Source organism: Sphaerodactylus townsendi, linkage group LG17 (assembly GCF_021028975.2).
Source record: "Sphaerodactylus townsendi isolate TG3544 linkage group LG17, MPM_Stown_v2.3, whole genome shotgun sequence".
NCBI classification, from domain to species: domain Eukaryota; kingdom Metazoa; phylum Chordata; class Lepidosauria; order Squamata; family Sphaerodactylidae; genus Sphaerodactylus; species Sphaerodactylus townsendi.
Window position 1 is genome coordinate 6,013,734 of NC_059441.1, and position 53,500 is coordinate 6,067,233.

At 63.3% G+C, this 53,500-nt stretch overlaps 4 protein-coding genes across 7 annotated transcripts in view; 3 read left to right on the forward strand and 1 right to left on the reverse strand.

Annotated features, from left to right (window-relative positions):
- The window catches only part of LOC125424486 (basic salivary proline-rich protein 3-like), a 13,602-nt gene extending 11,546 nt beyond the window's left edge, over positions 1–2,056 (reverse strand). Inside the window, exon 1 of the mRNA XM_048481757.1 lies at positions 1,466–2,056. Within this exon, the coding sequence (XP_048337714.1) occupies positions 1,466–1,864 (399 nt within the window). The 5' untranslated portion in view covers positions 1,865–2,056. The remainder of the gene's footprint in view (positions 1–1,465) is intronic.
- A 2,927-nt stretch (positions 2,057–4,983) lies between these two features.
- On the forward strand, positions 4,984–29,134 carry LOC125424628 (alanyl aminopeptidase, membrane). 4 transcript variants are annotated; one of them, XM_048482025.1, is made up of 22 exons: positions 4,984–5,138; positions 8,790–8,931; positions 12,514–13,402; positions 13,784–13,926; positions 15,109–15,245; positions 15,368–15,494; positions 15,923–16,077; positions 16,562–16,675; positions 17,248–17,391; positions 17,713–17,778; positions 18,157–18,222; positions 18,980–19,152; positions 19,394–19,470; positions 19,904–20,043; positions 20,477–20,532; positions 22,894–23,041; positions 23,564–23,655; positions 24,347–24,457; positions 25,055–25,222; positions 27,077–27,217; positions 27,311–27,392; positions 28,656–29,134. In XM_048482025.1, exons 3-22 carry the CDS (start codon positions 12,720–12,722, stop codon positions 28,806–28,808), a joined length of 2,976 nt encoding a protein of 991 aa, XP_048337982.1. In that variant the 5' UTR covers positions 4,984–5,138; positions 8,790–8,931; positions 12,514–12,719; the 3' UTR covers positions 28,809–29,134. The 4 variants fall into 4 exon arrangements, with proteins under 4 accessions (XP_048337982.1, XP_048337981.1, XP_048337983.1 ...); XM_048482026.1 differs by lacking the exons at positions 4,984–5,138; positions 8,790–8,931 and adding an exon at positions 9,011–9,400 and having other exon boundaries at positions 12,514–12,883; positions 12,917–13,402; XM_048482024.1 differs by lacking the exon at positions 8,790–8,931.
- Positions 29,135–39,421: 10,287 nt separating this feature from the next.
- On the forward strand, positions 39,422–40,943 carry LOC125424688 (mesoderm posterior protein 1-like). Its single transcript, XM_048482104.1, has 2 exons — positions 39,422–39,955; positions 40,057–40,943. Exons 1-2 carry the CDS (start codon positions 39,422–39,424, stop codon positions 40,120–40,122), a joined length of 600 nt encoding a protein of 199 aa, XP_048338061.1. The 3' UTR covers positions 40,123–40,943.
- A 1,982-nt stretch (positions 40,944–42,925) lies between these two features.
- LOC125424623 (gonadotropin-releasing hormone II receptor-like) lies at positions 42,926–45,037 on the forward strand. Its single transcript, XM_048482017.1, has 3 exons — positions 42,926–43,462; positions 43,718–43,925; positions 44,477–45,037. The coding sequence occupies exons 1-3, from the start codon at positions 42,926–42,928 to the stop codon at positions 44,971–44,973; spliced, it is 1,242 nt and encodes a 413-aa protein (XP_048337974.1). The 3' UTR covers positions 44,974–45,037.
- Positions 45,038–53,500: the final 8,463 nt, after the last annotated feature.

The window sequence follows — 53,500 nt, forward strand, 5'->3', positions numbered from 1 at the left end:
GGGGGGCAATCAGGGTCATCCGGCGGGCCGGATGTGGCCCGAGGGCCGTATAATGCCCAGGTCTGGCCCAGAACATACAGCTCAGTGGTTGTTATTAGCGACGCAGGGCCTTGTGTGGAAGGTGCTGTCAAGTTGCAACAGACTTATGCAGACTCTGGAGGGTTTTCGGGGCCTGGATGGCCCTGGCTAGCCTGATTTCAACAGCCTTGGTTAGCATTTGGACGGGAGACCCCCAAGAAAGTCCACGGTTGCGACATAGATGCAGGCAAAGCCCCTCATTTTGTCTCTCGCCCTGACCTGCACGGCCAGGCGAACCCTGCCTGATCAGAACTCAGGAGCTAAGAAGGGTCGGATCTAGTTAGTACTAGGATGGGAGACCACCACGGAAGCCCAGGCTTGCTAGGCAGAGGCAGGAAATAGCGGCAAACCACCTCTGAGGAGCAGCAGTGGCGTAGGAGGTTAAGAGCTCGTGTATCTAATCTGGAGGAACCGGGTTTGATTCTCCGCTCTGCCGCCTGAGCTGTGGAGGCTTATCTGGGGAATTCAGATTAGCCTGTGCACTCCCACACACGCCAGCTGGGTGACCTTGGGCTAGTCACAGCTTCTCGGAGCTCTCTCAGCCCCACCTACCTCACAGGGTGTTTGTTGTGAGGGGGGAAGGGCAAGGAGATTGTCAGCCCCTTTGAGTCTCCTGCAGGAGAAGAAGTGGGGGATATAAATCCAAACTCCTCCTCCTCCTCCTTCTTCTTGCCTTCCCCTGGGTGGCCAAGGCTGGCCCACACTTGTCAGGTCTCAAAAGCTAAGCAGGGTTGGCCCTGCTGGTGAGCAGTGGGTCCAGGAAGCTACAGCAAACCACCTCTGAGTATCTCTTGCCTTCAAACCCCCAAGACGACGCTTGCTACACACGTACAGGACAGGTATATGGGGTTCGGGGGCCAACAGAGGGGCGGGAGCAGTGCAGGCATCTTGCACTAAAGGGGAAACAGCAGGTGAGGGACTAGAGCGGCGGTTGAGAGAAACAGCCCCAAGATAAGCTGACCCCGTTTCTCTGTGCTGAGATTCTTGGGTTTAAGGAGGAGTCGCAAATGCAGCAATGATTTATTTTGACCAAAACACCGCAGTTCAGGACAACCTGGGCAGGTGAGAGGCTGCGACGGACTGAAAGCAGATTTCTGCTGTCCTTTGCTGTCAACCCCCCACACCTGGCTAATTCTCTTCTTGCCTTGTGGTTAAAGGAAGGTGTCAGTGTGAATCACTCCAGGAGAAAGGGGGAGGGGGCGAGATCAACGGAAGTTAACTCAGCTATATTTTAGTCCAGTCGCACCTTAGATACTTCAGGTACTAATTTCCCGCACCGATCTCTGTAATAGCAGCTCCTCACCCGGCGATTATTTCTGGCCACTTGCGAACTCCTCCCAGAACTGGCCCTGCCCGGTCAGGGCTGTGGGAGGGGGTTAGCTCAGGAAAGCCCCCCCCCCCAGCCCTCAAGTCTAGGTGGGGGAGTGCCTGTGCGTGGGGAAATAAACTCAGTGACTCCCCCAACTTCCTGCCCCTGCGGGTGGGGTGGGGATCCATCTGCCCGGAACCACGGGGGGGGGGGTGGGGCGGTGGGTGCAGCAGCAGCAACGGGGAGGTCTAGCCCAGGATGACCAAGGGCTGCTCTTTGCCTTTCTCCCCCTCGAGGATCAAAACCAGGCGCAGCGGCGCTCCCAGCAGCGGAAAGGCCTCCCGCGCCTTCGGAGGCGAAGCGGAATCCCCCCGACGGGATCCCCCCGCCCCGCCCCTTCGGTTTCAGCCAGGGCTTCTCTTCCAGTCGCGGCGGACCCTGGAGCCGACCGGGCCGTGTTCCGAAGGGCGCCGGCATCGCCTCTCTGGCAGGTCCGGGCAGGCCCGGCAGCCAGACCACGAAGAAGGCTGTTTGGCCCCGTGGCCGCCCGCGTGGCCTCCTCCGTCCTTCCAATCGCTGCTCCTCCAGCCCCCGCTGGGTGCGGAGACACGCGGCTCTGGCCCACCGATGGGGAGTGGCGTGCCCGAGGCGCCTTTCCGCCTGGCCTTCCTAGCTGGGTTGTTGTACAGCTGGGAGGGACGGCATCGGTACCGACGGTGACCAAGCACGCAGGCGCAAAAGCATCCGAGAGAGCCGCGGACTCCGCCGGCTATGGCCCCGCCCCTTTCCCCTCGAACACAAGAGGCGGGGCTCAGCCATCAGGGTCTCTGCAGCCAATCGTGGCCTCAGGAAATCTTCTGACACCGCCTCCCACCCGGCAGTGGTTCCGCCCACTCTATGCAAATACAAGTGTGTGAACTGGGGGAGAGAGAGAACTCAAACGAGGACTCTGCATGCGCTCAGAGGCGCCCTTAGCGCTGTGTGAGCTCAGACGCGCCGACCGCCTCGTGGCTGCGGCCCCCAAGCTTTGCTGTGTCTGCACGTGCTGCCTCACAGGTAGCCTGCCTCTGAACAGGGAAGTTCCTTTTGGCTTTCCGAGCACTCCAAACCGTCTCCGCAGGCACTCCCCTCCCTCTGAGGGCGAGGTTGCAGGTGCTATTGCTGCCACCTCTCCTCACCAACTCTGTTCTGAGTGTTCAGACCGGTAGTTGCTGCTGTGTGGTGACTTGCAAAGAAGCTCCACACCCCCGCAGAAAGAATGCGCTCTTCTCCCAGGGAGGCAGAGATGGGTGGCCAAACCTTTGTTCTCCTGGGACCTGAAAATCAACAGCGCCCAGTATCCTCCCCAGACCTCTGGGAGTCATGTTGTGTGCATACATCAGGCCAAGAGACCTTCGGTGCCTCAGGTCTGCTCCTAGGTGGAAGGCGAGCAGTGGCTTCCTCCTGGCCTGCCTCTGTAGGAGTGTGTGTCCCTGCCCCCCTCCCCCGCCCTCCGCTGGCCTCCTCTGCCAAGTTCAGCCGGCTGCCAGCTCTGGGTGCTGCCAGGCACATCAAATTCTTTCTTGCTGCCGGTGTCAGATTCAGACACTTGTATTCTGGTAAGAATAAAGGAACAATAGAGGCACACCTGGGCTCAGAGCTGGATCCAAGTGTCACTCAAAATCCGGTTTGGGGAGCGGGTGCCACTTTGCCAGGCTGGGAGCAGAAGGAAGTGCTTAAGATGGGGCTGCAAATGTTGTCCCATTTGGGCAATTCAAAGGATCTGAGAGCACCAGCTGGGTAAGTTGGGTCCCAGCTGCCACCTTCCTCTTCCTTTTAGAAACTTACTGGCACCAGAGGGGTTTTATTTTATTTTATGTTAAGAGCTATTAGTTGTCACTGGGCTGAACTTTGCCATATTGTCTAGTGATGGTATGGGAGTCTCTGTGAGCCCAGCGGCCTCTGGCCCCCCAATAAAGTCAAGATTTTCCTCAGATTTTCCTCAGGTTCTTCTGCACCACCATGGAGCCGCCAAGGGGTCAGATCCAAAGCCACCGCTGAGAGAAGCCTCCCAAGAATCCACGATTGAATTTGCTCATGAACAATCCGGGCTCGGGACATGCAGGGTGGCGCCTAAACTTGTGGGTGATGCTGAGTTATTTGGAGTGTTGAGGACACGGGCAGAGTGGGAAGAGCTCCACGAACCTCTGGCAGCAACATGGTGAATACAAAGAGATGCCTTTAGGAACACATCATCCACAGCTTGAAATACGCTGATGTGGTTGGAGCTGGCGGTGGCTGAAAGGCTGCCGTGGGAAACCCCGTGGCAGTGCCAGCTCAGGGTGTGGCAGCGGTGAAGATGACCAGGACAGGAAGCCGAGAGGACTATCGTCATGTCCCTCATTTGGCAATACTGTGCAGTTCTGGTGACGGCACGGCTGGCTATGCAGGCAGGGCGGGAAACAAGGGATCCAGCCGGGCCCCAGAGCGACCAGCTCCTTCCTCCTTGGCCCCTTCTGCGCTTGAGGCACGGAAGGAACTTTTGCCTCGGGGAAAAGGAATGCCGCTTCCTTGAGCCACCTCTGGAGAGATTTCTGGGGCTGTCTGTGGGGCGGCCTGGTTGGCTTTAGTCCGGTTTTCTTGGGTTCTGCTCTGCAGGGAGAAGGTGGGCGAAATATACATAAGCAGATCAATAAGGATACTACACAGCTGGAAAAAGTACATTAGAGGAAAACCACGATGATCGAGGGGCCGGAGCTCTGGTCCCACAAGGAAAGGCTGAAGCATCGGGGACTTTGCCACCTAGCAGAAAAAGAGGGTGGCTGCAGGGGACCGCTGGGCAGGCAGGGCGGACAGAAACAACGAGCAGGCAGAGTCTTCTCTTCATTCCCAACAGCACTGCAGGCCCGTAGATTCCAGCCGGGCAGAACGAAGGAGCCCTTCACCCGAAGGATTCTCAGGGAAACGGCCTTGTCGGGGTCTTTCTACTCAGAGTTGTGGCTGGAGATTAGGGGGTTTCCTGTCAGCCAGTGAGTGCAGTGGTGAGAGCAGAGCTGCAGTCCCTCAGATGGTGCCGGGAGGCCCAGGAGCCAGAATGTTTGCTGCCGCTGCTGCTTCCACAGTCTGGAGGACGGAATCCAGAGTGTTTTGAATGGAATGGGGGGTGGGAGGGGAAAGAGGGCGCTGCTCCGGCTGCTCCCGAGTTCTAGTCCTGGCAGGCATTCCTTTCAGGCAGCAAAAAGCAGCGGCCGGAGGCTTCCTCGTCATTAGCTTGCTAATGAGCCCAGCGCTCTGGCAAGAGGTTTGTGCAACAAGGAAGCACGCTCTGCTCCCTAAAAACCTCTCCTAAATTGCAACCCCACCCCCCAAACAAGTGGAGTTTCCCTCTCGCCCTCCTGCAGCATTTCCTCCCGCTAAGCCTGTGTCAAAGGGATGGGGCATTTCTCTCCAAGCCACCTGCGGGGCAGTCCCCGTGCGCCCAAGTGGGCAGCGGCCCTCCTTCTCCAGCCCTCCTCCCCACCAGGCGTGTGGGGCAGGGAGATGTTTTGACAAGTCCTGTCATGCACCCTTAATCTGGAACCACTTGGGCCTATCAGCTCCCTTTCCTGCCAGATCTCAAAGGCGGCACATCCAGAACCAGCCGAGCAGGTCTGGATACGACACAAGAAGGAGATTATCACATTTGGGCACCGAGAGCCAACGGCCACCCACACGTCGCCACCCCACGCCTGGGTCACCCCGCGCTGAACTCCGGCCCTGGCCTCCCCCTGGGGTAAGTTCTGGGCGCCGGGCAGGACCGGTTCCAAGCTGGCCACCGACAGCCCGCAGGAGCACCGAGCTGCCTCTCTGGCCCGGCTGATACGGAGGCGGCAGGGGGGCGGCCAGGCCCGGGCCTTCCCAAGGCGCTCCGGAGACGCCCCGGGTCGTTCCCGCCCGCCGGGACTGGCCAGCACTCCCGCGGGTCTCCGCGCGTGGTTGCCTTCGTCCCCCTCATTCGCCACGAAGCCAGAGTCCCGCCCCCCCCCCCCCGCGCGCCCCAGGGCTCCCCTCTAAGGCCCGACGTGGGAGGAGGCGGGCGGCTGGGGCTTCAGTTGGCTTCGTGCCCTGCGCGGCTCCGTCGATCAGTGCCTGTCCGGGAGGACCCCCGCCCCGCCGCCTCCTGGCTGGACGCGCAGAGCCGCCCCGACGTGCGCCCCGACGTGGCCCCTCGCCTCGCTCCATGGCCGCCGGCGGCTAACGGGGAGGCCGAGCGGAGGGGCGGCGGGTTCTTCTTGGCCCTCCCCGGCCGGCAGCGGGCGCCTGCCGCTCCGCCGCCCGCCCAGGGCCCAGCCGAGAGCCTTGGGCGGCTGCCAGCTGGCCCAGCGCGCTGGGGGCGAAGGGCAGCAGCAGCACCGCCGGAGGACGCGGCAGGATTGTCTCCTTTTACGACGCGCCCCTTGCCCTGCGCCGGGGGTGGGGTGCGGGCGTGGGCGGCGTCTCCGCCGAGGGGGGGCTGCCCGCCAACCTCACACCGGTGGCCTCTCAGCGAAGCGCCAGTCGGTCCCCCGAGCAGCAGCAGCAGCAGCAGCAGCAGCCCGGAGAGAGTCGGCCGGTCGGTGGGTGCTGGCAGGAGTCCGTCCAGGGCTCTTTCCTAAGCAGAGGCTGGCCCAGTTTTGGGGGGTCCCGGTTGCTCTTCCTGAATGCCCCGCCCCCTTGCCCGAGGACGTCCTCAAAGGGAGAGCGGAGCTGGGATGAGCAGGGAGGGAGGGAGGGAGGGAGGGAGGGAGCGCTCCTCCTGGCCTGCCTCTCTCCTGATCCCTACGCGGCTGTCACTTTGCTTCTTCCACCACCATAGGAAGGATATTGCCCTACCATGCAAGGCTGTTGTGAAGATTACCAGCAGCACGTTATCTAGAAGTACTTTAAATACTTGAAGCATATACTCTCCAAAGGTGAATGTGAGTCTTCAAAAAAACAAAACCAGGCCCTGATCCAGGTCCTCCTGCGTGTCTGAATTCTGGCGCGGCTGGGAATGGCCACAGCAACGTCAGGGCCCAGGACTCAGCGGCCAGAGCTCTTTCCCAAGGGCTGACTGGGTGTGCCCAGAGACCCAGCTGGCGGAGGGAGGCCCGGTTGCCCTGCCCTGCTGATTCCTTGTAGGTCTCCACCTTTGGCTGCTGCCAAGAAACATGGCACCCTCTCAGACCTCGGGTTGACCTCTGCCCACTTTCCCTTGTGCCCGTGAAGGACGTGGGTTGCCCCACACGCCCAGCTAGGGCCTCCTGGCAGCCCCCTTGGAACAGGACGTGTCTGTACCCTTTGGATCCGCAGGGTGCCGGCAGTGTGGCAGGCAGGTGGGCGATCACTCCTTCCCAGTGGCAGCTACCACAGCAAAGCCCCCCCCATTTTTGTTCACAAACGTGCCCCCCCAAGCATTCAAGGCACCGGCTGCCAGAGCTTTTGGCAGCTAAGCCCACTGGCCAAAGCTGCCCCGGGTGCTCCAGATGCTCCAGCCTTTGCAGGGGCATGTGTGTATGTGCATCCGAGTCCCCACCCCCTCCAGCAGGGTATGCAGGTGTTTGGTTGTAGCCCAAAGACCTTTTCCACTCCTGGCAAAGGCTTCTCCTGGTGCCGGTCCGTTTGGCCCAAACCAAGGGTGCTGCGATTGCCGCTGCTGTTCTCTCCTGCTTGTCTTGGGGAAGGGAGCTGCCCCTGGCGCAGCGCTTGTCCCGGGCTCACCTGCATCCCTGGGGCGGCGGGTGGGGGGGGTACTTCTTTCTTCCCATACTACACTTAGGCAGAAAAAATGAAATGCACAGATATAGGATGGGCGACACCTGGCTTGACAACAGTACATGCGAAAGGGATCTGGGAGTCTTAGTAGACCACAAACTAAAAATGAGTCAGCAGTGTGATGTGGCGGCCAAGAAAGCCAATGCGATTTTGGGCTGTATCAATAGGAGTATAGTGCCAGGATCAAGGGATGTATTTGTACCTCTCTATTCTGCATTGGTTAGACCTCACCTGGAATATTGTGTACAGTTCTGGGCACCGCAGTTCAGGAGGGATATTGACTGGCTGGAACGGGTCCAGAGGAGGGCAACCAAAATGGTAAAAGATCTGGAATCCATGCTCTATTACAAAGAGAGGCTTAGGGAGCTGGGGATGTTTAGTCTGGAGAAGCGAAGGTTAAAGGGGAACATGATAGCCATGTTTAGATATTTGAAGGGATGACATGTCGAAGAGGAAGCAAGCTTGTTTTCTGCTGCCTCAGAGACTAGGACCAGGAGTGATGGGTTCAAGGTGCAGGAAAAGAGATTCCACCTAAACATCAGGAAGAACTTTCTGACCGTCAGGGCTGTTCGACAGTGGAATCCGCTGCCTCTGGAGAGTGGTGGAGTCTCCTTCTTTGGAGGTTTTCAAACAGAGGCTGGATGAGCAGATGTTGGGAGTGCTTTGAGTGTGTGTTCCTGCCTGGCAGGGGGCTGGACTCGATGGCCCTTCCTTGGGGTCTCTTCCAACTCTATGATTCTATGACTTCCTCCTCTCTTCCGTGGCCCGCAGGCCAGAGACCTCCCTCCAGGGGCTCGTCCTGCCTGCAGTTCTGGCATGACGATGTGTGGAAGGAATTTCCCTTCAGTGTCCTGCTCCCTGCACAGGTCGGAGACTAACCCTTCCGACGCTGCCCTCAGCTAGCCCAGAGTTGCTGCGGCTGCGTGGAACAGACAGTGGATGGCCGCCTGCTCTGACCCGAGGGGACCTGCAGAACTGGAGAGCCCACGGACAGAGGAGCTGTGGGTGCTGGCACAGGAGATGGCTGGTGGGGGTGGGGGTGTCTTTCCCAACTTCTCGGCATCCCTCCCCCAGTGGTCCTGCTGATGCGCCTTTCAACGGGTGTCTATGGAGGATGATTTGGGGGGCCAGGGATACAATGGAGGTGGAGGCTGCAGAGCACAGGAAAGGCAAAGATCCTGCAGAGAGTGGGGGAGGGGGAGGAGGAGGAGGTCTTTGGCCACCTCATCCTGGCTTCCTTCTGGGGGAGGGGGAGCAGTGGGGCCCGTGCTGCCCCCTCCAGGACTGCTGCTCTGGGTTTATGTCTTTATTTATTTTACTCTGATTCTCCCTCTCTGGTTGAGACTCAAAGCGGATCACACAACTAGAACAAGCGATAAAGATCGCCTGTAAAGGATGCAGCACAGACATTTGAAACTAGTGCCGGATGGACAAGATCCTACAGACAGCAGCAGGCGGAACAGTGAGCTCCACGCCTGACACACAAAAACCCCTCCTGACCAAAGCCTCTTAAACAAGCGCCCTCCTGGCCGTCCAGAAGCCGCCTAGTGCAACCCAGAGCCCGTCCGTCTGGTGTACGCGACGACTGGGCCGTCCCGGGGTTCCCTTGCTGCTGCTGCTGCTGCCCTCTGACCACTTCCCTTTTCCACAGCCCTGTTCCCATGATCCAAACGGCCTCCTGAGCGATGCCCCGGGCAGGACACTTCCTGCAGAACACAGCGGAGCCAGATGTGCTTCCCGGGCTGCCGCTCAGCCAGCTGGGCTCTCCTTCCCTCTCTTGGCCGCACAGGAAGGTAGGCCTGCCCGGGGCTCCGAGGCTCTCCCCCTTCCATACTCCCAGGCAGGCCCCTGCTCGGCGCATTGTGCTGCGCAGCCTCCTCCCCAAATGCTTTCCAGATGCGCTCGCTGGGCAGCTGCCGCATCCGTGGGTGGGTCTGTCCCTTCCAGGTCTGAGAGAGAGCACTGCAGGCCTCGCCAGTAGCAGAGACGGTGATGGCCAAAAGGGAGCAGCTTCGACCCCCTTGCTCCGGGACTCCCGGTTTCTGCTGCCTCCCGTCCTTGGAAGTGCCTTCCAACTCCAGGATCTGCCTCTGGCTGGGCCAGCAGCCCAGGGGTTAAAGCGGGGAGAGAGATCAGGGCTGAGCCCGCCAAAAAGAGCCCTGGCATGATAGCTGGTCTGGAAAGCATGCCAGAGAGCTGGCCCCTCTGCAAGAGCCAGGGGAGGACAGGAGCAGCGGCCATGGCGGTGGCGGCAGCACCCAGGTGAGTAGGCACAGCAGCACCCCTGCCACCCTGCCCAGGGGGTCCTCACGGGGGGGGGGGAGTGGGGGGAGGGCAGGCTCAGAGTGGCTCTATATTATCTAACCCGGAAACTTTACCACTCCTGGGCTCTGTAAGGCTTCCTGTGGTGGATTAGGGGCTCCGTTCCACCCACCCCCCACCCCACCCCACCCCATTCAGTGTGTCGGCAGAGTGCTGGGTGCCAGCGGGGCTGGGGCCACTACTCTCCTGCCCGGAAGTTCAGCTGGGTGGTTCGATGGCAGGCTCAGGGGCTCAGAAGGTGCACCCAGCAGCCGCCCAGTCCTCCCCCCCCCCGCAGGCATGCGCCAGGCGTGGCCTGGCAGAGAGAGCTGGTGACATGGGTGGGCCAAAAGTGGAGGAAGTGGGGCTGAGCCAAGTTGCGAGGAGCCCTCCAACGGCCACGGATCACGTCCCCGTCTTTCATCGGCTGTTTTCGTTAAGAACAATCCTGTCTCGATTGTTTGCTTTCTGGAGGGTGACGATGACAGCGTTGTCGGGTATTTGGCGCAGGTCTGTCCTGGCAGCTGCTAGTTGGCTGCACAAGGGCCCTGGCTCAGAAGAGCCCCAGGGTCAAGTCCAGCAACGTCCACCTGGAAAAGGACTGGCTAGCCTGAGATGCGGACGACCTCTGCTTGAGACCCTGGAGAGCCACTGCCAGCAGGGGCGTAGCTGCCACGGGGACAAACAGGGACAAACACCCCAGGCGCCCCCATGTGAGTCACACGGGGGTGGAAAATCACCCCCACACTACTGCCCGAGAGGCAGGCCTTGACCCGCCCTCGGGCAGCAGATGACCCGGCTGTGACTGCTATCCTGGGCAGAGGGAATGGCTGCAGCTGTGCCTAGGAGGTCACCCCCCCTCTGCTGGCTCCATTGGGCAGAGAGGCAATCGCGGCGGGCTCTGTGTTTTCCACTCCCATAATGGGTCCCTGCGCTGCGGCCTCCCCCATGCCCCCATTGATACATATAAGGTAAGAGGTGGTGCGGGGCCAGGGGGGGGGTCCCCTTGGGTGGCAGAAAACGTGGAGTCCTCCCCGGGTGCAGCTTTCCCCAGCGATGCCTCTGGCTGCCAGTCTGAGGAGACGAGGCCGGTGTGTCACATGTCTAGCCCACGCCAGAAGGCAGAAATGACTCCTAAATTGGCGGTCAGGAGGAAGGGCTGGGGGCCAGGCGTGAAGCGTTCTGGGGCAATTCGAAACTGAAAGTCCACAGGCTGGTGTGGGAGCGGCTGCCTGCGCTTTTACTTAGTTTTACTCGGTTGAGTGAAGGTCCTGGACGGTTTTTCAAGTGGCTGAGAGAGTTTTCAGTAAGAGGGAAGGAACCGGCCACAGGTGGCACCTTGAGCTCTTTGCAGAAAGTGCCAGGTTAGAACGCACCTGACAGGAACCCACGCTTGGTCACCTTGCTCCATGTTCTTGGCATTGAGATACCAGGGGTTTTGACGCAGAATGCTGAAAAGTGACTCTCTCTGGCCCTGTTTGTGCCAAGTAGGAAGCAAACGAGCAGTCCTTTTACATGACGTTTAATTCTTTGGGTACTTTTCTGTGGCAAACCCAAAGTTATTATATCAGCGTTCATTGGGGGCAGAAACTTAAATGAGGTGTTTTCACATGGCTGGTTTCCAAACTGAAGTGTAAAGGGACCACACACCAAAGGGGGGGGGGGCAGTTCTATTTCCTGGGTCAGCAAGACCCCTTTGAGAAAGACGGCTTCCGCACGAAACTAAGGAATTAGAGTCTGACAGGAAAATCAGCTGTATCTGGCCAGGCTTAAAAAGCCCTTGCCTTGTGTGTGTCCTGGGTAGTCCTTCTGCTTCAATGCGCCTGAATTTTAGGCCAGTCTCTTGCTCGTCTTGCCTCGCAGACCCTCTGTTCACCCCTGCGTGGTTGACTGAGGGCACCCCCTGCACCAGATGAAGTGGGCTAGAGGATCGAGTGCCAATCTTCACATGCTGCTGAGAGAGAGAGAGAGAGAGAGAGAGAGAGAGAGAGAGAGAGAGAGAGAGAGAGAGAGAGAGAGAGAGAGAGAGAGAGAGAGAGAGAGAGAGAGAGTCAGGTCTCTTTGGCAAAAAGCCAGGTGGCCTTCTGGTATCTCAGTGCGGTCCCAAGCAAGGAGAACTCCCGATTGCCCCCAGTGAGGTTCCCCTTAGAATCAAGACTGCTCCCTCCATCTGGCTGTTCAAAGCACTTCCTGGCAGAGGCCGGGGGCGGGGGCGGGGGGCTGCAGGATAAGTACAGAAATTATAAGATGCACCCAGCAAGGTGGGAGAGTGAAGGAACCCTGAGGTGGCCCAAGAGAAGAAGAAGAGTTGGATTTATATCCCCCCTTTCTCTCCTATAGGAGACTCAAAGGGGCTTACAATCTCCTTGCCCTTCCCCCCTCACAACAAACACCCTGTGAGGTGGGTGGGGATGAGAGAGCTCTGAAGAACTGTGACTAGCCCAAGGTCACCCAGCTGGCGTGTGTGGGAGTGCACTGGGAATTGCAGTCCATGAACATCTGGAGTGCCCTAGGTTGGCCACCCCAGTAGAGATCATCCCCTTTGCACAGGTGTGTACAGGTGTGATCATTTCTTCAGAGCCAAATATATGAGATTTTGCAAGAGTGCTGGTGTGAATTTCGTGAGGCGGGGAAAGGAGAGGTGCCTGGAATCAGAAGAAGAAGAGTTTGGATTTCTATTCCCCCTTTCTCTCCTGCAGGAGACTCAAAGGGGCTGACAATCTCCTTGCCCTTCCCCCCTCACAACACACACCCTGTGAGGTAGGTGGGGCTGAGAGAGCTCCGAGAAGCTGTGACTAGCCCAAGGTCACCCAGCTGGCGTGTGTGGGAGTGCACAGGCTAATCTGAATTCCCCAGATAAGCCTCCACAGCTTAGGCGGCGGAGTGGGGAATCAAACCCAGTTCCTCCAGATTAGAGTGCATCTGTTCTTAACCACAACTCCGCCACTGCTTCAGGTGCCAGAGCTGGGCACACAGGCCCCAGGCCCTGCTCCCAAGCCCTGCGAGTCCAGCTGCTGCCGTCCATCCCAACAGCTGCTGGAGGTACTCAGGGTCTCTGCTGACTTTCCCTACAGAAACGGCACCTGGATTCCCCGTTCTCCCTTAACTCTGCTGAGGGCCGTGGAAAAAAGGCATCTCTGAGGTCCCGGAGGAGCTGCGACCTTCGCCCGTTTCCTGGCTGTTTACTCATTAATCTGGGGCTCATAAATCCCAGCAGGCGGCAGATAAAAGCTTGGCCCTGCACCTCTTGCTCTCCGACCCTCTCCAGGCACCGTCAGCCATGGCCAAGGGCTTCTTCATCAGCAAGACTCTGGGCATTGTGGGCATCGCCCTCGGGCTGGCCGCCCTGGCCACCATCATCGCCCTCTCCGTGGTCTACTCTCAGCTGAAGCAGCAGACAGACAACGCTGCGCCCGGACCCTCTACAGCCACCACTACCACCACCACCACCAGTACCAGCGGCATCCCTGGCCCCAGCACCACCACCACCAGCGGCATCCCTGGCCCCAGCACCACCACCACCAGCGGCATCCCTGGCCCCAGCACCACGCCCACGCCAGAGAACCCCTGGAACAAGTGGCGCCTGCCCAGCACCCTGCGACCCGAGAGCTACACGATCTCCCTGCAGCCTTTCCTGAAGCCCAACGACCAGGGCCTCTATGTGTTCCACGGCAACAGCTCCGTGCGCTTCCTCTGCCAGAACGCCACCGACCTCATCCTCATCCACAGCAAGAAGCTGAACTACACGGCCCCCCAGGTCTCCCTGACGGGGGTCAACGGGGCCCCCACCCCCAACATCAGCAGCATCAGTGAGGAGAAGGAGACCGAGTACCTGGTGGTGCAGCTCAGCAGCCAGCTACAGGCCAACCAGCAATATGAGCTCCACACCAGCTTCACCGGGGAACTGGCCGACGACCTGGCCGGCTTCTACCGCAGTGAATACCAGGAGGATGGGCAGGCCAAGTAGGTGGCGGCCGGGCAGGGAGGAGGGTCTCAGCAGGGTGGGGGGTTTGCTCCAGTTCCCTCAGTCTGCAAAGTGGGAGGTGGGAGGCTGGGAGCAAGTAGGAGGAGACACAGACCACACCCTGCCCCCACTCACCTGGCCGCAGGTCAGCAGCCCCCAGCTCGCACTCAGGGTGCCCTGAACTGCCCCTAGCAAGGTGAAGCACCCACCCAGGGAGAGAAGAGGGTGCCTACAGAAGACCCTCTCCTCTTGGCGAGAGAGGATCTTGGGAGCCACTGGGGGCTGCCAGTGTTGCCCTGGGCAGATGGCAGGAGGTGGCCCGGCGGCTGGGTGGCCACGGAGGGGGGTCCTCGCTGACTGAGCAACCGGTGTTTTCGCAGGGTGGTGGCCACCACACAGATGCAGGCGGCTGACGCCCGCAAGGCCTTCCCCTGCTTCGACGAGCCTGCCATGAAGGCCACCTTTGCCTTGACACTGATCCACCCGCCTGACCACGTGGCGCTCTCCAACATGCCAGCAAACAGTAAGGCAGCCACAGAACTGGGCGGGGGGGGGGGGGGGTTGCTGGATCACCCTGAATGCTGGGGGGCTAAAGGGTCAGTTGCAGCCTCCTGCCGTGGCCCTGACGCAAGCAGGATTTGCCCCCTCCTGCTCCCCCCCCTTGCCACAATTTTTCCCACCCTGGTTTGGTACTCTTTTTTTAAAGACCTTTGGACCCCATCTGCATAATTGCAGGCGCTGTCCACGGGGCACTGCTCTCCTTGCCTTGGCTGCCATTTCCCTTCCCTGTTCTTAAAACCCAGGGGTTGAGAAGTCGCTGTAGCAGCATCACATTATAATGATCTGCTATCCGAATGCGTTGGTCTTTTGTAGCCCTTTTCATTCCAGAGCTATAAGGAGAAGGGTGCAGGCAGGATGTTTTCCTAATCACTCTGCAATGAAACAATAAAAGCCGAGAACTAGAAAATTTTGTCAGTGGGTCACGATAATGTTCATAGAATCATAGAGTTGGAAGAGACCCCGAGGGCCATCAAGTCCAACCCCCTGTGATGCAGGAAGGAACACATAACCAAAGCACTCCTGACAGATGGCCACCCACCCGCTGTTTAAAAACCTCCCAAGAAGGTGACTCCACCACACTCCGAGTGTGAACAGCCCTAGCCGTCAGGAAGTTCTTCCTGATGTTTAGGTGGAATCTCTTTTCCTGCACCTTGAACCCATGACTCCTGGTCCCAGTCTCTGGAGCAGCAGGAAACAAGCTTGCTCCCTCACCGCCATCTCCCTCCCACACCCTTCAAATATCTAAACACGGCTATCATGTCACCTCTTAACCTTCTCTTCTCCACACTAAACATCCCCAGCTCCCTAAGTCTCTCCTGGTAGGGCATGGACTCCAGACCCTTTACCATTTTGGTTGCCCTCCTCTGGCCCCGTTCCAGCTTCTCAATATCCTTCTTGAATTGCGGTGCCCAGAACTGTACACAATATTCCAGGTGAGGTCTAACCAATGCAGAACAGATAGGTACAATCGCATCCCTTGATCTAGCCCAGGGGTGGCCAACCTAGGGCACTTCAGATGTTCATGGACTACAATTCCCATCAGCCCCCTGTCAGCGTGGCCAACTGGGAATTGCAGCCACGCAGCAAAGGGGTGGGTGGGGAGCAGGCTGCCGAGTGAGGGGCTTGTCTCGCTGTCTCCTTCCAGGGACTGAAAACGTGACCATCAATAATGAAGTGTGGACCAGGACTGTGTTTGAGCCCACCCTCAAGATGTCCACCTACCTGCTCGCTTTCATTGTGAGCCAGTTTGAGGCGGTGAAGACCTACCAGAACAGCACCTTGGTGGGTAGAATGGGAGAGGGGGAGGTTCTCCCCATCAGGGTGGCGGGGGGCTGGGGCTCACCTGGGCAAGGTGGGCTTTCAACGTGCCGTTGGCTCCCCCCTGAGTCCTCCTCCTCTTTCAGATCCAGATCTGGGGCCGGCCGAAGGCCATCAGGGAGGGGCAGGGGGAGTATGCACTCAATGTCACGGGACCCATCCTCAGCTTCTTCGAGCGGCACTACAACACTGCCTACCCCTTGGACAAGTCAGGTGGGTGGAAGGTCAGAGGGCTCACCTGGCGGTGGCGGCGGCAGCGGCGGCGGCGGCGGCAGCGGCAGCAGGAGGGCCTGGGGGGAGGGAGGGCGGTTGGAGTTCCTTTGGTGTGGTTTCCCTCCTTGCCTTCAGACTGCACAGGAGATCTTGAGGCAGGGACCCCCCCCCCACGAGGTAGTCTTGCTGGTTTGGGCCCCTGCTGAAGGAAATGTCCCCCCCCCCCGGTGCTTCTTGGAATGAGAGTGGTGGCTGTGGGCCTGAAGCGGCCACGTGGACCGGACCGCGCCCTGAAGCGCCTGCTGGCCCTCTTCCTCTGCCCCGGCACAAGCTCCAGTTGCCCAGAGCAGGAGGAGATCTGAGCCTTGCGAGTGCGCAGCGCAGAGCATCTGGGTCAAATCCTGACAAGGGGCTGTTCTCACCTCCAGACCAGGTGGCCCTTCCGGATTTCAATGCAGGAGCCATGGAGAACTGGGGTCTGGTGACCTACAGGGAGAACGCGCTGCTCTTCGACCCCCTCTACTCCTCCATCGGCAACAAGGAGCGGGTGGTGACAGTCATTGCTCACGAACTGGCCCACCAGGTATGCCCTGTGCCTTGGCCGGGAGCCCTCACCAGACCCCCCCCCCCCCGACACACACACACAGGACTGAGGGTGTCCTCTTTAGATCTGCCTGCTCTTCTGACTCTTTGCACACACAAACACACCCGCAACAAGGCCACCGTCGCCTGAGTCAGACGACCCAACAGTCTACTACTTTGACGGGCGTCCAGGGTCTCAGGCAGAGAAAACCTTTTCATGCCACCTCCCACCCGGAGCCTTCTAGCTGGAGATGCTGCCGGGGTCTGAGCCTGGGGCCTTCCGCACTCAAAACACGTCCAGGCCACAGAGCCCCCCCACCCCCACCCCATTTTCCGAGCCCCCCTTCCCCCTCAGGGCAAGGCTTCCACCCCAGCGGTTAAGTGGCAGCCAGGCGGCCCACCCTGCGTCTGCCGGCCACTGTGCCCCAATTGGCTGTGTGGGGCGGGGGGATGTAACAGCCAGCTAACCCCCTGCCTCTCTCCAGTGGTTCGGGAACCTGGTGACTCTCGCTTGGTGGAACGACCTCTGGCTGAACGAAGGCTTTGCCTCCTACGTGGAGTACCTGGGAGCCGATGCCGCGGAGCCCACCTGGAATATTGTGAGTGCCCCCCCGCCCCCCGTGTGGGTCAGCAATCCACCCCACGTCGTGGCAGGGAGGGCAGCCTGCAGCCCACACAACACGTTCCTGCTGCAAATCGGAGCAGGTGCGGCTGCCAGGACTCTGCCCCTCCCCCGGGACCCCTGGAAAGCAGCAGCCCCGCCACAGGAGGGCATTTCCTAGAGAGCCTGCCCCTCCTGCAGCAGAACGGTCGGTCGTGCTCCCAGCTCCCAGGAACGACAGGGAGGTTCAGAACGGTGTGTCGTGTGGCTGGGCCGTGCGTGGCCATGCTGCCCCTCCTCTGCTCTCATCTTGGACCCGGGTTGTGCCCGCCGGACCAAAAGGCTTCCCGGAGGCCTGGGCAGATCACCGTGGCCCTCCTGGGGCTCTGGCCAGATGCGACGGGCAGTGGGCTTGGCCTGCGGAGGCCGGGGATTGGAACACAGGGCAGCCACAGAGCGGCCAGGCGGAGAGGCTGAGCCGGTCACTCTTGGGAGGACAAGGCTTGCGAACACAACAACCCTGCATTCCTCAGAGGCAGGTTTTGACCTGGGAGCCCCCTGTCTTTGCAGAAAGACCTCCTGGTGACCAACGACATGTACCGCGTGATGGCCGTTGACGCCCTGGTTTCCTCGCACCCACTCTCCTTCCGGGAGGCGGAGATCCAGACGCCAGCTCAGATCAGCGAGGTCTTTGACTCCATCGCCTACAACAAGGTGAGTCTCAGTTCATGTGTGTGTGCGGGGGGGGGGGGTGAAGGAGGAAGGGGGGAGTGGCCGGCTCCCCACTCGCAAAAACAAAGAAATAACACCCCTCCAACTGCAAAGAACACACTGGGGAGTGACTGCGGCCGGCTGGCGGGCCCACTGAAGCCTGGACTGGCAGCCTCCTGCCTGGGCACTGGAGCCGCTGGGTGGGTGGGTGGGTGGGTGGGTGGAGTTCCTCCCCCCCCCCTTTCCTGGCTGGAGGGTGTGTAAAGGAGGGCAGATGACTGGGGACTTTTCTGCCTGCCTCACACGGCCTCCTTTCACCTGCAGGGGGCGTCTGTGCTGCGGATGCTCTCCGAGTTTCTTACGGAGGAGCGGTTTAAACGGGGGCTGCAGGTGAGCTTGTCTGATTGGCGGGGCTGGGCTGGCCCTCCTTGGATTCCTTGCGATCGCGTGGGGTGGCAGAGGAGAGATCCCGCCAGCTCTGCCTGCAGGGTGCCAAAGGAGAGTCAGAGGCAAGAGGGCAAACGGATGGCCCGATAGAAGAGACGCTGGGGACACTGGGCGGCATCCTTTTGGGGGCACACTGCTGGGTCTCAGTCTCAGTCCTCTGCAGAGCGCAACTCCAGGGTGGCGCACAAGACTGGCCTGCGGCTTGTGTGGTGCTTCTGCTTGTCTGGCCCAAGGCCCCCCCCCCCCCCCCCCCCGGCCCGTTCGTCAGGCAGTCAGTCCCTGGGAAGGGCTCTGATGGACGGGCCGCTCTTCTCTCCGCAGTCTTACCTGCACACCTTTGCCTACGGAAACACTGTCTACAGCGACCTCTGGGAGCACCTGCAGATGGTAGGTACTCAGCCCCTCCCCCCAGAAGGAGGCCCTGCCCGACAGACTGGAAGGGGGGGGCAGGCAGAGGAGGGACTCTTCTCTCCAGTATCCTTGCAGGAGGGTGAGGGCTGAGAGGTGACACTTGTAGCTCCCAGCCCATGGGAAGACAGTGCCCCCCCCCCCCCGCAGGCCATTTAGGTCAGGGGAAGCACTGGGGAGGGGGAAGGCTCAAGCTCCTTCTCTCCCCTTTCCCCCATCCAAATCATAGCCCCGAAACTTGGGAGTTGACTTCCCCAGAAGGATGGGCAGCTGCCATCTGTATGCAGGCCTCCCCCAGGGCACGTGGCACTCCTTCAGCGTGGCATCTCGCTCAGTCCTTGAGTGGGCCACTTGAGAACTCTTGGGGGAGGGAATGTTGCCTTCGTCCCCCCCCCCCCCGCTGTCCCTGCCCATGCCCTTTGCTTCTTCAATTGTCCCCCCGTTTGCCTGGCTGCTTCCGGCCACTGTGGGCTTCACAGGAAGCCCCCCCCCCCCCCGCCCCGGGCGACTGAGGGCTTGTGCAAATCCTCACTCTCTGAAAGGGGCTTCCCCTCCTCTTCCCTTGAGCTGTTTTCTGGGCTCCCCCCCCCCCACTCTTCAGGCAGACGTGGCCTCCTGGCCGACCGGAGGTCCTGCACCTTCTCCCCCAAAGAAGAGTCCTGCAGCATCTGAAAGATGAACACCCCGAGTCGTCCGCTCTGGGCTAGGAATGTGCTTCCTTCTCTGTCTCCGGCAGGCAGTCGACGAGGATCAGTTCTATCTCCCAGGAACCATCGAGAACATCATGAACCGCTGGACTCTGCAGATGGGCTTCCCCGTGCTGAGCGTGGACACCCGCCTGGGCAGCGTTTCCCAGCGGCACTTCCTGCTGGATCCCAACTCCACTGTGCAGCGGCCCTCGGAATTCAAGTAGGTGGTCCGGTGGCCCCTGGGCCAGGAGGCTGCGCCTTGCAGGGGCTTCAGGGAAGGGCAACATCCACAGGTTGCATGAGGAAGGGTCTTGGGGGGGAGACATTCTCTTTGTGGGGCCTGGTGTTCAGCACTGCAGGGCTCGTTCTTGGAGGGCAGCGGCAGCCCCTCTTGCTGAGTCAGCCAGGAGCGAGGCCTGCGTCCATCTTCCGCCATCTTTCTCCCCCCTCCCTCCCCCCAGCTACACCTGGATCGTCCCCGTCTCCTGGATGACGTCAGACAACCAGACAGGAACGTACTGGCTCCAGGAGACATCAGGTACAGCCCTGTCTTTGTTCCCCAAGAGTGGCAGAGTGCAGATGAGACCGCTCGAGCTACGAAAGACTTGCTGGGCCTGTGCCAGGGAGTTGTGTTCTTGGGGCAGTCCGCTGCACCCGTTGGCCTCGTGGGCATCCTCCAAGTGACCCTGCTGCTGCCTCGAGGGAAGGCGGAAGGGAGGGGCTCGTCTCTCTTGTCCCCCCCCCCAGGCAGGGCTTTGCCTTTGAATCAGTCTGAGAGTGACTGAGCCGCCGGCCCCCCACTCCTCTGACCAGGAGGGACCCCCTCCGCCCTCTGGCTTTCCGTTGTCTGCTCGAGGAACCCCGTTTATATCAGCCCAGCTGGCCTTTGGGTTGGGGCGGCGCGAGTGAAGCTGTCCAAGGGGGCCCCAGAGGCCATCTTAAGAGCCCCCCCTCCCTCTTCCTTCGGACAGACACAAACGGCAACTTCTCGACTGCTTCCGAACCTGGCAAGTGGCTGATCTGCAACATCAACGTGACGGGCTACTTCCGCGTGAACTACGACCAGGAGAACTGGGACAGGCTCCTGGGACAGCTGGGGAGCAACCACCAGGCAGGTTGCTCACGGGCAGCCCACCACTGTGCCCCCCTGGGTGGGAGGGAGGGCACCAAGTGGGAAGGGCGGGCGGGGAGCTCTGGGGCTTGCACTCAGATCTGGCTGTACCAGCAGTGATCTCTCCGCTTCACCCCACCTGCTTCTGTCCCCATTCTTTGCATGCCGCTTCCTGCGTCTGGCACTGCCCCCCCCCCGCTCATTCCCTCTCCAAACCCCCCCTGATCCAGCCCTCCCTCCAGAGAACCTCCTTCCTCCTGCGGACCCTTTCCCTCTGCCCTTGGCTCAGCTGCTTCATGAGGACGGAGCTCCCTGAGGGGCTCCCTCAGAGGGTCTTGGAGCCAATGGGGAAGGTCCTGGAGGACCCCCCTGCCTCTCTGCCCCCCCCCCCGCCCCTTCCTGCTCCTGACTGGCAGCACTATCTGCTCCCCAGGTCATCCCTGTCCTGAATCGTGCTCAGCTGATTGATGACGCCTTCAACCTGGCCAGGTAGGGAACTGGGCTCCCCCCCTCCCGTTTCCACTGAGCTCGGGAACACAGAGGGGGAGGGAGGGAGGGAGGGGGCAGGCTCTGGGTCTCCAGGCTCAAAGGATGAGCTCCCCTGCAGCTGGCCACGATGCTCCACCTACCGGCCAGGGGGCAAATCCCCCAGGGTTGCTTGTAGGGAAGAGGGGCCCTGGTCACCCAGTCAGCCTCTGGCAAATCCTCCCAGCCCTTCACGAGAGGGACTTGGGGCAGAAGAGCCAGCTTGGAGCTGGAGGAAGCCCCACGTAAGCGTGGATGGTGGGGTTTTCAGTTGCAGAGTTGGTCGGCATCCTACCTTGCGCCTGGGCTTGGGGTGGATGGTGGGAGCAGGGGTGGAGAGGGAGGGACGTAGACACCTTTTGCTTTCCATGTGTTGTGTGAGACTTTTAAATCAATGCGGGGGGTGGGGGGGTATTGCTGGCACAAGGTTTTGCCGGCCTTAGGAGTGTGGCCCAAGAGGTGTGCTGTGGCCAAGCCATTGCCCGGTTCTCTGCCAGCGCCTGAAGGGGCCTCGGCGCACAGCTGGCGTGCCTGCTTTACGCACAGAAGGCCCAGGAACTCCAGGTGACCCTTCAGAGCCAGGGCCAGGCAGGTAGACAAAATCGCTGTCACCTTGATGGACCAAGGAGGGCTGAATGCGGAGAAGTCAACCGCATCTCTTCCGTTGCAAAGTGTAAGGTGTGTGGTTGGGATGCACCAGTTTGCCCTTCGGAGACAGTTGCTCCGAAGAGTTGCTATTTTGTTAGTTTTGTTAAACCAAACTTTATATTTACTCAGGTTTTGTGTGTGAGAAAAAGAGAGAGAGAGGTAGCGGGGGCGGGGCGGGGGGCGGCAGGGAGATAAGTGCAAAAATCCTCAGCTATCCAAAAACAAAGTTTGGACCAACTCTCTAAGAAGTAGGAAAAAAGTAAAAGTTGAAAATATAACCCATAATATATGCAATAAAAAAAGTAAGCGGGTTTTTTTTTACACTGACTGGAACTTCGTACAGACACAGTATTAACAACTGAGGGATTGGAATTGTGAGTTAAACTTAACATTGAAAATTAACATACATGCAGTATGTCATATATATTGTGGATGAGAACTAGTCACACTTAAAAATAAAGTCCGTAAAAATGGGAAGATTCCTGTCTACTGTGCATATAGGAGTTCACATTAGTTTAATTTGTTCACTGGATTTTTGGACGGCTGTCCCTTGCTGTGCGGGCTCAGAACAGGGTACATCGTTTAAAAGGCAATAAAATAGTAATATAATAACAATAACACAATAAAACCACCTAATAGTCTAATAACTGTTGATGACATACAGATTACCCCAATTTCCCTCCCTCCCTCCCTCCCTCCCTCCCAGTGAACACAACTAGGGTTCTCGGTGCCCCCTGAATCTGCTGCCCCACTGCAGTGGAGTCCAGGCGGACGGGGGGCGGGGGGGGCGGGGGGGGGGCACGATTTCAGCACTTCCCCTGGGCACCATTTTCTGTAGCTACCCGATGGGAAGGGTTTGGGCCAACCTTCTCCCGGGCCCAAGCAGACTTGGCCGGCTAGCAGCCCCTTCCTCACCAGCAGATGCCGAGGGTGGGGGTGGGGGTGGAGAGGATTTCCCCAGGACAAATCAAAGCACATCCTCCATCCTCCATCTGTTTGCAATTCTTGCTGAACATTTCCCTAGCTCTGCCCCACTCTGAGTAGTAGCAGCAGCAGCATTCTGGGCCAGAGTCTGTGGTGGGAAGGGCCCCCCTCTCAGTTAGGGGGCAGCGGATGGCAGTGGGCTCAGCCTCCTGCGCTCACCTGGTTCAACTTCTAGGGCAGTGGTGGCAAACCTATGGCGCCAGAGGTGGCACTCAGAGCCCTCTCTGTGGGCACGCACAAACAGAGTTGCTCCCCCCCCCCCCACTAGGCTGGTCTGGGCCGCTGGGCTCGATTCTTAGCATTAAACCTAAGACCTAGTTTGGAACAAAGGAAGCAGTGTAGGTAACCCTGTTAAGTGCTGTTAAACTCCACTGATTTTCATGCGAAGAACTAAAGCGCGATCCTTTACCTGGGAGTAAGCTCGGGTGCTGGCAATGGGGCTTGCTTTTGAGTAAACCCTCCTAGGGTTGTGATTCACCCGTTGGAAGAGTTGCACGGTTGCTTCAAAGCAAAGCCACCGACTACCACCTGCTTACTCCTAAGTAACGCACGCCTTGGAGCCAACCATTTTTTCTAAACTAAAACCTCAGTATTCAGGTTAAATGGCCGTGTTGGCACTTTGCGATAAATAAGTGGGTTTTGGGTAGCAATTTGGGCACTCGGTCTCGAAAAGGTTCGCTATCACTGTTCTAGGGCAAACTACACCAGCACAGAACTGGCCCTGAACACGACGCGCTACCTGTCTCTGGAGACAGACTACCTGCCCTGGGACACGGCCCTCAGCAACCTGGGCTACTTCAAGCTCATGTTTGATCGCAGCGAGGTCTATGGGCCTATGAAGGTGAGTGCCAACGGGCCCTGGAGACTAACAGTGGCCTAGTGGGCAAGAAGAGAGGTGGTCTCGCTGGTTCTTCCCCGACCAACGGGGGGCAGCAGAGACCACCACCACGAGGCACCACGAGGGGAAGGGAAGAAGAAGCAGAAGAGTTTGGATTTATGTCCCCCCCTTTCTTTCCTGCAAGGAGACTCAAAGGGGCTGACAATCTCCTTGCCCTCCCTGACCCCACAACAAACACCCTGTGAGGTAGGTGGGGCTGAGAGAGTGCTGAGAGAACTGTGACTAGCCCAAGGTCGCCCAGCTGGGGTGTGTTGGAGCATACAGGCTAATCCGAATTCCCCAGATAAACCTCCACAGCTCAGGCGGCAGAGCGGGGAATCAAACCCGGCTCCTCCAGATTAGAATGCACCTGCTCTTAACCACTGCGCCACTGCTGCAGAGGAGTCAAATAAGTGCCTGCACCTTAGGAGGTGATTCAACCAAACTGCCTAAAATCCCTTTCTGCACTTTCCCTTCTGACTGCAGAAGTACATCAGGAAACAGGTGGCTCCTCTGTTCGAACATTTCCGGAACCTCACCCAGAACTGGATCACCGTTCCTTCTGGCCTGATGGATCAGTAAGTTTTCCTGGAGCAGGGGTCTGCAACCTGCGGCTCTCCAGATGTTCATGGACTACAAATCCCATCAGCCCCTGCCAGCATGGCCAATTGGCCATGCTGGCAGAGGCTGATGGGATTTGTAGTCCATGAACATCTGGAGAGCCGATTGAACCTGGAACCTCTGTATTCAAAGCCGAGGTTCTTGCATTGAGCCACAGCTCCAGATATTCATAGCCTACATGGCCATGCTGGCAGGGACTGATGGGATTTGTAGTCCACGAACATCTGGAGAGCCGATTGAACCTGGAACCTCTGTATTCAAAGCCGAGGTTCTTGCATTGAGCCACAGCTCCAGATATTCATAGCCTACATGGCCATGCTGGCAGGGGCTGATGGGATTTGTAGTCCACGAACATCTGGAGAGCCGATTGAACCTGGAACCTCTGTATTCAAAGCCGAGGTTCTTGCATTGAGCCACAGCCCAGATGTTCATAGCCTACATGGCCATGCTGGCAGGGGCTGATGGGATTTGTAGTCCACGAACATCTGGAGAGCCGCAGGTTGCAGACCCCTGTGGAGACAACGGGAAGGGAGGGGAGGGAGCAAGAGTAACTTTGGCCCGAGAGCTGCCCTCTTCTCGGGGTGAGGACGATGATCCCTTCACTCCAGAATCCGTCGGAATCCTTTCCTGATGCTTTTGCTCCTGCAGGTACAATGAGATTTCCGCCATCAGCACGGCCTGCTCTTTTGGCATCCCGGAATGTGAAGCCCTGGCGGCAGACCTCTTCAGCAAATGGAGGGAAAATGCCAGCTCAAACCCGTAAGTGCTGAACCCGACCGGGCCCGGGCAGGAGAGCCCCGCAGGCAGGTGTGAGGGCAGGATCCCACCCTGAGCTGCTTTCATCCTCCAGAGTTTAAATCCCTGGATGGAGATCCGGGGGGGGGGGGCTGTGGGCGTGGGGGAGGGGGTTGCCATATGTCACCTTGGGGAGTCCAGCCCAGCCTTTGGGCAGAGCCACTCAAAATGGCAGGGCACGCTGAGAGATCTCACAAGTTCAGCTCTGGGGTCGCAGTACTAGACAGCATGGAGCCCCAGGGGGCGCAGGGTGGGCGTGGCCTTGCAGTTTCATCGTGAATAGCCCAGGACAGGCCCAGATGTGCAGAAATGGGTCGTCCAGGTTGTCTGCTGTGCGTTGTTCGGCTCCCTGGGCGTAGAATCTGGGGATGCCTCTCTCTGCTGTGGCCCCAAGACTGCAGAATCCCCTTCCTGGCTCCATTCCACATTGCTGCAGCCGCCTTTGCTGGTTCCGTGCTGTGTGGTGGTCCCTGCGATCTTCCAGGCGATGGCGGGTGGGGGCCGGGAATGTAGCCAGGCACCCAATGTCGACTGACTCCCCTCTCTTGCTTCCCACCCCAGGATCACCCCCAACCTGCGGTCGTCCATCTATTGCACTGCCATTGCCCTGGGCGGGGAGGAGGCCTGGGACTTCGGATGGGAGATGTTCCAGAAGGCCACCGTGGTGTCCGAGGCCGACAAGCTCCGCTCCGCTCTGGCCTGCAGCCAGGAGCCCTGGATCCTACAGCGGTGAGGGTTGGCCAAGGACACGTCGGGCTCAGGGAAGCCTGCGACTCGCCAGGGACCAGCCTCACGGCCGGCTGGAGCACCAGGGCTGGCCCTGCGACCGAGGAAGACGAGGGGTCTTCTGAGAGCCCCTTTCTGTTTCTAGGGGTCCATAAACAGTTGAGAAGTGAGGCAGGACAGGTGGTGAAAGAGGGCGGGTGGGCTGCCCCCCTTTCAGTGAGGGGAGCGTTGTAGCAGTGGTGTAGGAGGTTAAGAGCTCATGTATCTAATCTGGAGGAACCGGGTTTGATTCCCAGCTCTGCCGCCTGAAGCTGTGGAGGCTTATCTGGGGAATTCAGATTAGCTCTGCACTCTGACACATGCCGCTGCTGGGTGACCTTGGCTAGTCACAGCTTCTCAGAGCCTTCAGCCCCACCCACCCCACAGGGTGTTTGTCGCGAGGGGGGGACGGGCAAGGAGATTGTCGCCCCTTTGAGTCTCCTGCAGGATAGAAGGGGGCATATAACCAAACTCCTCCCTCCCTCCCTCCCTCCCTCCTCCTCCCCCTCCTCTTCTTTCTTCTTCTTCTTCTTCTTCTTCTTCTTCTTCTTCTTCTTCTTCTTCTTCTTCTTCTTCTTCTTTCCTTCTTCTTCTCTTCTTCTCTTCTTTCTTCTCTTCTTCTTCTTCTTCTTCTTCTTCTTCTTCTTCTTCTTCTTCTTCTTCTTCTTCTTCTTCTTCTTCTTCTTCTCCTTCTCCTTCTTCTTCTCCTTCTTCACATGGGGCCTGGGGATTTTCTGGGATTACAGCTCTGCTCCACATGACACAGATCAGCCCCCCTGGAGAAAACGGCTGCATTGGAGGGGGGGGGGGCTCGAACCCCACTGAGGCCCCCTTCAGGCTCCACCGGGGAGCTCACGGCAGAAAAACGCCAGGCACTGTCTGTCCCCTTCCCATAGGCAGGTCCCCTCAAGGAGCGAGTGAAGAGGTTGCCCACTTCGGAGACTTTGGGGGGGGGGGAGTATCTGGAGCAGGGTGGTTTTGGAAAGAAGGGGGGGCCTCACTAGGTTATCATGCTGCAGAGTCCGGAGGAATCGGTCTCTATAGTTCACAGGTGGAATTCTGGCAGTTCTTCACGCCTCACCTGGACGGTTATTTATTTATTTATAATTAAATTTATATACTGCTCCTCCCCCAAAAGGCTCTGGGCAGGGCACAACAAACAATAAAAACATACAAAATACAAATTATAAATTAAATGTTAACTATAAAATAAAACCATTTAAAATACAGCATACAGGACAGAATTACTTTGGCGTCCATTAAAATCCACAATAAAACCCTCCCAAAGAGGGGGAACGGTGGGTCCCAAGAGGTTAGGGACGCAAAGAAGGAAGAAGGGGGCAACTGAATTAAAAGATTGAGGAGCTTGACTTGTATTTTTGAGCTGGTATTATGGTAAAGTTATCTAAGATGGACGCCAGATGTTTGGACAGAGTCACAATTTCAATTTGCTTGTCCTAGGCACCATTTTCCGTAGGCGCACCCTGGCTATGTGGTACTCAGGTGGGGAAACCTGTTCTCGGCTGTTTTGCTGGCAGCCAGGGTGTGTGTGTGCATCAGAATAAAGGAGCAGGGGGTGGGGAAGCAGAGAGGAAGGGGGCTGACACTCCTCTTTTCCCCTTGAGAGCTCCGGGGCTCTGGGGTACCCCCTCTTGCCTCACCTGGAAGAGATGATACCGCAGTAGCTTGAAAAGGAAGGCTCTGAAAGGTTTGGTAGCAGTACTGGAGGAGTGTGTTGGCACTCCCAAGGGACTTCTGCCCCCCCCCCCCCCCCGGCGTAGGTGCCAGCTCAGAGACATGCCGCCTCTTTGGCCACAGGTACCTGAAGTATACCCTGGACCCCTCCAAGATCCGCCGGCAAGATGCCACCTCCACCATCAACAGTATTGCCCGCAACGTGCACGGGCAGAGCTTGGTGTGGGACTTTGTGCGTGCCAACTGGAAGACGCTGTTTAGCCAGTGAGTTTTCAGGGGTTGGTGGGGGGTGGGGGCGGGGTGGGGTGGGGTGAGGCTCCTAACGATCCCCTGCTTGCCAACGTCCCATTCCACCAGGTACGGCGGCGGCTCCTTCTCCTTCGCCAGCCTCATCCAGGCCGTGACTCAGAGATTCTCTTCGGAGTTTGAACTCCAGCAGGTGAGTCATGAGTGGAGAGCGCTGCACGGAGGGAGGGGGGGCAATTCTCTGGCCTTCTGCGATCCTTCCAAAAACGCTCTGCCATCTTCCTGACATGAGAGGAAGAGCTCAGCCTCACCCCTTCTCTGGACCAAGAGTCCCTCACCCCTCCTTTTTATAACCAAACCACGCAGGCAGCGAGCACTCACTCCTGGAGAACAGCTGGGCCCCAGGAAACAGCTGCAGGGGCTCCATCCAGATCGGCGCCCTGGGGGTGCAGGCTGCTTCCCTCTGCACAGTTTTCAGATCCAGAATTGCTCAGCTGCTTTCAGCCCCAGTGGGATAAAAGACAGGACCCCCTATTCCGCTTCTCTCCCCCCGCCTCACTCAACTGGGCCTGGAAAGCAGGACGTGGCTGAGCCATTCCCTCTTGGTCTGCTTCTCCTTCCTCCCCGCTCTCGTTTCTCTGCCTCCTTCCCTCCCTTCTTAATCGGGCTCCAATTTCCCTTCCCCTCCATCGGCCCCAGGCAGAGGACCTTTTCTAATGTACTGAGCAGTACCCACTAGATCAGTGATGGCGAACCTTTTCAAGACCGAGTGCCCAGATTGCAATCCAAAACCCACTTATTTATCGCAAAGTGCCAACACGGCCATTTAACCTGAATACTGAGGTTTTAGCATGCATTACTCAGCTTTGCTTGGTGGTAGTTGGTGGCTTTGCTTTGAAGCAACCGTGCAACTCTTCCAATGGGTGAATCATGACCCTAGGAGGGTTTACACAGAAGCAAGCCCCATTGCCAGCAACCGAGCTTACTCCCAGGTAAAGGATCGCGCTTTAGTTCTTCGCATGAAAATCAGTGGGGTTTAACAGTGCTTAACAGGGTTACCTACACTGCTTCCCCAAAACTAGGTCTTAGGTTTAATGCTAATAATCGAGCCCAGCGGTCCAGGCCAGCCTTGATGTGGGGGGGGGGGGCACTCTGTTTGCGCATGCCCACAGAAAGGGCTCTGAGTGCCACCTCTGGCACCCGTGCCGTAGGTTCGCCACCACTGCACTAGACAGAACTGCTGCAATATTTGCTTTCACATCCTGGCCATTTCTTTCACATCTTGCATGTGAGCTCCCAAAGGCACCTGGTGGGCCACTGCGAGTAGCAGAATGCTGGACTAGATGGACTCTGGTCTGATCCAGCAGGCTAGTTCTTATGTTCTTCTTATGTTCTTAATATATGCAATAGTCACACACACACACACACGCCCCTGTCTTTCTCTCCCACATGGCAGCTGGAGCAATTCCAGAAGGACAACGCGGATGTGGGATTTGGTTCTGGAACTCGGGCTGTGGAGCAGGCGCTGGAGAAGACCAAGGCCAACATCAAGTGGGTGGCGGAGAACCAGGCTGCGGTGCTGCAGTGGTTTCAGAGGGAGAGCCAGTAGGGGGAGAGCCGGGCTCGCCGGGGTGCTCCCCTTGGGTCTCTGCTGCCCCTCAGCCTGCCCTCAACCAAAGACGGCTCCCCTCTCCCGCCTTTGCCGAGCCCGTGTGCTCCTGTGACGCTTTTCCAGTGCGGAGGGGCAGCGTTTCTCCTGCAAGGCACAGGGACGTTCTTTTCAGCGACTTAATTCATCCAGTGACTATCTCAGGGCCCTGGGGACGAAGGCAAAGACTGGACTCCCCTGTTGCGATCCCCCTGCCTCCCACCCACCGCATTCTATAATTTTGTACCCCCAACTTGATGAATAAAAGAATTCTACGTCCAGGTTTATTTCTTTGTGCACTTCATTTTTTGTCTGTCTTTCTCACGGAGGCTGAAGGCACGCAGCAGAAGACCGTGCGAGGAAGCCCAGCATCAAACAGCCCAAATCACGGCATCTTTTAAACCAGTGATGGTGAACCTTTTCGAGACCGAGTGCAGCCCAAATTGCAACCCAAAACCCACTTATTTATTGCAAAGTGCCAACCCGGCAATTTAACCTGAATACTGAGGTTTTAGTATAGAAAAAATGGTTGGCTCCAAGGCGCACATTACTCGGGAGTAAGCTTGGTGGTAGTCGGTGGCTTTGCTTTGAAGCAAATGTGCAATGCTTCAAATGGGTGAATCACGACTCTAGGAGGGTTTACTCAGAAGCAAACCCCATTGCCAGCAACTGAGCTTACTCCCAGATCACGCTTTCATTCTTCCCATGAAAATCAGTAAGGTTTAACAGCACTTAATTACCTACACTGCTTCCCCAAAACTAGGTCTTAGATTTAAAGCTAATAATCTCCCTGAAATAATTACATTATTATCACATGACGAACTCTGCGCCCGCGTGCCCGCAGAGGGGGATCTGAGTGCCACCTCTGGCACCCGTGCCATAGGTTCGCCACCACTGTTTTAGACACTGTTCCCCTGATAGCAACGCCCTCTTGAATGAGTTCCATTTTGCACCCAAGCTGGGGGAGGGGAGACCCTGGAGCAGGAGGGGCAGGCCGAGCCCAATTCTGTGGAGGAGGAACGTCCCTAAGGTCATCCAGGGGAGAAAGTCACGTCTGGGAGTGGCTGGAAGGTCCAGACCTAGCTGGGAGTTAATTTCTGCAGCGAATGGGATTGAGGGAAGGGAAATGCACTCTGCACATGCTCAAGAGCTCGCTCCCCAGCGTCGTCATTTTCACATAGTCCTTGACTGGAGCTCGGGGGCTGCTGGCTCTAGTGTCGTTCTGGGCCTGTGAGGCCCAGTCCTGCTCTTCGGTGGCAGAGCAAGGACCTCTCTTCCCAGCCTGCAGGGGTCCATCACCCGGTGGGCCAGCCCCCACCCCATCTGGTCCGGCACGCTGAAGGCTTTTCCCCACAGGGGGGCAGCAACTCTCCAAACTGTGACGACCACCTCCGAGAGAACCCCTCAGGGAGCAGCAGTGGCGGAGGAGGTGAAGAGCTCGTGTCTCTAATCTGGAGGAACCGGGTTTGATTCCCAGCTCTGCCGCCTGAGCTGTGGAGGCTTCTCTGGGGGATTCAGATTAGCCTGTGCACTCCCACACACACCCGCTGGGTGACCTTGGGCTAGTCACAGCTTCTCGGAGCTCTCTCAGCCCCACCCGCCTCACAGGGTGTTTGTTGTGAGCGGGCAAGCAGATTGTCAGCCCCTTTGAGTCTCCTGCAGGAGAGTAAGGTGGGTATAAATACAAACTCTTCCTCTTCTTCCGTGCAAATCCAAGGCAGGACTGCGGAAGTGCCTGGGCTTCGGTTCTTCTGGCACCCCTCCGTGCAGAACAGAATTGCAGGCAACTCTCCAGGCCACCCCAGGAAGGACCCCCTCCCCAGGAAGACTCTGCCGCCTGAGCTGAGGGTTGGGTGTCCGGGGGGGTGGGGTGGGAGGTGGGGCGGGGCGGAGGAAGACTCCCTCCAGTTGCCGCAGGTGGGGGCTGACTGGTCTTCTGGGGGGTTTGTTCAATGAGAAGTGGGAGAGAGCAGAGGCAGGCTGCCGAGGTCAGGGAGACAGCGCTGGTGGGGGAAATCACGGCCGGAATCTTTTCCAACCCCCCAGTCCCGACAGAGGGCCAGAGGAAGCAGAGCCAAGTGGGGCAGGCTTTGCCCTCAAGCCTCCAGCAGAGCTCCCATCAACCGCTGCCCATTTGCATCCTGGCGCCAGGCCCAAGACTCAGAGCCAAGGGTCCTGCTGCAGGAGGCCAAGAGAGGGCCAGGGAGACGGAGTTCCAGTGCCAGGAGCAGACTGGCCAAGGAGGTGGGCAGGGCGGAAGGCTCTGGGCACCTCGGAGGGTGGGAGAGAGCGAGCGAGAGGGCAGTCTCCGCCCTGCTTCTCCTGGAAGTGCGAAGTGGCCCCTGCAGGCCGGGGGAGGGGTCAGAGGGGATGGTGCTCCAGGCAGTGGGAAAAGAAAGTCCATTAACCAGAGCGTGAATTTTCACAGCTCCCGTCTCCCCCACCCCCTTGGGAAGTGTGCGAGAAGCAATTCACACAACGGTGGGAGCTGCTAATTCTCTTTCCAGGTCCATGGGTTGCCCCACACTGAGACCAGGCGGACCTTGACCCACCTGCAGAGATGCTCCCAATCAGAAGCCGGCCCAGTGCAGATCTTGGGGAAGCCACCCACGGGGCCAGCTGAGCTCGCCCTATTTGTGGCCATGGGGGGCTGAAGAGATGGGGGCTCCAGCAACCTTCTTGGCTCTTCCCAAGAGATCCAGAGGCCAGAGCCTGCCCCACAGACCCAGAGGGGCCCACGCAACACAGGGGGCCCTTACTGCAAAGAGAGCCGTTCAGGAAGAATTGGGTGGATCAGAATCCCAGGCAACCTTAGAAGAGCCGTGCTGGATGGATCACACCTGCACATGGAGTGGGGGGGGGGCAGCCCCAAGCAGAGAAAGCCAGGCAGGTGCAGCAAACCGAGACCCACAGCACCAGGAGACAAAGAAGAGGCCGGATCTGACCCCACAACAGTTTGATTCCTGTCGTGCAAAAATGCCTTTTCCGTGGGGCTCCCACCAGCAAACTCCCTCCCTCAGAAAGAGTTTCTCCTCCATCCCCATGCAGAGAGCCGAAGAACAGAGGAATAGTGGGAGCGCCGTGGGCTCCAAAGAGGGGACAAGATCGGGAAGTGCCAGAGGCGAGCCCACGGGGCAAAGGGCACGGCCCAGCCACGCTGAATGACGGACTGGCCCACTCAGGGCAGCCGTCAGCTGGGCCCGCTCGAACTCTTGCTCCCCATCCTATTCTGATACGAAAGAGAACACGTAGTACACAGGCTGGCAAAATAAACCACAAAATATAATATCTCAATGGACAATAATAATATAAACAGTGATATATATATAATTTCATTCACAAAATCAAAAACACATTCGTGTAGTTCACATCCTAATGTACAGTCATTCATAAATCACAAACTTTTAAAATATACACATTTCATACTATTTCATTATACAGCTTTTTATGAAATTTTCTGGAGTTCATGAATGAATTAGCACAGCGAAAAGTTCATACATGGACAGTCTCCACAAGTACACAGATTTGTAGTAAACGGGCACAGAACGGAGTTCCCGTAAAAAGGCCCTCCGCTGCAAAGGGGAGCCTCCGTCCATGTCCTGTCAAGGAATCCAAACACCTTCGCATAATAGCGTTTTCAATGTAAGTCTTCTTCAAGGAATTCATTCAATAATTTTCAACTGCCACACTTGAAGTTTTCCTATAGTAATAGGAAGCAGGGAGTATTTTCCCAGCAGACGTCCTCCCAACCTGCACCCTGGCTTGCCTCCACCCTAACAGCAACCAGTTGTGCCCTTTGCCTCCTTGCTAGGGCTCTGGAGCCCCTGGGCAAGGTTCAGACTCTCTGCTTTGAGGCAGGGGAGAATCTCCACTCCACGGCGCATCTTATCAGGAAGACAAGGGAGGGGAGAGGCCAGGGAAGAAGAAGAAGAAGAAGAAGGAGGAGGAGGAGGAGGAGGAGGAGGAGGAGGAGTTTGGATTTATATCCCCCCTCTCTCTCCTGTAGGAGACTCAAAGGGGCTGACAATCTCCTTGCCCTTCCCCCCTCACAACAAACACCCTGTGAGGTAGGTGGGGCTGAGAGAGCTCCAAAGAACGATGACTAGCCCAAGGTCACCCAGATGGCGTGCGTGGGAGTGCCCAGGCTAATCTGAATTCCCCAGATAAGCCTCCACAGCTCAGGCGGCAGAGATGGGAATCAAACCCAGTTCCTCCAGATTAGAGTGCACCTGTTCTTAACCTCCTACGCCACTGCTGCTCCACTGGGATGAGTAGAGGCCCACCCGTCTTGGGAAGAGCTGGCCTGCTGGGGCTGCCACAGCTTTTGCAGAACTCTTTCAGTTGTGGAGGACTTGTGGACCCGTTGCTGAGGCTGAGGGTCGAGAGGGATGTGAGGTGCGTGAAGACCGGGGGTGAAGGCCGGCCTGCCTCGTGCTCCTGGGTGGCTGCTGCGGTGGGGCAGACTCCTCACTGACCTAGCACAAGGCAACTCAGACCCCAAGCCTGCGTGTCAGTGTGGAAGTTGGAGAATGAGGAAATCTGAGAGGGAGAAGGCAGATTCCTTTGAAATGTGGAGTTGGAAGGCAGTGTTACGGATGCCACCGACCGCCGAAAAGGCAAATCGGTGACAAATTGTCATATTTGGGAGGGGGGAATTCTCTGGGAGCGCTTTCGCTTTTGCAGGTGCCTGATTATCTCCTGGTGCTGTCCTTGACGTTTGCGGCTGGGAAGAGCCTCCAGGCTGGACACGACTAACTCTGTTGTCCCCATGGGGGGTGTGTGTGTGTGTGTCGTGCTATCCATATTATTAACTGTTCTGGCGCCCTCTGTCTTTCTCCTGTTCCTGCCCTGCCTTCAATACAATCCTTTGAACCTCACAAGCGTTTTATTGCCTGTGACGCAAATCAAGCCGAAAGCTCAAATGATTCAGCCGGGCTGATCACACTGTAGCCGTAGTGATGATATCACTTCTCTGTTTTTGCTGAGTTTGCAGGAGAACCGAGAGTTCAGGCACTTCTCAACTGATAATGAACCTGCTTTGCTGAGGGCGACTTTTATCTTAGGCAGTAATTGAAACACAGACGGAGAAAAATTGCTTTTTAATCGAGGTTACGAGTTGAGATTGACCTCTTAACAAGCTGTATCACATGTAATTCATCTGCACATACTGACTGGCTTGTTTACAGTTGTGTCAATTATCACGTATTTAGTTATGAGCCAATCAGTTATCCAGATATGACCACATAATTATGACAGAACTCACTTAGAGAAAGATAAGATTGGTATTTTTCCAGAAATGTGCACTCCTGTGACAAGCAAATCGGATTCCCCCGGATGGAAGCCTCAGGAGGCGCCAGGTGAATTAATGTGGGCCTTTTGATAATCCCTAAAAGCAGTCAGGCAACGAACCAAAACCTTCCTTATGAGGAGAGGTTGCAGCGTTTGGGACTCTTTAGTCTGGAGAGGAGGCGTCTGAGGGGGGATAGGATTGAAGTCTATAAAATTATGCATGGGGTGGAAAATGTTGACAGAGAGAAAATTTTCTCTCTTTCTCACAATACTAGAACCAGGGGGCATCCATTGAAAATGCTGGGGGGAAGGATTAGGACTAATAAAAGGAAACACTTCTTCATGCAACGTGTGATTGGTGTTTGGAATATGCTGCCACAGGAGGTGGTGATGGCCACTCACCTGGATAGCTTTAAAAAGGGCTTGGACAGATTTATGGAGGAGAAGTCAGTCTATGGCTACCAATCTTGATCCTCTTTGATCTCAGATTGCAAGTGCCTTAGAAGACCAGGTGCTCAGGAGCAGCAGCAGCAGAAGGCCACTGCTTTCACCTCCTGCCTGTGAGCTCCCAAAGGCACCTGGTGGGCCACTGCGAGTAGCCGAGTGCTGGACTAGATGGACTCTGGTCTGATCCAGCAGGCTAGTTCTTATGTTCTTATGATTTGATTTTAAAACTATGACTTGCTATACTATGATCAGTCAACTGCTTGGAACTTTGACCATTTTAGCATTTAACTTCACAGTAATTGTAGGGTTATTTTTTGTGCTCGTATTTTTGTCTGGCTCAATAATTTCTTTTTTCAATAAAAGATAAAGGTTTCTATAGATGTTCTGTCTGGTTTCATAGTTGGAAGGGGCCATACAGTCCAACCCCCTGCTCAATGCAGGATCAGGGTCTGCAACCTGCGGCTCTCCAGATGTTCATGGACTACAAATCCCATCAGCCCCTGCCAGCCTGGCCAATTGGCCATGCTGACAGGGGCTGATGGGAATTGTAGTCCATGAACATCTGGAGAGCCACAGGTTGCAGACCCCTGGTCTAGAGCATCCCAGACCCGTGATTGTCCAGCCGCTGCTTAAAGACGGCCAGCGAGGGGGAGCTCGCCACCTCCCCAGGCAGCCGATTCCACGGCTGAATTATTTGCACACAAAGTCTTTGCTGCGTAGTGGGGGCCAGGGTTTGCTGCAGCAAGATTTCCAGTAGGGATGCATTTTCCAGAGCCCCGCGTTCACTTTCCACTTCTCTTCGCAGCAAGTGAAACCCCTTACAGCACGATTTAAATCTTGCTTTGCTACCGGAGCGGGACAGATTTGTCAGTGGGCACAACTTTTCCCCGGACCTCTTCCCTCCGGCCAGGGTCAGCCTTCACACGCCATTGCAGCGCTTTGCACACCTTCTCTCCCCCCCCCCCACTGCTGGCTCCTTCCTACTTCTCTAAAGTGCAAGCATCGACAGATCGATCTTTCAATATAAAGTAACAAAAGAGAGGGCTTTTGCAAGGAACAGCATGAGCAGGCCCCGCCCCACCTGCCCCACTGCTTCTGCCCTCCTGAAGGCTTTTAAAACTTTGTTTCAGGCAAGACTCTATTTTAAAACAACTCTCCCTCTTCTCTTGTGACAGTGGCAGAGAGTGTGCGTGTGTGGAGGGGAAGGGAGTGGGAGAGAGTAGGTGAGGCTGAGACGTATTTTTTTACACTCACCAGCTTTTTTCATGGGGGTGGTGGTGTTTCTCTTAGAGAAACAGTCTGTGTGGAGAATGGCCAACGCCCTCACCCTGGAGCCAGAGTCCCGAGGCCGTCTTCCGAGCTCTCGAACCCACCACCTCTCCTCTGCTGCAGTCCCAATGCTCTGCTCAGCCCGGCAGGTGCTGCATCCCTGACAGCCCGCTGGAATGGCCCAAGAGACAAAAGGCCCAGCCCAGAGGGAAGGGGAAAGAGAGGCTGCCAGTGGCCTGGGTCTGGGTCCCCCACCCGCCCGAACAATCTCCAAGCTGGTGCTGAGTCACAAGGCTGCCCCCAGCCAGTGCTGGTCCTGCCCACAGGACTCTTGCGGGGCCACACCTGGGCCTCAGGTAGCTGCAAAGGGGAGGTGGGCCTGGTGCTCCCCCTCCCCCAGGCTGCTGCTGCTGCTGGGCCCAGTCTCTGCAGTGTTCCCTTCTTTCAAGTGCAGCCGGCATGAGGAAGGGAGCAGATCCAGCTCCTGACGCAGAGGACCGGGGATCCCTGGTGCCCCTCAGCCAGCGGCCCTCAAAGTGTGGTGGCTGCTGCTTTTCCCAAGGCCTGCAGCTTCCCCCCCCCCCCACACACACACCTCTTGCCCAAGGCAGGCAGGCAGCAGCACTTGTCCAAACACGAGCTGGGGAAGTGCAAAGGCCCCCTGGGGAGACCCCGTGACTCTGCCTGGGGCTAATGAGAAGGGGAAGGTGTGAGCAGCGGAGAAGAGAAAGGCCATTGCGGGGGGGGGGGAGGCAGGGGGGCTCGGTTGCCAACCTCCAGTTGGGGGCTAGAGATCCCCTGGAGTTATGACTGATCTGCAGGCAACAGAGGAAAAGGGACCCTGTGGCACCACCTCCCCGAGGCCCCTCCCCTCCCCAAACCCCACCCTCCTCAGGCTCCACTTCCAAGTCCCAACACAAAGGTGGCCACTTCATTAGGGCCAGTGGCGGCGGCAGGGGGAGTGGTGGGGTGGGCAGGCAGCACCCCACAGATCTGGCCGCCTGTGCAGATCCCTCTGCCGAGGCAGGCCCTGAACTTGCACCCCGCTTGTACCCCACGCTAATGGCTACAAGCCATTGGACACCCCCCGCCCCGCCCCTCAGTCAGCAGCAGCTGGATTCTTCTGTTGCCAACCCCTGTGCAGCTCTTCTTGCGTGGGCCACGCACTCCCCTGGCTCGCCCTTGTGCGTCAACACAGGACACAGAGGCCTCTCTTGTGGAAGCTTGCTCCCCACTCCGTTCCCTCTGGGTGTGTTCCCAGGGGCTCCATCTCCCAAACCTGCAGGGCTGGGTTTCCCTGGCAACCTTTGCACCAAGGGTGTCAAGCGCCCTCCATGCTGGGCCTGGGAAAGCGGCTGTGGCCCCCTCCCTCCCTCCTCCCCAGATGTTTCACACCCCCTCTCCCAAGCCTTAGTGCCAAAGAGAACAGGCACGTGAGCAGCGGAGTGTGCTGGGAAATGAGGGAGGGGGGGGGGTTGTTCACTGTGGAAAACTCTTTGCAATGCCCCCCCCCCCCGAAGGTCAGAGTTGGGCTGCTCCAAGCCTGGGGAAGGCTCAGGTGCCTTCTGGCGGCCTGGACCCAGAGCAGCCCTTGCTGGGAAAGCCGGACTCTTGGGCCGGGGCTGGAATCTCAACGGGCGGGGCAATGAGCTGGTGAGGTCCACACAGGTCTGCCCACGAATGAAAAGCGCGCTCTGCTTCCTGCTGGGCTGGCACCACCCGCAGCAGCATTTCTTCCTGCACGGAAAGAGAAGGGGGGACTCTACAGCCTCGCAGTGTGGGTGCTGGCGGAACCAACTCGCCCGCTGGAGCATCTTTAAGGCATTCCGTCCTTCCTTTAGAGCAGTGGTGGCGAACCTATGGCACGGGTGCCAGAGGCGGCACTCAGAGCCCTCTCTGTGGGCACGCGCACCATCACTCCAGCCAAAGGTGAAGCTGTCATGGAGACATCGGAACAAATGTCCCGGGCGGCTGCCATTTGGGGGGGGGGGGATTGCCACCCACATCCCTCCTCCCTGATGCCGCGATCCAATCCCCGCCGTGCCTTTTAAGACAAAAGATGTTAATGTATGAGTTGTTTTTTCTAAACTAAAACCTCAGTATTCAGGTTCAATTGCCGTGTTGGCACTTTGTGATAAATGTGGGTTTTGGGTTGCAGTTTGGGCACTCGGTCTCAAAAAGGTTCGCCATCACTGCTTTAGAGTGACGCTGTTCTGCAGTCCTTCCCTGCCAGGGCTCCACAGTGGGGTAAGGGTGCCCACTAGAGATCGCCACACCTTCCTCAGTCAGGGCTTCCCCCAGCCGGTCCCCCAGAGCCCCCTCCTGATGGCAGCGGCAGGGCAAAGTGAGCCCCCAGCTCTGCTCCCCAGAGGGGAGAGATCCGCTGCCAGAGCCCCCCCCCCAAAGCTCTGGACCCTCCTTGTCTGTGACCCTCTCTGCCAGAGGGCAGGCAGCAGTTTCCCTGGATCCAGCCAGTGAGGGGCAACGGTCAGGGAAGAAGCCGGAGTGACTGGGCCACAACTCAGGTGGCAGCAGACCCTCTGCGCTGGGGCCAACAATTCTCACCCTGAGCACCCTGGACACTCACGCCCACATCAGGGCCCCTGGCTGGCTGCACCCACTGCAAGGACCTCGGGGCTGCGGCTGCTGCGGCAAGGACTTGGCTGCGTCCCTGCTGGGAATGGAATCCTCCAGTGTGTGCAAAACTGACTAGGATCGGGACCCCAGCCAGCCAGCAAGCAGGGACAGGCCCAAGATCCCTCCCTGCTCCACTGGGCGGCTTCCTTGACAGGATCCAACCCCTGGGGAAAAGGGCAGCTCCCCATGGGGGCATTTGGGGTTGGGAGCCTCTTCTCTCTGTGAGACGCAGTCCTGGCCGAGCTCCATCTTGGCCCTGTGCTAACCTGGCCGACATTCCCCCTTCCAGCTCTGTGGAGCTCTGAGGTCAGGTGCGAACGGGTTCGGCATCTGTGGAGATATGACAGGGCCCTGACGCCTGGGATTCATTCCTTCTCTGAGTGATACAAAACTCACTCCTGAATGCCGCATTACAAAACTTCCCCGCTGTAGACAAGTGAAGACCCAGGTCTTGTGGCCGGAAAATCCAGGGCCCCCGCGGGGGCTCCAAATACGCACCAAGACACACCTCCACCTCCGGCCCAGAACAAGGCCCTTCTGGAAGGAGGAATCAGAGGTGCCCTGACTTTGCCTGAAGGAAGAGTGCCAACTTGGAACAGGGCAGTGCCGGCCACTATGGGCACCCCCGAGCCAGGGGTGTGGTGGAACCTGACCCCCGACTCAGCAGCCTGACAGCCCCCCTCCCCTCCCTGACTCCGGCCGCCTCCAGTGGGCACAGACCCCCGCTGGGCAGCTCCAGCACTCCTTGCCCTGTCAGCTGGGCGCACTTCGGCCGCCTGAGAAAGTGGGAGCGGGGCCGTCCCCAGGAGCAGCCATCTGGGAGGGGGCGCCCCCCCGCTCCGTCCAGCCCTCCCGGCAGAGGTGCCAAAGTCACACCTGGGCCGGCATAAAGGGCGGCGGCGGCGGCGGCCCAGAGCCAGTCCGGCGGCGCCATGGCCAGCAGCAGCAGCAGCAGCTACGCCCCCGAGGAGCCCCCCTTCTGGCCGCCGGCCCCGCACGAGTGGCGCTGGGCGGCCCCGCTGGAGCTCAGCACCCACCCCGCCGAAGCCGCCGCCGCCGCCTCGCCCGCCGCCTCGCCGGACTCCGGCAGCAGCGGCAGCCTCTCGCCCGCCTCCGGGCCGCTGCGGGGGGCGGCGAGGGGTCGCCGGGGGCGGCTGGCGGGGGGGCCGCGGCAGAGCGCCAGCCAGCGCGAGAAGCTGCGCATGAGGCGCCTGGCCGGAGCCCTGCACACGCTGCGCGCCTTCCTGCCGCCCGCCCTCGCCCCCGCCGGACGGCCCCTCACCAAGCTGCAGACCCTCCGCCTCGCCAGCCGCTACATCGCCCACCTCCACCGCCTCCTCGGGCCGCCCCCGCCGCCCCCGCCGCCCGCCGCCCCCCACCACTGGCCCCCGACGACGACGACGCCCCCCGCCGCCGCCCAGCCCGCTCCGTCGCCGCCGCCACCGCCGCCCGCCCTCGCCGCCCAGGTAGGTCTCTCTGCGTCTCTCGCTCTGTCTGCGCCCCCCGCCCCCCCCCCCGCCGGCCGGGTCCCCCCTCACCTGTCGCCGCCTCTTGTCTCCGTCCGCAGGGCCTGCCCGCCGAGCTGCTGGCCTGGCTGGAGGGCCTCCTCTCGCCGGGGGAGGCGCACGACTGACTGAGCCCCGCCCGGACGCCCCCGCCCCAAGGAGACCCTCCCGGGCCCCGCAGGCGCCTCACCCGCACTGACCCACGCCTCGTCTCGGCCGCCGCCGCCTCGCTGCATTCCGGCCCCCGCGCCTCCGTCCAGCCGCGCCTTCTCCGCCTAGCCTACCTCACAGGGCTGTTGCGAGGCCTTCCGGAGAGCTCCGCGCCAGGAGATGCGCCGGGGAGCACTGGAGCGGCTGCCGTCGCCTTTGAAACGGTAGTCGGCAAAGCCCCGCCCACCCCGCGCTGGGGGCCGAAGGGGGCCTCCTCGGGACCTCCCGCTCCCTCTCGGCCAAGGAGACCCGCCGGAAGGACGCCCCCATCGCGACGGACTCGAACTGAACTGGTCCCTGCGCTGGACCGTGGTCGTGTTGGCGGCGGGGGTCGGGCCCTCCGAGTATGAGAAGCGACGCCAGAGCTCCGTCTCTTGACTGCTTCCGTGGGTGTTTCACTTGATAGCCAAATAGGCTGCTGCTGCTGCTGCTGCCAGTCCTGAGGGGACCTTCTCTGGGAGACTGTTCATCTCCACGGAATAAACTTTTGCTATTTATTTTGGGGTTCCCCTCCCCCCCCCCCACTTGTATTTCCCCCTGCCTCTTCTCAGGCATCCCAAATCCGGAGGAGCTGCTGCCCAGGGTCCGGGCATGCGCAGCTCTCGCTGGACTCATGGGTACATTTGCTGGTTTGTTTGTAGGAGACCCCCGGGGGTCTCCCTGTATGTGTGTGTGTCAATGTCATGCATATGGCAAAGAGGATGGTTTCTGTATGTTTATCTACACATTTTGTTATTAAAGCTGTTTCGGTTTGGCAGGAAAGCACCGAGTGTATTTCAGATCCCCCCTCCCCTCCCCTCCCCTCCCCGCGCCTTCCTTGTGGTTCTCGGGTTTGTGGGCAGACTTTAAAGAGTATCTGCAGAATCGGGCCCAAGTGGTTGTGGGCCCCTGGCCTGTCCCAGAACAGAGCTGGTGGGAGGGCAGTGCCCACCATTCTCCTGCCCCCTGCCCCGCCCCTCCCTGTTCTCCTGCCTTGAATAAGAGGAAGGGGCGGGGGCGGGAGTAAAGGGTGAGCCTAGGCTAGTGGTGGCGAACCTATGGCACAGGTGCCAGAGGTGGCACTCAGAGCCCTTTCTGTGGGCACGCGCAAACAGAGTGCCCCCCACATCTAGGCTGGCCTGGGCCGCTGGGCTCGATTATTAGCATTAAACCTAAGATCAAGTTTTGGGGAAGCAGTGTAGGTAACCCTGTTAAGCACTGTTAAACCCCACTGATTTTCATGCAAAGAACTAAAGCATGATCCTTTACCTGGGAGTAAGCCCGGTTGCTGGCAATGGGGCTTGCTTCTGTGTAAACCCTCCTAGGGTCGTGATTCACCCATTGGAAGAGTTGCACGGTTGCTTCAAAGCAAAGCCACCGACTACCACCAAGCAAAGCAAAGCCACCGACGACCTCCTGAGTAATGCATGCTAAAACCTCAGTATTCAGGTTAAATGGCCATGTTGGCACTTGGCGATAAATGTGGGTTTTGGGTTGCAATCTGGGCACTCGGTCTCGAAAAGGTTTGGCATCACTGGCCTTGGAGCTGGGGGAATCCCCCCTCTGCCATGGAAGCTGGCCAGATGCCCTGGTTTGTGCCAGGCACACACACTCTCAGTCTGGCCAACCTCACAGGGTGGTAGTGAGGATAGAGTCAGGGAGAGGACCTCTGTGAGCTGCTTTGGGGGGAGAGGGGGCAAGTAGACGTGAAGTAAGCAAATCAAGAAAAAGTTGCAGCAGCAAAAGACTGTCCCTGCAAACCCGCAGTGGATCCACAAAGCCCAGAACACTTCCGAATGGCCCCCCCTCCCCTCCCCTCCCCTCCCCTCCCCAAGAGGGTCCCTCTCAGACTCAGAAATGACTTCTTGAAAGCAAGAGGCAAAGAGCCGGCGAGTGCCAGTAGCCTCTGCACCACCTGGGCATCCGCCCCCCCCCCCCCCCCCCCGTGCCCAGGTGCACTCCAGAGAGGGGCCGAGAGGCACTGAGATGGTTTATAAGAGGCCGTTTCAAGCCACACCTGGTGTGTGACCCAGCGGGGCTGCAGTCGACGATCACAAAGGTGGAAAACGACAACACTTGGCAGTTCAGCCAGATTCTAGTCGAGCCCCCCTCCCCCCGGAAATCTGCCACAAAGCTTCCAGAGAGGGGCTTCCCAGAGCCCAAGCCCCCCCCCCCCCCCGCTTTCCCAGACAGGCCGGCTCTCGAACGCTGCTCCCCACAAACTCTGGCGGGTCTCGAAGGTGCTGCTGGCCTCGAACCCAGCTCTGAGCAGCCCGAAGGGGCAGGCGGGCCCTCGCAGCCCTGGGGTTTGTGCGTGAGGGGGAGGCAGCGTGGCTAGTCCAGGTGCATCTTTGCCAAGGGCATCGCTCTGTCGAGCAGCTGCAGCGCTCCCTCCCACGCCCCTTGCAGCGGAGCCACAGGGGAGAGGAGGGGCTGTGCCACAGCCAGCGCAGCCACCGGCACAGAGACGTGGCACAGCTCGCTCCTGAGACAGGTGGGCAGCCCAAGGAGTGGGTGGGGCTGGGAGGGAGGGAGGGAGGGAGGGAGGGAGAAGGGGCTGCCCGGAGGAGGTCCTCCGCCTGCAGGGAGCCTCTTGTCCAGGGAGTCTGTCCCAGCTGCTGCAAGCAACCAGACTGTTTTGCAGCCCCGTCACCTGCAGCCCGGCCCAGCTCGGCCCAGCCGTGTCCTTCCTTCTCCTCAGGAGGTGGCGGCAGGCAGGCGGGCGGTCCTCGCTCTCCTGTGATGGCCCCAGCAGTTAACGCCAGCGTGGCAGGCGGTCTTGTGCCCTGGGGGAGCCCCTTCCCTCTGGAGGGGGTGGCACCAGCCAACGGCAGCCAGGAGGAGGCGCTGCTCCTGCCCACGTTCTCAGCCGCCGCCCTGGCCCGTGTGGTCATCACCCTGGTGCTGTGCGTGGTCTCCACCGCCTGCAACGTGGCCGTCCTGTGGGCTGGGCTGGGCAGGAGCGGGGCCAGGCGCTCCCACGCCCGGGTCTTACTCCTCCACCTGGCCGGGGCAGACCTTCTGGTGGCTCTGGTGGTGATGCCCCTGGACGCAGCCTGGAATGTCACTGTGCAGTGGCGGGCGGGGGATGTGGCCTGCCGCTTTCTCATGTTCCTCAAGCTCCTGGCGATGTACGCCTCGGCCTTCATCACTGCGCTCATCAGCCTGGACCGCCAAGCTGCCATCTTGCGCCCGCTGGCCATTGTAGAGGCTGGTCGCAGGAATCAAGTCTGGCTGCAGGCAGCCTGGCTCCTCAGCGTGGGGCTCTCCGTACCACAGGTAACCGGGGCCCCTTTGCGGGGAGCAGACCCCCTTGCCCTGCTCTGGAGGAGGGGGCCCGAAAGCCCCAAGGGTCCACTGGTCAGGAACCTGGTGACTGGAGGGGGGCAAGGTGGAAGCTCTTGGGTGGGGCCCTTCCAGGAGCAGCTGGAGCTGGGGAGGGGTCTGGTGCCGGGTCCCAACTTGGGCCCCAGAGGAAGTGGCTCTTCCCCTCCCTCCCTCCCTCCCTCCCCCCGCCTGTGTCTCCCCCTGCAGCTCTTCCTCTTCCACACGGTCACCGTCCGCTCACCGCAGAGCTTCACGCAGTGCACCACCCGGGGCTCCTTCGCCCGGCACTGGCAGGAGGCCGCCTACAACATGCTGACCTTCTGCTGCCTCTTCCTGCTGCCCCTGCTGGTCATGGTCTCCTGCTACTCGCGGATCCTGCTGGCCGTCTCCCACCGTCTGGGGCCCCCCGGCAAATGTGAGTCCCTGTGCGGGGGGGAGGGGGCCAAGGAGAGGCAGCGGGTGGGTGTCAGAGCCTGAAGGACCATGGAACTCACAGCCACAGGATGTGCGGATGGCTTTTGTAAAAGGCTGCAGAGAAAGTGGATGGAAAACAGGCTTGCCCTCCCCAGTCAGAGTCCAAGAGCCCTCCCCCCGCCCGCTGCCAAAAGCAACCAATGGGGAGGGGCTGTCGATCCCCCACCCAACTCCTGCCTCTCTCAGCAGACCCTAGGAACAGTGTGGCTGGTCAACACCTGCATGGCAGGTCCTACCTGGGGAGGGGGAGGGGTGTCTCCGTCCTGCTTTTGATGTGGGAGGGGGAAGGATGGCCCCCAGGGAGCGGGGGAGGGGGGCAGGCCTTGGAGTTGGCTTTGTCCTCCTCCGGCCTCCTGGTGGCTGCAGCCGTCCCAGGGAGGGGGCCCTCGCTGTCCAGTCCCTGATTGGAGGGTCTCACTCGCCCCCCCCCCGGCACCCAGGCCTCCTGTCCACTTCCTGGGTAACCCCCCTCCCATCCTTCTGTCGTTTCAGCGTCTGCCGTAGAGCCCCCTTTGCGGCGGTCATGCAACCCCATCCCGCATGCTCGACTGCACATGCTGCGCCTCAGCGTGGCCATCGTGGGCTCCTTTGTGGTCTGCTGGACTCCCTACTACTTGCTGGGGCTCTGGTACTGGTTCTGGCCGGCAGCCATGGAGGGCACCGTGCCCCACTCACTCGCCCACCTCCTCTTCCTCTTTGGGCTGCTGAATGCCTGCCTGGACCCCATCACCTACGGCCTCTTCGCCGTGCCTTCGCCCCCGAGGCTGTGGGGCTGCTGCCGAGCAGGCGGGGCACGGGCCCAGCTGCTGCCGTCCTCCTCCACCACAGGCTCCTTCCGCTGCTCAGCGCCCACTGTCTGTGCCAGACGGGGGGCACCCCACCCGGGCCTCCTGGAGACAGCCAAGCCCCCCGGCGTCTGGACCGCAGACCCGATCCACGGCAGCTGGAACCAGCCAGGGGCACTCCCTCCTGCCAACTGGCTGGGCTAAGGCTGCTCGGGGCCCCTGGAGGATGCCGTGCCAGGTGCCCCTGGAGGAAAAGGGGCCATGGCTGAAGGGCCATGAGCTGGAGGGAAGGACACGGCTGCACACGGCGGCCAGCGTTGTGCGAGACCCCCGCCCCTGGGGCTTCAGAGCGGGCAGCTCAGCATCGCTGGCAGTTGCCTCCGAGCTTCTTAGCAGCAGTGGGGCCAGCCCTGCGGAACATGGAGGAGCTCTAATAAACAAGCCTGCCTGTATGAGGTGCTGTGGGGTGTGTTGATTTTTTCCCCTGTGATGAACTTTATCCCCAGCTCCTCTTCTGACTGCAGCCCCTGCAGCTGTAGCCCCCTTGGGGGCTCGTGAGAGGCCCCCCTCCCTGCAGCAGCTGCTGTGTGAGGCCAGGAGGACGCAGCTGCTAGCTGCGCTGCTGGCCTTGGGGAAGAACTCTGTGTCTAGTGACTCCAGGGCAGGCAAGTTCCAGGGCAGAGCTCCATGTCCCTAGACTCATCGCTCTTTCTTTGGACATGCTGGCACGGGGGCGCGTGTGTGCATGCGGGGGGGGGGGGGGTTACCTTACTTCTGGGTAATAACCATGACTGCTTTCTGTACCTCCTTGATGGATGACCTGGTGGGGGGGGGGAGTGGGATACAGCCCGCTCTGCAGGACAGTTGGATGGGTTTCAGCCCCCTGGGCTGCCTTGAGAGGGCTTTTGCCCCCTCCTAGAGGGTGGGGGGCAGAGGGTGGGTCTGGAGGACAGCTTCCCCTGTCCTGTCGGGATAATCTGCAGCATCTCCTGTCTGCAGGCTGCAAGAAGCCAGCCGAGCGCAGAGAACTGGTTGTGACCCCCCCACCCCCAAGGCCACCCTGGTCTCTGACGTCCCTGGGCTTGTCTGTGGGAGGAAGGAACTGCGTGGAGGTCACTCGGCCAGGCGGGGAAACGCTGCTCTGAGCAGGGCCAAGAGTGCAGTGTGCAGTCTGGGGTCTTTGGGGGCTCAGGAGGATCAGTGGGGGGCCGTGCAGCCAATCACTGGGGCTTTGGGGGTCTCTCCTCAGCTCTGGACGGGAGCTCGGTCTCTCTGCTTGCTCTGGGCATTCCTGGCTGCCCTTGACAGCATCCGGGGCTGTCCTTGGTGACGTCTGGAATCTTCGACAGAGACAAACTGTTCCTGCCTCCTGGTCCCCCTGGATGAGTCTCTGCCTTCAGACGTTACCTGGCTGGGAGCAGCTTGTTCCTTGGTGTTTTTGAACCATCATGGCCCAGTCCCCTGGCTCCTCCGCACCACAAGCGCCTTCTGCCTGCCTGCCTGCCCGCATTTTGTGATGCAGCTCCACGCCCCCCCCCCCCCCGGCCTTGGGAGGACAGGAGCTGGGGAGGGACAGAAAACTAGCAGCACCTTTTCTACTTTTTAATATTTCAATATGGAGCAGCAGTGGCGTAGGAGGTTAAGAGCTCGTGTATCTAATCTGGGGGAACTGGGTTTGATTCCCCGCTCTGCCGCCTGAGCTGTGGAGGCTCATCTGGGGAATTCAGATTAGCCTGGGCACTCCCACACACGCCAGCTGGGTGACCTTGGGTGAGTCACAGCTTCTCAGAGCTCTCTCAGCCCCACCCACCTCACAGGGTGTTTGTTGTGAGGGGGGAAGGGCAAGGAGATTGTCAGCCCCTCTGAATCTCCTGCAGGAGAGAAAGGGGGGATATAAATCCAAACTCCTCCTCCTCCTCCTCCTCCTCCTCCTCCTCCTCCTCTTCTTCTTCTTCTTCTTCTTCTTCTTCTTCTTCTTCTTCTTCTTCTTCTTCTTCTTCTTCTTCTTCTTCTTCTTCTTCTTCTTCTTCTTCTTCTTCTTCTTCTTCTTCTTCTTCTTCTTCTTCTTCCCACCCCCCCCCCCCCCCACCCCCCCCCCCCCCCAAACCCCCCCCCCCCCACACCCCCCCCCCCCCCCACGCCCCCCCGGCCCCCCACCCCCCCCCCCCCCCACCCCCCCCCCCCCCCACCCCCCCCCCCCCCCACCCCCCCCCCCCCCCACCCCCCCCCCCCCCCACCCCCCCCCCCCCCCACCCCCCCCCCCCCCCACCCCCCCCCCCCCCCACCCCCCCCCCCCCCCACCCCCCCCCCCCCCCACCCCCCCCCCCCCCCACCCCCCCCCCCCCCCACCCCCCCCCCCCCCCACCCCCCCCCCCCCCCACCCCCCCCCCCCCCCACCCCCCCCCCCCCCCACCCCCCCCCCCCCCCACCCCCCCCCCCCCCCACCCCCCCCCCCCCCCACCCCCCCCCCCCCCCACCCCCCCCCCCCCCCACCCCCCCCCCCCCCCACCCCCCCCCCCCCCCACCCCCCCCCCCCCCCACCCCCCCCCCCCCCCACCCCCCCCCCCCCCCACCCCCCCCCCCCCCCACCCCCCCCCCCCCCCACCCCCCCCCCCCCCCACCCCCCCCCCCCCCCACCCCCCCCCCCCCCCACCCCCCCCCCCCCCCACCCCCCCCCCCCCCCACCCCCCCCCCCCCCCACCCCCCCCCCCCCCCACCCCCCCCCCCCCCCACCCCCCCCCCCCCCCACCCCCCCCCCCCCCCACCCCCCCCCCCCCCCACCCCCCCCCCCCCCCACCCCCCCCCCCCCCCACCCCCCCCCCCCCCCACCCCCCCCCCCCCCCACCCCCCCCCCCCCCCACCCCCCCCCCCCCCCACCCCCCCCCCCCCCCACCCCCCCCCCCCCCCACCCCCCCCCCCCCCCACCCCCCCCCCCCCCCACCCCCCCCCCCCCCCACCCCCCCCCCCCCCCACCCCCCCCCCCCCCCACCCCCCCCCCCCCCCACCCCCCCCCCCCCCCACCCCCCCCCCCCCCCACCCCCCCCCCCCCCCACCCCCCCCCCCCCCCACCCCCCCCCCCCCCCACCCCCCCCCCCCCCCACCCCCCCCCCCCCCCACCCCCCCCCCCCCCCACCCCCCCCCCCCCCCACCCCCCCCCCCCCCCACCCCCCCCCCCCCCCACCCCCCCCCCCCCCCACCCCCCCCCCCCCCCACCCCCCCCCCCCCCCACCCCCCCCCCCCCCCACCCCCCCCCCCCCCCACCCCCCCCCCCCCCCACCCCCCCCCCCCCCCACCCCCCCCCCCCCCCACCCCCCCCCCCCCCCACCCCCCCCCCCCCCCACCCCCCCCCCCCCCCACCCCCCCCCCCCCCCACCCCCCCCCCCCCCCACCCCCCCCCCCCCCCACCCCCCCCCCCCCCCACCCCCCCCCCCCCCCACCCCCCCCCCCCCCCACCCCCCCCCCCCCCCACCCCCCCCCCCCCCCACCCCCCCCCCCCCCCACCCCCCCCCCCCCCCACCCCCCCCCCCCCCCACCCCCCCCCCCCCCCACCCCCCCCCCCCCCCACCCCCCCCCCCCCCCACCCCCCCCCCCCCCCACCCCCCCCCCCCCCCACCCCCCCCCCCCCCCACCCCCCCCCCCCCCCACCCCCCCCCCCCCCCACCCCCCCCCCCCCCCACCCCCCCCCCCCCCCACCCCCCCCCCCCCCCACCCCCCCCCCCCCCCACCCCCCCCCCCCCCCACCCCCCCCCCCCCCCACCCCCCCCCCCCCCCACCCCCCCCCCCCCCCACCCCCCCCCCCCCCCACCCCCCCCCCCCCCCACCCCCCCCCCCCCCCACCCCCCCCCCCCCCCACCCCCCCCCCCCCCCACCCCCCCCCCCCCCCACCCCCCCCCCCCCCCACCCCCCCCCCCCCCCACCCCCCCCCCCCCCCACCCCCCCCCCCCCCCACCCCCCCCCCCCCCCACCCCCCCCCCCCCCCACCCCCCCCCCCCCCCACCCCCCCCCCCCCCCACCCCCCCCCCCCCCCACCCCCCCCCCCCCCCACCCCCCCCCCCCCCCACCCCCCCCCCCCCCCACCCCCCCCCCCCCCCACCCCCCCCCCCCCCCACCCCCCCCCCCCCCCACCCCCCCCCCCCCCCACCCCCCCCCCCCCCCACCCCCCCCCCCCCCCACCCCCCCCCCCCCCCACCCCCCCCCCCCCCCACCCCCCCCCCCCCCCACCCCCCCCCCCCCCCACCCCCCCCCCCCCCCACCCCCCCCCCCCCCCACCCCCCCCCCCCCCCACCCCCCCCCCCCCCCACCCCCCCCCCCCCCCACCCCCCCCCCCCCCCACCCCCCCCCCCCCCCACCCCCCCCCCCCCCCACCCCCCCCCCCCCCCACCCCCCCCCCCCCCCACCCCCCCCCCCCCCCACCCCCCCCCCCCCCCACCCCCCCCCCCCCCCACCCCCCCCCCCCCCCACCCCCCCCCCCCCCCACCCCCCCCCCCCCCCACCCCCCCCCCCCCCCACCCCCCCCCCCCCCCACCCCCCCCCCCCCCCACCCCCCCCCCCCCCCACCCCCCCCCCCCCCCACCCCCCCCCCCCCCCACCCCCCCCCCCCCCCACCCCCCCCCCCCCCCACCCCCCCCCCCCCCCACCCCCCCCCCCCCCCACCCCCCCCCCCCCCCACCCCCCCCCCCCCCCACCCCCCCCCCCCCCCACCCCCCCCCCCCCCCACCCCCCCCCCCCCCCACCCCCCCCCCCCCCCACCCCCCCCCCCCCCCACCCCCCCCCCCCCCCACCCCCCCCCCCCCCCACCCCCCCCCCCCCCCACCCCCCCCCCCCCCCACCCCCCCCCCCCCCCACCCCCCCCCCCCCCCACCCCCCCCCCCCCCCACCCCCCCCCCCCCCCACCCCCCCCCCCCCCCACCCCCCCCCCCCCCCACCCCCCCCCCCCCCCACCCCCCCCCCCCCCCACCCCCCCCCCCCCCCACCCCCCCCCCCCCCCACCCCCCCCCCCCCCCACCCCCCCCCCCCCCCACCCCCCCCCCCCCCCACCCCCCCCCCCCCCCACCCCCCCCCCCCCCCACCCCCCCCCCCCCCCACCCCCCCCCCCCCCCACCCCCCCCCCCCCCCACCCCCCCCCCCCCCCACCCCCCCCCCCCCCCACCCCCCCCCCCCCCCACCCCCCCCCCCCCCCACCCCCCCCCCCCCCCACCCCCCCCCCCCCCCACCCCCCCCCCCCCCCACCCCCCCCCCCCCCCACCCCCCCCCCCCCCCACCCCCCCCCCCCCCCACCCCCCCCCCCCCCCACCCCCCCCCCCCCCCACCCCCCCCCCCCCCCACCCCCCCCCCCCCCCACCCCCCCCCCCCCCCACCCCCCCCCCCCCCCACCCCCCCCCCCCCCCACCCCCCCCCCCCCCCACCCCCCCCCCCCCCCACCCCCCCCCCCCCCCACCCCCCCCCCCCCCCACCCCCCCCCCCCCCCACCCCCCCCCCCCCCCACCCCCCCCCCCCCCCACCCCCCCCCCCCCCCACCCCCCCCCCCCCCCACCCCCCCCCCCCCCCACCCCCCCCCCCCCCCACCCCCCCCCCCCCCCACCCCCCCCCCCCCCCACCCCCCCCCCCCCCCACCCCCCCCCCCCCCCACCCCCCCCCCCCCCCACCCCCCCCCCCCCCCACCCCCCCCCCCCCCCACCCCCCCCCCCCCCCACCCCCCCCCCCCCCCACCCCCCCCCCCCCCCACCCCCCCCCCCCCCCACCCCCCCCCCCCCCCACCCCCCCCCCCCCCCACCCCCCCCCCCCCCCACCCCCCCCCCCCCCCACCCCCCCCCCCCCCCACCCCCCCCCCCCCCCACCCCCCCCCCCCCCCACCCCCCCCCCCCCCCACCCCCCCCCCCCCCCACCCCCCCCCCCCCCCACCCCCCCCCCCCCCCACCCCCCCCCCCCCCCACCCCCCCCCCCCCCCACCCCCCCCCCCCCCCACCCCCCCCCCCCCCCACCCCCCCCCCCCCCCACCCCCCCCCCCCCCCACCCCCCCCCCCCCCCACCCCCCCCCCCCCCCACCCCCCCCCCCCCCCACCCCCCCCCCCCCCCACCCCCCCCCCCCCCCACCCCCCCCCCCCCCCACCCCCCCCCCCCCCCACCCCCCCCCCCCCCCACCCCCCCCCCCCCCCACCCCCCCCCCCCCCCACCCCCCCCCCCCCCCACCCCCCCCCCCCCCCACCCCCCCCCCCCCCCACCCCCCCCCCCCCCCACCCCCCCCCCCCCCCACCCCCCCCCCCCCCCACCCCCCCCCCCCCCCACCCCCCCCCCCCCCCACCCCCCCCCCCCCCCACCCCCCCCCCCCCCCACCCCCCCCCCCCCCCACCCCCCCCCCCCCCCACCCCCCCCCCCCCCCACCCCCCCCCCCCCCCACCCCCCCCCCCCCCCACCCCCCCCCCCCCCCACCCCCCCCCCCCCCCACCCCCCCCCCCCCCCACCCCCCCCCCCCCCCACCCCCCCCCCCCCCCACCCCCCCCCCCCCCCACCCCCCCCCCCCCCCACCCCCCCCCCCCCCCACCCCCCCCCCCCCCCACCCCCCCCCCCCCCCACCCCCCCCCCCCCCCACCCCCCCCCCCCCCCACCCCCCCCCCCCCCCACCCCCCCCCCCCCCCACCCCCCCCCCCCCCCACCCCCCCCCCCCCCCACCCCCCCCCCCCCCCACCCCCCCCCCCCCCCACCCCCCCCCCCCCCCACCCCCCCCCCCCCCCACCCCCCCCCCCCCCCACCCCCCCCCCCCCCCACCCCCCCCCCCCCCCACCCCCCCCCCCCCCCACCCCCCCCCCCCCCCACCCCCCCCCCCCCCCACCCCCCCCCCCCCCCACCCCCCCCCCCCCCCACCCCCCCCCCCCCCCACCCCCCCCCCCCCCCACCCCCCCCCCCCCCCACCCCCCCCCCCCCCCACCCCCCCCCCCCCCCACCCCCCCCCCCCCCCACCCCCCCCCCCCCCCACCCCCCCCCCCCCCCACCCCCCCCCCCCCCCACCCCCCCCCCCCCCCACCCCCCCCCCCCCCCACCCCCCCCCCCCCCCACCCCCCCCCCCCCCCACCCCCCCCCCCCCCCACCCCCCCCCCCCCCCACCCCCCCCCCCCCCCACCCCCCCCCCCCCCCACCCCCCCCCCCCCCCACCCCCCCCCCCCCCCACCCCCCCCCCCCCCCACCCCCCCCCCCCCCCACCCCCCCCCCCCCCCACCCCCCCCCCCCCCCACCCCCCCCCCCCCCCACCCCCCCCCCCCCCCACCCCCCCCCCCCCCCACCCCCCCCCCCCCCCACCCCCCCCCCCCCCCACCCCCCCCCCCCCCCACCCCCCCCCCCCCCCACCCCCCCCCCCCCCCACCCCCCCCCCCCCCCACCCCCCCCCCCCCCCACCCCCCCCCCCCCCCACCCCCCCCCCCCCCCACCCCCCCCCCCCCCCACCCCCCCCCCCCCCCACCCCCCCCCCCCCCCACCCCCCCCCCCCCCCACCCCCCCCCCCCCCCACCCCCCCCCCCCCCCACCCCCCCCCCCCCCCACCCCCCCCCCCCCCCACCCCCCCCCCCCCCCACCCCCCCCCCCCCCCACCCCCCCCCCCCCCCACCCCCCCCCCCCCCCACCCCCCCCCCCCCCCACCCCCCCCCCCCCCCACCCCCCCCCCCCCCCACCCCCCCCCCCCCCCACCCCCCCCCCCCCCCACCCCCCCCCCCCCCCACCCCCCCCCCCCCCCACCCCCCCCCCCCCCCACCCCCCCCCCCCCCCACCCCCCCCCCCCCCCACCCCCCCCCCCCCCCACCCCCCCCCCCCCCCACCCCCCCCCCCCCCCACCCCCCCCCCCCCCCACCCCCCCCCCCCCCCACCCCCCCCCCCCCCCACCCCCCCCCCCCCCCACCCCCCCCCCCCCCCACCCCCCCCCCCCCCCACCCCCCCCCCCCCCCACCCCCCCCCCCCCCCACCCCCCCCCCCCCCCACCCCCCCCCCCCCCCACCCCCCCCCCCCCCCACCCCCCCCCCCCCCCACCCCCCCCCCCCCCCACCCCCCCCCCCCCCCACCCCCCCCCCCCCCCACCCCCCCCCCCCCCCACCCCCCCCCCCCCCCACCCCCCCCCCCCCCCACCCCCCCCCCCCCCCACCCCCCCCCCCCCCCACCCCCCCCCCCCCCCACCCCCCCCCCCCCCCACCCCCCCCCCCCCCCACCCCCCCCCCCCCCCACCCCCCCCCCCCCCCACCCCCCCCCCCCCCCACCCCCCCCCCCCCCCACCCCCCCCCCCCCCCACCCCCCCCCCCCCCCACCCCCCCCCCCCCCCACCCCCCCCCCCCCCCACCCCCCCCCCCCCCCACCCCCCCCCCCCCCCACCCCCCCCCCCCCCCACCCCCCCCCCCCCCCACCCCCCCCCCCCCCCACCCCCCCCCCCCCCCACCCCCCCCCCCCCCCACCCCCCCCCCCCCCCACCCCCCCCCCCCCCCACCCCCCCCCCCCCCCACCCCCCCCCCCCCCCACCCCCCCCCCCCCCCACCCCCCCCCCCCCCCACCCCCCCCCCCCCCCACCCCCCCCCCCCCCCACCCCCCCCCCCCCCCACCCCCCCCCCCCCCCACCCCCCCCCCCCCCCACCCCCCCCCCCCCCCACCCCCCCCCCCCCCCACCCCCCCCCCCCCCCACCCCCCCCCCCCCCCACCCCCCCCCCCCCCCACCCCCCCCCCCCCCCACCCCCCCCCCCCCCCACCCCCCCCCCCCCCC

Excerpts from the sequence above, each read along its gene's own strand:
- LOC125424628 (XM_048482025.1), top strand. The coding sequence starts at position 12,720 with ATGGCCAAGGGCTTCTTCATCAGCAAGACTCTGGGCATTGTGGGCATC. Across the intron at positions 17,392-17,712 it reads ACTCCATCGCCTACAACAAG|GGGGCGTCTGTGCTGCGGAT; the intron begins GTGAGTCTCAGT and ends TTTCACCTGCAG. Across the intron at positions 23,656-24,346 it reads CCTTCTGGCCTGATGGATCA|GTACAATGAGATTTCCGCCA; the intron begins GTAAGTTTTCCT and ends TTGCTCCTGCAG.
- LOC125424688 (XM_048482104.1), top strand. The coding sequence starts at position 39,422 with ATGGCCAGCAGCAGCAGCAGCAGCTACGCCCCCGAGGAGCCCCCCTTC. Across the intron at positions 39,956-40,056 it reads CGCCCGCCCTCGCCGCCCAG|GGCCTGCCCGCCGAGCTGCT; the intron begins GTAGGTCTCTCT and ends CTCCGTCCGCAG.
- LOC125424623 (XM_048482017.1), top strand. The coding sequence starts at position 42,926 with ATGGCCCCAGCAGTTAACGCCAGCGTGGCAGGCGGTCTTGTGCCCTGG. Across the intron at positions 43,463-43,717 it reads TGGGGCTCTCCGTACCACAG|CTCTTCCTCTTCCACACGGT; the intron begins GTAACCGGGGCC and ends CTCCCCCTGCAG. Across the intron at positions 43,926-44,476 it reads TCTGGGGCCCCCCGGCAAAT|CGTCTGCCGTAGAGCCCCCT; the intron begins GTGAGTCCCTGT and ends CTGTCGTTTCAG.